The sequence below is a fragment of the Pituophis catenifer genome, unplaced genomic scaffold (assembly GCF_029215685.1).
Source record: "Pituophis catenifer annectens isolate HBS135680 unplaced genomic scaffold, rPitCat1.0.hap2 SCAF_6, whole genome shotgun sequence".
Taxonomy (NCBI): Eukaryota; Metazoa; Chordata; class Lepidosauria; order Squamata; family Colubridae; genus Pituophis; species Pituophis catenifer.
In genome coordinates, this window is record NW_027256886.1 from 52,850,205 (window position 1) to 52,922,293 (window position 72,089).

The 72,089-nt window shown below is 37.2% G+C and overlaps 1 protein-coding gene across 1 annotated transcript; it reads right to left on the reverse strand.

The window, feature by feature from the left end:
- Positions 1-1,391: 1,391 nt before the first annotated feature.
- Positions 1,392-43,665, reverse strand: PDZD8 (PDZ domain containing 8). Its single transcript, XM_070945494.1, has 5 exons — positions 42,474-43,665; positions 33,662-33,784; positions 29,277-29,379; positions 7,257-7,419; positions 1,392-5,952 (listed from the first exon to the last, which is right to left on the reverse strand). Exons 1-5 carry the CDS (start codon positions 43,337-43,339, stop codon positions 3,647-3,649), a joined length of 3,561 nt encoding a protein of 1,186 aa, XP_070801595.1. The 5' UTR covers positions 43,340-43,665; the 3' UTR covers positions 1,392-3,646.
- Between the last annotated feature and the right edge of the window lie 28,424 nt (positions 43,666-72,089).

Consider the following 72,089-nt stretch of genomic DNA (forward strand, 5'->3'; position numbering starts at 1 on the left):
GAAATTTCTGAGACAGTTTTCTTCCTCTTACTATAAATATTGCTACTGGATAATAAACTAATAGGCTGAGGTGCTATTGCAATTAATTTATTCTAATCTATTTTACTTTTGGCACAACTGTAAGAATCAAATCAACATATTGTACCACATTTATTTTAGTGATACCTTTATTACAGAGAAAGTAATAAAGTAATAAAGTCTGTATTTGGCTTCAATGCAGCATATTATTTCAAAAGTTACCTTTTATCTTATATCTAAATGTATTTGGCTGAATTTACCAATTCATCTACAAAATTAGTTTTTATTTATATTTATCTACTTACTGGTATTGTGGTTTTTCTTGTACATTCAAAACAGATAATTGATTTTTCTGATCTCTTTTTCATAATATTTTTTTAATGTAATTTTTTTTCACTCTAATAGGTATGTTAGGTAACATGTTTTCAGATGCTTATCTGTGAAAAGTCAGTGATAATCTTAAAAGAATAACACAAGCATTCAGAACTGCTTTTATGAGATTGTGATGATATTGAATATAATCCCTAGTAGTATGATATTTAGTCTTAGATTGCTATAACCTCAAGGAGTTGCATCACACAGTATGTTTTAAGAATTCTGTTATTAGAAGTTTAATATGAAGATACTTATGAAAACACAAAAAACCCTACAGCACATACTTTGTAAATAAATTTAATCTTCCCAAGAAGTTTTAATTGATGATTTTAAGTTCTTCAGGTTTATCAAGAATTTCTCAATTAAAGAAAATGTGTTGTTACCATGTTTCTCTGAAAATAAGACCCTGTCTTATATTTTTTTGAACCCTGAAATAAGCGCTTGGCCTTTTTGCCATGCGCTCAAAAGCTCGATTGAGCTTATTATCAGGGGATGTCTTATTTTGGGAGAAACAGGGTAGAAAGTCAGTCAAGTACTTCTTGTATATAACTGCGCAATCTCATTCTCTATTTCATCCTTTTACCAATGTGGAGCCTTTACCAATGCAATTTCCTGATTACAGACAAGGCTAGCTGACTCTGATGAGAATTGAAATAGAAAACATTGGGCAGGAATCAGGATGAGAAAGGGTCCATAAAAGTTTCCATTGTGGGGGATTCCTAACTCTATCTAGGTCTATGAAAGAATGACTGTAGTATCATTACAGATACACAGGCCTTTTATCTATAACCTTTCCACCATACTTTTACTGAATACAGAAACACTGAAAACATAGGAAGCAATTGTTCTAGAAAATAGCATAACATGGAATAAATTAAAAAAAAACCTTTAGTTATGTGCTAAAATATTCTTTAAATATTTAACAGCTTATAACAAAGAAACAGAATTTATTTAAAAACTTTTATTAAAGCTTGTTTTCATGATAAAATCATCTGACAATCATCTCAGGCAGATTTCCATAAATATATGCTAGTGTCAAGTAATAACATACCACCATATCAAGATACTCTTGCATCCAGTGGTATTTATTATTTTCAGCTGTGTATAGTAAAGCAGAGAAGCAAAAGATATAAAAGGAATGTATCAATAGTTATTCTTAAAAACAGTATTTATTATAATTCTATGCTTTATATGTTTTCCTTGTTGCTACCATACTATTATTTTGCTGCCATTCTCACGCAAGTTAGAATATTGCACTATATTTATCTTACATTATACAATCATCATAGTGGAGTATTGATACCCAACTTTTCATGCCTCTTTCATAAACAGGTAACTATTATATGATGTTAGCTTAGTAAACCTAGTATCTGTAGTATTTCTGTCATTGTATTCTCATTTGCAAGTTAGTATCTGGACAGAAACTAAAGGGAAAAACGTCCTATTTTATGCAAACTTTTGTTATGCTGATGATTTTTGAAAGATAATATTCTTTAAATATAGTATTGATTGAATATTATTGGTTCATTTGGGAAAATACTTAAAATTGTTTTACCTTTTCAAAAAATATGGATTATGTTAATTTGGCAACTGTGCAGTTGAACCATTTATTTTTTTATTGTAAGGGCAAGTTGTAAAGTTAAAAATGTTAGAAATGTTGTTCACTGCCATTATAACAGCAAAAAAATTCTATGCAGTAGCATAAGTGGTTGCTTGTTAGTCAATAGGAGTAATGCAGAATGCTATCTTTTTAGTTTTACAAAATTATTTTATAACACTACCAAAAATGATGATTAAGCACATATAAACAAAACATTAAGAAATATGATGTGAAATACCAAGATAACTCTAACAATCCTCATCTCAGATCAGTTGATATTTTTTTTTTCCAGAAATGAGGCCAAACTTTATTTTAGTGTTGCTGAAATCAGGATTCAATGGGTGGGTGAGGGCTACATGGGAGTCTTAAGTTGCTGAATATGTCATTTATTTATTTTTTTGTCACCAGAACCACCAGAGAATAAATCAAATTAGTGTTAATTTTTAAAATCCTTTTACATATTAATTCTTAATATTTAGATTCTTTCCAAAAATAAAACTCATAAGGTTACCGTTAAATTTTCTTGTGGGCACTTAACATTATTACATCATAAAAGAGTATGTTTTATGAAGCTTCCATCTAGTTACGGAACAAAGAAAAACCTGTGGCACATTCTCAATACATTTCTACAAAACATTGGTATAGCATGTGTATAGGCAAAAAGGAATGCCTATGGTGTTTCTGAGCAGGGAAATTAGAACCTGATGACCATTGTTTCAGTGATATGTGCTTTAAAGGTTTTTCCTGCTAAAGACACTAATAAATTCACAGAACAAAAGAGTAAAATGTAAATTGCCTTTTCAAAAAATCAGACTTCTTTGTAAAGAAAATCAGAGAAATCAGACATTGGAATACTAATGTTACCAAATAATTGAAAATAAAGGCGTGTTATCTATAATGCATCATTGGCAAAAAAACAACAACAAACAAACCTGAAAATCACAATCCCCTTTCTAAAATATACTGGATAAGCAAATAGCAAAGTATAACAAAATTTTTCAAAACTGGCCCCTCAGCAGCTGCTACAGTAGTTCTACTTTGAGCACAAAATAAAAATGTGAAGTTTTAAAACTGAACAATGAAAGGAACAAAAACGAGAACAGAAACTATGCAAAGCATTTCAAAGGCAATTCAGGAAGTGTGTTGATGTGAGCAAAGGACTCTTTCTTGAAAGAGAGAGGCAGCTGTGCCCTTCAGAAGACAACATTTCCATTGAGATTGCCAAAAAGCAGGCTATGTGTGAACATGTCTGTGGAGATGACTGGAGAAAGCCCTCAAAAGAGGTGTTAGGTCTCATGGAGGAAGTGGCTGCATCACTCATTCCAACAAAACATCATTCTGAATGCTTTTTTTTTTTTTTTTTGCAATTTACCCTGATATATTTTAGAAATACATTTTAGAAAAAAGTTCAAATAAATTAAAAATCACCTAGTATAAAGTCCCAAAATGTTATTTAAACATAACATGGTCCAACAAAATAAAACCATATTGTACCTGGAAATAAAAGCCATTTCCTTACATGGGTTTGAAAATAATGGAGAAGCAGCTTGTATATATTATCTCAGTGTTTAATTACAATTTTGAAATCCGATGTAGTTTGATTAAGTGCAAAGTGTTTCCCAGTTTATCATTTGCAAGACCAACTGTGCAATATCAGTCTACAGATGCATTCTGGGATTCAAGTCTCTCCTCTTCTTTAAGTAGGGTTTCAAGTACTGGTGCCATTACTAAAGCAGCCTCATCTTCATTATCTGTTTCCACTAAGTTGTTGTCCTCTTCATCTTTATCCTCTTTTCTAGATCCAGGTTCTGAAGCACTATTTTCTAAAGCTTCTATATCTTCAATGCCCGCTTTATAATGGATCATAAGGAGTGTCAGAGCTTGCAACCTTTCACCCGATTTAGCCAGAGCAGCAGCCAATAGCTTCTTTTTCCTTGCATCTGTTGCTTCTTTCTTTTCTCTAATTAAGGAATTGTTGCTCTCCAGTTCCTGGTCTATTTCATATTGAAGTTTTTCTAACATAATCTCCAATTTCTGGATTCTTTCTTCTGTAGGTAAACTTCTATAAAGGTCTCGGCCAATTTCTTTCACTGCAATGAAAACACTGTCATCAAGTCCTCCTTCCTTCCTTGCTAATTTAATCCCCGGAGTGGTTACTTGCTTGGAAGGACTACTAGGGCCACCGGTATCTGTATCACTACCTTCATTATCAGAAGGATGTGGCGTCTGCTTTGGTGAAGGTTCTACTTCAGGTCCTTGCTCATTAATACGAACTTTAGGAACTTGACGGAGGTTTAAGAATCTGCTGCTAGTATTAAGGAGGTGTCTTGTTAGACCCGTTGCTTTATTTGCAGTTTTCAATTCTGAATCTACACGAGGTCCTGGTGTGGACTGAGAATCCTGGTTTTCAAATTTAAAAGAGTGTAAAACTCGATCAAGTCGTCTTGTGGCTCCTAAACAGAAGGGAGCATCTGTCAGACACTTTTCTTGACATTTTTTGTGGCAAACATACGCACAAACCACACACTGTGAGGCTGCTTTTGTCCAAACTTTCTTTTTGCAGTAGTCACACCAAGTTGGATTTTGAAACTGAGTATCTTGGAAATTATGCCTATTTTCAGTATAAGTAATTTGTCCAAAGTAAGGATCATCTTTTGAAAGAACAGGAGCTACTGCTTCTTCTGAAATATTTTCTTTCTCTTTTTCCAACAGAAAACTTGAGTCTTCAGGCTCACCCTCTTTTAAATATTTAAAATGTAAAGTGACATCACCATAACAAAACTTTTCATTGAAACCTTTGTGTGAGATCAAACTACGCAATGCTGTTCTAGTTACTGCAGCTTTAGGTGCAGGAGGATTTAGTCGAAACAGCCTAATGAATTCCATGGAGGATGTAGCTATACAATCTAAAGCTACGTCTTCAAGTTTTATACTTTCATATCCCAAACAAACCAGCCCACCTACTTTGAAAGGGTCTCTACACCAAACACCAATATTTAGGTAAGTGTGTTCTTTTCCTACTTCAAATATGTAGGAAGAGCCTTTTGTCCTTGCCCATTTACCTGCTCGATTACGGTAAGGAATTTCTGGTGATTCCCATGAATTATGGTTTTCTACTGCCTTAACATTCAGTGAATATTGTGAATACTCTGATATGTCCTTATGTAGTTCTGATTTGCTTGTAACAGATTTATTGACAGGTACTTTAATATTCTGTTGAGATTCTGTACTTTCTTTTAATGTTTCTGATTTATTTGTAATTGTTTTAAAACTCTGTAAAATTTCTGAAGACTCCTTAGCAATTGGTTTGGATCCTGTAGATTCTTCTCCTACATCAATAATTCTGATTACCTTTTCTGAACCCTTGTCTCCATTATTGGCAGGAAGAGGGAGCTTGTCCACTTTCTCAGAAGATAAGTCGCCAGTTTCTAATTTATTTTGAACTTCACTAGAAACTGCTGGCACTTTAATCTGTGGTCTGGGTGGTACAGGTGGTTTGGTTACATTTAACTGTGGCTGTTTGTTTGTCTGTTGACTTATATCCAAGTTATCAGGAGTTTTGTGTATTGCTGGTCTGGATGTCTCTTTGAAAAGTACCCTTGAAGATGCCTGATAACTTCCTAGGTGTAACTTGCGATTTAATACTGGAGATAGAGTTCCAGGTGGTTTACCAGCAAGTGAAACTGGTATGTGCTTGGGACTGGTTGAAGAATCATCTTTGAATTCATTTGACTTTAGTGCATTTGCCAAGTCTTCAAATTCTATATCTAATTCTTTATTATCTATTTCATTCAGCAAATATTCATCTGAAAATGTTGATTCTTCCAACTGAGAAAGATTATCTTGGGCTAATGAAGTCTGCTGACTATAGCCAACCGGTCTCTCATAATATATGGTGACTCTTTCACCGGCCTGCTTGATAAGTTTTAACACTTGTGCTGTTGATGTAATCCTGACTCCTATTAAAAAACAGAGAGGAAAACAATAATGATTAATATTTGATGGAGTAACTGATAAATACCTAAACTGAGAATGCTACCTAGTCAAGGAAAAGCCATGCAGTCCCTTTCCCTTCCATGCACAAATTTGGACTGTCTTATCAATTAATTCCTCATCAATGTTATTAGTATAGATAGTAATGTAAATAGGAAGTAAAGCAATTACCATTTGCATTATAACAACAAAGAAACCGTATTTACACTAAGACTGTTGATGGAGGGAGAGCTGGTATTGGTGTAGTGGTTAAGGCACTAGGCTAGAAACTGGGAGATATGAGTTCTAGTTACCTCAGGCACAAAGCCAAATGAGTAACTTTGGGCCAGTCCGTCATTCTCAGCCTTAGTAAGGAGGCAATGGCAAACTGTTTCCAAAAATGTTGCCAAGAAAACTGCAGGAATTTGTCCAGGCAGTTGCCAGGAGTTTTGACTGGAAAGCACCAAGCAAACCAATCAGCTGACGGAGGGGTAAATAATAATGACAATAATCATCATCATAGTCCCAAGGTTACAATAGGTGCAATGTACAAGGAAAGGAAGAAGCAGAGATCTTTCCTCCAACCTCAGAACTCACAGGCTGACTCTGGAACTGTCAATCTCCCTTACCCCATTTTATCTCCCAAGGCGATAAAGAGAAAAGGACAGATTAAAATGCAACACATACATAAAATGTATCACTCTTTAAGAAAACACACACAATATTAACACAAAACAACACTGTTAACAGATTATAAAGGTTTAGAGAATTAAAACTTCACACTTACTATTCTCTAGACAAACATCACATATAGTGAACCCTTCTGTACCAAGGACAATCTTACATAAAGAGTTACCTAGGCACTCAATTGTTTGTATCTCTTCTACTGAATGAAAACCATTTCCTCAACAGCTGCCAAGGTTGATACCAAATACTGATGTGAGCTTTCCTGAAATATTTATGTGTTTTTTATTCTCCAAACATAATGCCCCTTCAATGTTGAGAAAAATATATCTAAAACGTAAGTATTTTTATTCTAAAAATAACACTAAAATGTAATTGTGGCATGTAACTGAAAACAAGTTATGATATTGTTTCATTAGGGCACTATTGCCCTCAATATAATAAAACTTTTTATTATCCTGCTTGGTTGTGACAGATAAAGGATGGATGAAAGTTTTTTTAATACATTCCCCATAATGTCACTTAATTTTTATACCTGAGCACTTCCCCAATTACATACAGTTTAGCAAATCTTATTAAGCTTAGTCCATGTAGTTTCACTGCATACCTCCAATAGATAATAGCCTGTCACCCCTTTGAAGGTCAGCGGCAGCAGCAGCAGAATTTGGTGTAACAGTTTCAATAACAACGTGACCTGTTTCTCCTTCCTTAGCCTGTATCTGACGCAGAGTGAGTCCAATACTTGGTGAACTTCCTTTTATGAGTTCTGCCTGTGGGGAGAAAACATGAAAAATAATTTTCATTGTTAATATTAGGGTCTATAATTCATAAAATTAAATGTTTTTCTGCTAGTATGTTGTGCAAAATTGTACTTGAGAGAGATAAAAGTATATACCATATAATTATTAGGTTTATAAAACACAGTACATTTCACAGATCAATAATAATGATTTCAAACAGAATATATATGTTATATCTTATTATCCAAATAGTACTTAAAATGATCTTTTCTACCCAAATCGGAAACTATTAATACAATATTTTTTCAAAAGTTATTTGAAGAATCTCTATAATTTATAGCGTTACTCCAACGTGGAGTAACACTATACTATAGAGCCTATACTATACTATAGAGCCTGGTGGCGCAGCAGACTAATAGCCTGTTATTATCATTCAGCTGCTTGCAATTACTGCTAGTTCGAAACTCCCAGGCTCAAGGTTGACTCAGCCTTCCATCGTTTCTAAGGTAGTAAATTGAGGACCCAGTTTGTGGGGGCAATAAGCTGACTTTGTATAAATATACAAAAGTATGAAGGCTATTGCTTAACGCATTGTAAGCCGCCCTGAGTCTCCGAAGAAGGGTGGCATATAAATCAAATTAAAAAAAAAAAATTTAGCAAGAAGATATGTAATTCATGACATCAACTAAATTAATTCATAATAAAAGAAACCAGAATTAAGAAAATTCTATAATCTTTATATTTTCTATTCAAAGTATCCAAAATTATTCACTTTCTCTGATATAAAAGTAAACATTTTTAATATGTCAGTATGCTTTATAAATGCAACCTGAAATTGGGAAAGTTAATACCATTACCTAAATAACTGGCCTATAGGATAATTTTGTGTTATATTATTTATTTGTTTCTTCATTCATATCTATTACATCTTTTCCTTTTCTCTAAGTTCCATAGGCCTAAAGCATATCAATTCTCTTTCTTTTCTGTATTAATAGATGCTCTATCATTTACTTCTCTTACATTCCAAGTTCCAATTTTCTACATACCATGATTGATACCAGATGGCCCTGGAAAAATATATTACTGCTGCCCATCATGGTTTTGAGGAAAATTGAGGATTTCAAACAATGTTTTTTAGCAAGAGAGAAACAGATTAACTTATCAATCATAGCTGTATCCATGTCACAGATACTACTTTGCTATTAACAATAAATGTAGTAGTGGTCAGTTCTGGAACATTATGGCCAGTGTGCCACAAGTATAATTAAAACCCAAACATACTCTATGCAAACAAGAAACTACTTTGGAAACAACCTTATGAAGCTGTATAGTATTGTATATACTTATATACAATATAATGATAGTTTTAGAATTCTCAAATCTTTGGAAATATTCTCTTCTTGCCCTTCCTAAAAATATTAAGATATTAGAAAATATCTTATAGGGACAACAAAACAGATATATCTTAATGATATATCTTAATGATAACTACTTGCTCAGACCAGCTGTGTTTTGCTTGGAGTGGAACATCTCAAGCTTGAGATAGAACTTTTGTCTATCAGCATATGTCTATTCTGATAATGATTAAGTACTGCTACAAAGGGATGTCTAAGACAGACTTAATAATTTCTGTTTATTTATATATTATTCTGAAACAATTCTGTTAAATTTAAACAATTTAAACAAATCACAGCAGCTTATTCAAATCAACAATGAATAAAAAGTTAAAATAAATATAGAACATAGATTAACCACCTAACTAATAGCAGCTAAAATACACAATAACAGAAATCAGAAGTGCTATCAATTGATACTGTAAAATATGGGGATCAGTACTGCTTGTAAAATCATCTCTTTTGATTAGCAATTCACTTGTCAAATATAAAAGATTTTTAAGTTTTTAAAATTGTTTTGAAAGAGCAAACATGTATTCTATACAAGTGATCTAAAATTCAATACTGGAATCTCAATGATTATATAGACAACAGAACTGGAAAAATCTTTTCTCTGAGAATTTCTAGAATCTTTTCCAGTTGGAAAACACATGTTATATATTTGTTTAACATTTTAGAAACATTTATGTAAAATCCCAGTGTCAGAATCTGATTTAAATTTTAACAAATGTCTCTGATTTTCTCCTAATTATTTCAGCATACTTGTAATAACATACACCTGAACTGCCCTGAGATGGGTGATCTAGAAACATGAAATATAAATAAATGCAGAAATAACCAGTTCCTGTGGCTACCAAGTAAACCTATCAGCAATTAGCACAAATTGCCCAGGTATTCCAAGTAAGCTGCAATTACCACACCAGTAAAGAGAAGATACAAACTGCAAAAGCAATTTAAGAAGCTATGTGAATTAGGTTGGCTTTTAAAAAAGACCATAAGCTTTTTACATAATTCTGCAGCTGTTTCATCAAAGAGAACAATTTAGCCAGTGTGATTCCTGCTGAATATGTCTTATTCTCTGACTTTTAATCTTTGCTAATTATATCTGGGATGCTATCTCAGACCTGGAAGAAAATTATTTTTACAATTTTCACTCTTTTATACACTGACAGAAAAAAAAAATCCTCTAATTTGGCATTTGATCACAGACAATTCTGAAAACTAAACTGATTTCTCAGATAGTACATATTAATTAAATATAGGCTTTAAGGAAAACAAATTGTTTATTAAAATTTAGTTATTTTATAATATTGCTCAAAGAACCTATTTTGTTTCTACTTTACCTTGTCTGAATCACAGCCTTTCTCAAGGCACATTTTTAGACTGTAAAAAACAACAGAAGTTCAGAAAACACTATTGGTAGTTAAAAACGATTAGAGAGCTTATAAATCCTCTGAAGAATTTAAGGCTTAAGATGCTGTTATTTAACCTTAAGAAAAGAAGAAAGGGGGGGGGGAAAGGAAAGAGGAACATCACTCTTGAAATACTTCGTCCCATACAGAATGATGATGTCATGGAATACTGGAGTCAAGTTATGGAAAGGAAGGTTGCAATCGAATGTTTGTGTGTTTTGCAAGAACATTTGGAACATTAGACCAATGGGTCAGTTACACTGTATGTATAAGAAACCTATTTCCTACTGAAGAAATTTGTTAATCTTCAAATGTCAGCAGAAAATCATAAAAAATAAACCTCTTTTTTCCTCACTGAACTCTTGCTGTTCATATCCTGTGACCTATATTTTTTTAATATCCTCTAAACAGCAGAGTGGTAAAATAATTAAAAGTGAAAAGATTCTACAATGTGTTGGCATTTAAATTATTTGACAAACAAAAAGAGATTGAATTAGGTTTCTGAGCTGTTAAGATCAGGCAATGTGGATTAGAAACTTATTTTTCAAAGGAACTTTAATTTATGAATTTGTTTATATGATAAAATTCTCTTCAAGGATGGCTATATATTATAGTGGAGAATTGGAAATGATGAGACTGTGTTAAATAACTGGAGATTTTAAAATTGCATTAATCCTGCTACTTGATCGCTTGCCATTTGGCAGGAACAAAACAACTCTCCCCATTACTTCTTTTTCTAAGCACACTGAATTGGTATGCTAGATGATTCAAAACCTTTTGCATAGAAAACAATATAAAATGGAAAGTATACATTGTAAAAAATCCATAAAGTGATTTGCTTTTGCTTAAACTAATACAAACCAATATGAGGAGGGAGTACCCCTCAATGTCTAAACTGCAAGTTCATATTTTATGGTTTATGATGAATAAGACAATGAATTACAGGTAGTCCTCAACTCACAACCACAATTGAGCCCAAAATTTCTGTTGCTACATGAAAGTTATTAAATGAATTTTGCCCCATTTTATGAACTTTCTTGCCACTATTGTTAAATGAATCACTGCAGTTCTTAATGATAAGTTAGTAACACGGTTGTTAAGTGAATCTGGCTTCCCCATTGACTTTGCATGTCAGAAGATTGCAAAAGGCGATCACTTGACCCCAGAACACCGCAACCGTCATAAATATGAGTCAGTTGCCAAGCGTCTGAACCTTAATCACATGACCATGGGGATGTTGCAATGGTTGTGTGAAAAACGGTCATGTTACTTTTTTCAGTGCCCTTGTAACTTTCAACAGTTGCTAAATGAACTGTTGTAAATCGAGGACTACTGTACTGATCTTGGTAGGTATTTTATATTAAAGTTTTGAGTATTTTTTATATATAGACTTCTCCCCCCAAATATCTTCATGCTTTTCTTCTCTTTTCTAATCTTAGTTTCAGGCTTTATTCAGCTTTTACCTTCTCTCCTGAATTGATAACCTTCTCATTCAATTAGCTGAGGAAATTGGAAGTTGATAATAAGTAGGAGGTGATGTAGCTACTCACCTCTAGAAACATATAAAATTATATGTGCCCAAATTTTTAGCATCAAAAAACAAAACAAAACAAAGCCACCTCCCGGCAAAAGACAAACCTTTGTTATTTGTTACGGCTTATTTGAAAAAGCTCTTGGAGTGGTCAATAGACATAAATGGCTATTGACGCTGGTTCTGTAGAGCAGGGATGTTGAAAACCCGAAGAAGAGCTGTTGCTGGGAGAGACTGTTTACCTGGTAAATTTACCCTTCTGTATCTTAACCTCTGCAGGGCTTTACTTTTGTTTCCCAGCTACTGCATTTCCTCTCATTTGCATGTTTTATTCCACCTTTTCTTTTTCTCTTCTTTTTTTTCTCTTTTCACTCCATATCTTTTCCTTTTCCTTTTCCTATCTTGCAGAAGTATTTATTTGCTTGCTTGTTTGTTTCTTAAATTTATATGCCACCCATCTCACTGTCCCAAGTTACTCTGGCAGGCTTACAATATAGAATGATAAATAAATAAATTCCTATTCTCAGTTGAGAATGAATATTTCTGTTTTATATCAAATACAGACAATCCTTTTAAAGCTAAATTTGTATCTATAATTGTCTCAAGCAGCAGTTATCAAATATAACATCTCTGCCCCCAAACACATTGCAGCTTCTAACTTTTAAGGCTGTCAATTGTATCATGCAAAATGAACCATCAATTACATTAGGACTATAAATCAAGCCTAATTTAATTATTGTCTAATTGAACAACTAGCTTCATAGTTAATCAACTTTAATTCTGTTCAGCTCCGAGACATGCATACACCTTTTAAAGTAAGAGTCATCTGGAGACCAGATGATATTCCTACCCTGACAAAAATTTCCTCTAATATATTATTCAATGTTTTACATTCCCCCTTTAGACAAATAAAATTATCTAGATAAAAAAAAATTGTACAGAAAATATTTATAGGAAAAAATGATCACATGACTTGCAGCAAAACCAAACAAGCATAAATCCATCCTGCACTAACGTTTTCAAGGCCTTCCAGATCATTGAAGGGGAGGGGGGTCTCAAAGGGACATCATTCCAGAGGCAAGCACTGCTACAGAGAAGGCATACTTCCTGGATCTTTAAATGTAACATTGCTTAATCAAGGGGAAGGAAAGTGCATTTATTCAGTTAGATCATCCTGGACAGACAAAAACAGTGGAAGACAGGTGCTCCATCGAACAGCTGTATTCTATGCTCGATAGGAGTTTATAGGTAATAACCAGCACCTTGAAACACACCCAGAAGCAGACTGTCAATCAATGCAACTCATGAAGTAGAGGAGTCATATGAGTATTCAGAAGCATGCCCATTACTGCTCACGTTGCTGCATTCTGGAACTGGAAGCTTCCAAGTGGTCTTCAAGGACAACCTCATGTAAAGCACATTGCAATAATCGAGTCACAAAGTGACAAGAGAACAAGCAAGTGTTTAGAGTGAGTGTCAACTGAAGCAGGAAAGACCATAACTGGTGCTCCACGATAAACTATGTAAAGGTCTTCTTGGCCATAGCTGCCACCTGTCCTTCAAGCAAGAGCTGCAAGTCCAAGAGAATCCCCAAGTTGCATACTTTCCTGACTGGAGAAGTAACTCATCTAAAGAAGTAAAGATAATTCCTGGATCTGGATGGTCTTAACTGCACAGCCATTAAGTCTTGGTAGGATTGACTTAAGAGTTGGTTTCTCCCCAATTAGTCCCACAAAGCCTCCAGGCCCTGGGACAGAACCTTAACATCCTCACTTGGCCAGCCTGAGGTCAAAAGATATAACTGGGTATCATCAGCATACTTATGGCACTGACCCCACACTCACAGATGACATCACCCAGAGGTTTCATGTATATGTTAAGCAGGAGGACAATACATATTAATGGAGGGAGGGAACGAGGGAGGAAAGGAAAAGATTGTTGATGCTCCCCATCAGTTCCCACAAGGAAACTTAATGGGGAATCCATCAGGAAGTTAGAAATTCCTCCTGCTCCCAGTGCTTTTTCCCCTACCAATGGTCATTCTCTTTCCCTGTTAGGTAAAGAAATATCTCTGAAAATAAGACTCAATGGGACATGGATTGTCTAGTATATACTGTTGTTGTGGCAGAAAATATACGTATAACAGAACACAACTACTACAATAATTGGAGTCAAGATGACAAAACAAGTCAAACATTTAATACAGACTAAAAAAAATGGATTAACTTCAAATTTATATAAAGGATTATATAAATATAACCCCCAAGTCTCAAAACTATCCCCCAGACTATTTACAAATATTGACTTTTACAAGATTTTTTTTTGTAAAAAGTGACATTTTCAAAAAGGCAGTTTCTCCCTCTTAATCTCAGTTCTCGTTTGACAGGATTAACAAGTGAAATAGCAGACTTTAGTAAGTACAGTAAATTGCTAACCATGTGAGACATTTAACGAAGGCTCACACATTATTAATTCACCATTACTTCAAATGAGACACGAGTTCTTAAAATAAGATGTAATGTATTTGTTTCTAAAACATGGATAAATTTAACATTAGTATCACATGTGAAGGTCATTTAAAAATGAAATTAATGTCTTTTGAAAAAATGACATTTCATCAGAATTTTTATAAATTAGTGGTTAAACTCCAGGAACAACCCAGGAAACTATGCATTTTCTTCTCATGAGGCATGAAGCAGCAAAGTACAAGTGATTTTAATTATGTAATTCAAACCCTGATATTTTTTCCTACAAAAATGTTCAGTATTTTATATATTATTATTGTTATGGTTAATCTTCAATTTGATTCACAGTCTGGGACTGGTCAAACAGTTCAAGTCCTAAGCAAGGACCTAAGAGCTGTTAAGGTAGCATCCAAGTATGTAGGCAATTCCGATTAGGGTGGGGTTTTTTTTGTTTTTTGTTTTGCAAAATCAGGATATTCAGGTCTAATAAGTTCAAAATTTCCACATATTTAGGTAGCGCTTAGGTTATTTATTTATTTATTTATTTATTTGTTTAAATTTCTATACCGCCCTTCTCCAAATAGGACTCAGGGCGGTGCACAGCCTAAGTAAAAACAAAGCATACAAAATTTAAAAAAACAGTATTAAAATAATTAGATATTCTGGCCGTAAATTAAAACAACCCAATTTAAAATCAATTTAAAATTTAGCTCAAGCCAGCCCAGCTAGTTGAAATAAATAAGTTTTCAGGGCCCGACGAAAAATCCGGAGGTCTGTTATTATACGTAACTCTGGGGGAAGGTTATTCCAGAGGGTGGGCGCCGTCACAGAGAAGGCTCTCCCCCTGGGGGTCGCCAGCCGACATTGTCTGGCGGACGGCACCCTGAGGAGGCCCACTCTGTGCGAGCGTACTGGCTGGTGGGAGGCTATTGGTGGCAGTAGGCGGTCTCGTAAGTACCCCGGCCCTAAGCCATGGAGCGCTTTAAAGGTGGTCACCAACACCTTGAAGCGCACCCGGAAGACCACCGGGAGCCAGTGCAGCTCGCGCAGGAGAGGTGTCACATGGGAGCGCCTCGTCGCCCCCATAATCCCCCGCGCGGCCGCGTTCTGGACCAGCTGGAGCCTCCGGGTGCACCCCAGGGGGAGCCCCATGTAGAGACCGTTGCAGTAGTCCAGGCGGGAAGTGACTAGTGCCTGAGTGACTGTGCGTAGAGAGTCCCGATCTAGAAAGGGGCGCAACTGGCATATCAGGCGAACCTGATAAAAAGCCCCCCTGGCCACGGCCGTCAAATGGTCTTCTAGAGACAGCCGTGCGTCCAGGAGGACGCCCAAGTTGCGAGCCCTCTCCGTGGGGGTGAGTGATTCGCCCCCAATAGCCAGCGATGGCGTCAGCTGGCTATATCGGGACGCTGGAAGCCACAGCCACTCGGTCTTGGAGGGGTTGAGTCGGAGCCTGTTTCTCCCCATCCAGGCCCGCACGGCCTCCAGGCACTGGGACATCACTTCAAGGGCATCATTGGGGTGGCCTGGGGTGGAGATGTACAGCTGGGTGTCATCAGCGTACTGATGGAACTCCACCCCGCAGCCACGGATGATCTCACCCAGCGGCTTTACATAAATGTTGAACAGAAGGGGCGAGAGGACCGACCCTTGTGGCACCCCACAAGCAAGGTGCCTCGGGGTCGACCGCTGCCCCCCCGTCAACACAGATTGCGACCGGTCAGAGAGGTAGGAGGAGAACCACCGCAGAACGGTGCCCCCCACCCCCAACCAGTGCAACATGATACCATGGTCGATGGTATCAAAAGCCGCTGAGAGGTCTAACAGGACCAGGATAGAGGAGCAACCCCTATCCCGGGCCCTCCAGAGATCATCCACCAACGCGACCAATGCCGTTTCCGTGCTGTGCCCAGGTCGGAAGCCGGACTGGAGCGGGTCTAGATAGACAGTTTCATCCAGGTACCGGGGAAGCTGTTGTGCTACCACACTCTCAACAACCTTCGCAACGAAGCGAAGGTTGGAGACTGGACGATAGTTAGCCAAAACAGCCGGATCCAGAGAGGGCTTCTTGAGGAGGGGCCTCACAACCGCTTCTTTCAAAGCGGCCGGCAGGACCCCCTCACTCAAAGAAGCGTTAACAATCTTCTGGAGCCAGCCTCGTGTCACCTCCCGGGAAGCCAGTACCAACCAGGAGGGACACGGGTCCAATAAACATGTGGTCGCGTTCAGCCGTCCCAGGACCCTGTCCATGTCCTCGGGAGCTACAGGATCGAACTCCCCCCAGATAACACTCTCAAGACCTGCCTCAGTCATCCCGTCCGGACATACCCAGTCAGAGGCCAGCCCTTCCCGAATCTGAGCGATTTTGTCATACAGATACTGCACAAAGTCCTCAGCTCGGCCCTGCAAGGGGTCATCCCGCGCTTCCAGATGGAGGAGGGAGCGGGTCACCCTAAACAGGGCGGCCGGGCAATTATCTGATGACGCGATAAGAGCGGCAAAATAGCTAGATTTTGCCGCTTTTATTGCCACTAGGTAGGTCTTAATATGAGACCTCACCAGTGTTCGGTCGGATTCGGAGCGGCTGGTCCTCCAACTACTCTCCAGGCGTCTTTTCCGGCGCTTCATCTCCCTAAGCTCCTCGGAGAACCAAGGAGCTAGGTGAGTTCGGTGCCGGGTCAGAGGCCGCAAAGGCACGACACGGTCCAAGGCCCCGGCAGCCGCACTATCCCAGGCGGCCACCAGGTTCTCAGCTGAGTCGTGAGCCAGAGTGTCAGGAAATGGCCCAAGCTCCATCTGGAACCTATCAGGGTCCATCAGGCGCCTGGGGCGGAACCACCTGGTCGGTCCCGCCTCCCTGCGGCGGGGTGCAGCGGTTAGAAAGTCCAGTCGAAGGAGCGAGTGGTCAGACCATGACAAGGGTTCGATGACTATATCCCCTGTATCAAGGCCACTCGACCACTGACCAGAGACAAAAACTAAGTCCAGAGTGTGTCCACCCATGTGAGTGGGGTCATGAATTAACTGAGTAAGGTCCATGGCCGTCATGGAAGCCATGAACTCCCGAGCCACCTCAGACGTTTCGCCGACAGATGGCAGGTTGAAATCCCCCATGACTAAAAGTCTGGGGGTACCAACCGCCACCTCAGCTATGACGTTGAGCAGCTCAAGCAGGGCCGTTGCCACGCGGCAGGGAGCCAGGTACGTGATCAACAAGCCCATCTGTACTCCACGACCCCATCTCACAAAAAGGGACTCACATCCAGCTATCTGTGGAACAGTGGTCTCCCTCGGATCAAGACTTTCCTTTATAATAACCGCCACCCCCCCCACCCCTGCCCTGAGCTCTCGGCTGATGGAATGCTCGGAAACCTGGTGGGCACATATCCACGAGGGGAACCCCCCCTCATGGCCCAACCAGGTGTCCGTAATACCTGCCAGGTCCGCTCCCCCCTCCTGAATAAGATCGCAAATGAGGGGGGCTTTATTTACCACGGACCTGGCATTGCACGACAGCAGCCGAAGGCTCGGGCCCTGAGAGTCTGAACAGCCTGGGATACGAGAAGGGCTATGGGGACCGGGGCGCGCCACCGCTCGAAGATAGCGAGTGCGCGCCCCCACCACATGATGCGGCCCCCTGCTCCCGCCATATCTGCCCCTCCCACTCAACACATTGATAGAAAAGCCCTCGACAGAATGGACTCTAATGTCCCCCTTACCCCCGGAATCTGCACCCTCCGTGGCCCCACTAACAGCTGGGCCGGACCCCTCCCCCCGTGGGTTAACCCCCAAACCCACACAACCCTCCCACCCCTTAAAATCCCTTAAAAATCTATCAAAAAGTTTCCCTAAAAAACCCCTCAATCCCCTTTTTGCAGCATGCCACCTCTCGGGGTGCCAAAGCCCGTCATAAAGGTAGGCCCTTGATAGAGTAGAGGGCCACACCTGCGAGAGGGGGGAGTCTCGCAGAATAAGAAGTTCTGTTGGTGAATACATCTAATCAATCAGTTAATTAATTAAGCTGGGGGAAGTCCACGGCCTGGGGGTAATCCAGATAGTCCAAGGTCTGGGGAGGGACATTCAATCAATTCCAAGTCAATAAATTCAATAAATCCCACTGCTCTCTCACAGCAGTGGATGGAGTCTTAAGCCACTTTGAGGCCAGATGTTAACACCAGCTGCCCTCTCACGAAAGCTGGGAAGGGCCAAAAACCGCAGTCATCGTCCGGCTCCATACAAGGCTTGAAATCTGAGATATCTCACTCTACAACTGGGGGGCTTTAATAGCAGCCACCAATCTACAGGTCCGTGAGCCAAAGGAAGCCTCCGATGGTTCTGGCGGCTGCACCTTGAGCGAATCAGGAGGCAAATCAGGGGGCTGTAGATGTCCATGGGAGGCAAATATCATCCTATTGTTCAGAGGAACCTCCAGATAATAAGTGGCCTCACAGAGGCTAACAGACCACGTGGGGCATAAGAGCTTGGCCCCAGGTCTTTTCCAACCGTCAGAACCAGCAATGTTTTTAGCTTGCCCCCATCCACATAAGGGGGGGGACCTCTGGGAGAGCCAGGAAGAGGCCCCCTCCAAGTAAGCCTCCCATCTAAGTTGTAATAGCAGTTCCAAAGAAACTGACATTAATAGTATATTGTGGTCAGAGGCTCCTCGCGCTCCCTAAGCAAGTTCCTCCTCCTTTTCGCCCCCTCTGGTGCCATCCCTCACAGCCGCTCGTCCCAGTATTGTAGTAAGTGCCAGCCCGACGATCCCAGCTCTCGAAAAATCTCCATCCATCGCTGGGAAGCCCCTGCCGTCCCCTCGGAGCTCCGGGGAGAGACTGCATCGCCGACGCCGCCACCGCCCACTCCACCGGTCCGGCAGCTGCGGGGAGACGCCGAAGCCGCTCTCCCTGCTCGTAAAACTGCAGCGCAGCCGCCTCCGTCTCCTCCCGGCCATCGCGTTCTGGAAAGCTGCCAGCTCTCAAAAAGACAGCATCCGATTGGTGGGAAGCTCCCCTCGTCAGACATGGGGCAAAATTAGCTGGTCCGGCCCCCGAAAACCCCCAAAAGCCGGGGAATCTCCCCCAGGTATCACCGCCGCTCAGCTGGGAGCGGCCATCTTGGACATGCGCCGGGGATAATAATATTGCTCCAAGGGCTCTTATTACTACTATTGGTACAACCATTGATTTCTTCCTCCATAATCACTCAACTTCAATTTGCAAATCACAATATTTTTTTCTAGCTGTTTCTCCTCAATTTGTGCATCACCTGGTATATTATTATTACTATTATTACTACTATTACTATTATTATCTCTTTTATTCATTAAACATGAAACTCAGTCAACTGAACATTTAAAAATGTGTCACAAATAAGATTGATTGGTGCTAATGGTTGATACGGGTTGCTGCGAGCATCCTAGGTATCAACCAAGTATCTTCTTAAAATATGTTCCGATGTTTTTGCAGTTCCACTGGTGTTATTGCAGAAAGCTAAAATTTCTTGATGTGTTTTGTAAAATTCTTGGACATGGTACATGTTTCATCCAGTGGTGAAATTTTCTCCGGTTTGCCACAGGTTCGCTGCCCATGCATGTACTGTGCACGCTAAGCACATGCTGCGTGCATGCCAAATGCACTCTGCGCACACGCATGCACATTACACACCAAACACAAGCTGCACGTGGAAAAAGGAGGCTTAGGAAGGTAAGTAGAACAGCGAGGGGGGGGAACAGCTGGGCCATATGATTTCAAGCTCAAGCTCAACCCTTCCAAGACTGAGTGGCTGTGGCTCCCGGCATCCCGATATAGTCAGTTGACTCCATCACTGACTATTGGGGGCGAGTCTTTGGCCCCCACAGAAAGGGCTCGCAATCTGGGAGTCCTCCTGGATATGCAGCTGTCCTTGGAGGAACATCTGACAGCTGTAACTAGGGGGACCTTTTGTCAGGTTCGCCTGATTCGCCAGTTGCGGCCCTTTCTTGATCGGGATTCCCTGTGCACAGTCACTCATGCCCTCGTCATCTCTAGCCTTGACTACTGCAACCCTCTCTACATGGGGCTCCCCTTGAAGAGCACCCCGAGGCTTCAACTGGTCCAGAATGCAGCAGCGCGGGTAGTGATGGGAGCAGCATGGCGCTCCCATGTAACACCGCTCCTGCGCGAGCTGCACTGGCTCCCAGTGGTCTTCCGGGTGCGCTTCAAGGTATTGGTTATCACCTTTAAAGCGCTCCATGGCATCGGGCCTAGCTATCTTCGAGACCGCCTGCTGCTACCGACGACCTCCCATCGTCCCGTGCGCTCCCACAGAGAGAGCCTCCTCAGGGTGCCATCAGCTAATCAATGTAGGCTGGTGACTCCCAGGGGGAGGGCCTTCTCTGTGGGGGCACCTACCCTCTGGAATCAGTTGCCCCCAGAGATAAGGAGAATCCAAGACCTTAGTGCCTTCTGCCGTGCCCTTAAAACCCACTTTTTCCAGCAAGCCGGGCTGGCTTAAGAAGAAATTTTAAATGTTTTAATTGGTTTGTATTTTTAATTTTGGGCCAAATTTATATATATTTTAATTGTTTTTAATATTTGTATTTCATGTTTTTTAATTCTGGCTGTACACTGCCCTGAGTCCTCAGGGAGAAGGGTGGTATATAAATTTAAAAATAAATAAATAAATAAATTTAGATTCACTAGAAAGCAGGATTTTCTGCTTTCTAGTGATTTTAAATCGCGCGGCACAGCTGATCATCGGAAATACCGGTTTGGACCAACCGGTAGCTTTTTTTTTTTTACTACCGGTTTGCTGAACTGGTAGCTTTTATCACTACTGGTTCATCTGAACTGGTGCGAACTGGTAGGATTTCACCACTGGTTTCATCCATAGTTGTGGATGACCAGGTCACGATATTTCATTTTCAAACTGGATTTGGAGTTTTTGTCTACCTATGGGGTCCTTTCCAAGGACCTAGTATAGGCAGATCTGGATGTTTGATGATGTTACAGATATCATCGCAGGATGAAAGCTATTCTGAGTAAAAATACCTTTTGCAACTGATGGTGAATTTGTCAATGCCGATGGTGTCCAAGAAGTGCTACAGATGTTTTGGGACTGCACCCAAGGCACCTATTACAATAGGTACTATCTTTGCTTGCTTTTGCCACAGGCATTCTATTTATATTTGTAAACCTTTGTATTTTGTTATCTTCTCCTGTTCTTTCTTTTCTGCTGTCTCCAGATACTGCCATGTTCACTATCCAGACTTCTTTGTCTTTCTTATCAACAATTGTTAAGTCTGGGGTGTTAGTATTATTATTCAGTCCATGTAGAGTTTTGTCACAGTTTGTTTTTAAGTATACCCAAGTGAGTGGGCTCCAAAACATGAGACAATTCTCCCAACAACAGAGGTTTAGATCTAGTCTGAAGTCTGGAAAATAGTTGCCAATCAGTGTAGATTAAGTTCCCTAACACAATGGTCATGGGAAGTCCTCTGATTTTATGTTTACAATTGAGACACTTATGGACTCACTGGAAGACCCATCCACTTTCTGTCAGGAGAGAGAAGCAAACAGGCTTTGTCTTCATTTCCAGTGACTTTGTTACTAATAGTAATTACAAGACTGATACATTAATACACTGATACATTAGAGGGAAAGAAATACAGAATCCTTGTAAAAATGGGATAGTGTATAGCAGGGGTGTCAAACTCGATTTCATTGAGGGCCGCATCAGGGTTGTGTTTGACCTCGGGGGGCCAGGGTGGGCGTGGCCAGTTTGACTTCACTCGTGTCAGGGGCTTTTGTGGTGGCCCGAGCGCTCTAACAGTGAAAATGGGCTCCCAAGCTCCATTGTTGGTTGTGAGGGCCTCCTGCAACCCACTGCCAGCGAAAATGGAGCTCAGGAGGACCGTGTGGGCCAGTCCTTCACTGTTTCCAGGTCAGCCCCGCGGGCCAGATCTAAACACCCCACGGGCAGGATCCGGCCTGCGGGCTTCAGTTTGACACCCCCAATGTAGAGCTTCTGATCTAGACAAAACATAGCCATGAAGGGGTGGAGGGGAGAAGCATACATAAATTATATAGCAAGCATGTAACTGTATATGCAAAAATATCACCAGCTTATCATACTGAACCATGGACAGAAAATTACAAATGTGCTTGAAACAGATATGCCGTATTGACAACTGACATTTGAAGCAATATATTGGATAGGTTTAATAATCCTGAATCTCCTTTTATAATCAATTATGTACCAATATACTGTAGGTGATGTGATAAGATTAAAGTGTCACCACTGTTCATTGCTGTGACTAAACTGTCTAACTTATCTTCACTAATAAAATAAAAAATGAAAATGCCAACCCAAAGTGGGCTAGTATTTTTCTCAAAGGGCTTGGATGCACAAGATAAAAGTTGTTATTCTCTATATCTCTAAACATATTTAAATCTTTATACAAAATTACTGAACAGATCCAGACATTTTTAAACAATTGGTATCTGACAAAAGGTATTTCTACTGTGGGTTTGCCGTTAATATTACCTTGGCTACAAGTTAATTAAACAATATGTGAATATTTTAGATAAACAGCTTAAAGTTTAGCATTGCTGAAAGATTTGTCACCATTAGATGAGGTTTCACCAATATGGGGAAGACAGGGTTTCCCTCCCCTCAATATGATATTCATCAGATGTTCCCAAACTGCAGACTTTAACTTTTGCTCTCTCTCATATACTGTACTTCAATTTTTTTCAGCACCATATGCTAAAAGTCAATAATACAGGGTCAAATAAACAGGGAAATACATGATTAAAATGAATAGGATCATAATGATGCCTGCCTGATCAGCATGAAATATAAAATTCAACTTGGTAATAATGGTATTGAAATAATATAGGAGCCTTTTATTGTAGCCACAATCTTTTGGATTAAACCATTAGCAAATCTAAAGGGTAAAACTCCTGTCAGTACCTGTTCGTCCACCAGTTCTTCAGTTATCTGAGAACCAAAAATTGTTCAAAATATATAGTTCATTTTTAGCAAAGCAAAAATATGATGTCTCTTCATTGAGTTTTTTCAGAAAGGTCAGCAGTTCAAATCCCTAGTATAGGTCTCCTGCGTGAGCAGGGAGGTTGGACTAGATGACCTCCAAGGTCCCTTCCAACTCTGTTAATGTTACTTCGAGTAAACTGAACCAAAACTAAGTAATCAGTGGCTTTCACTACAGTCAAATGCTCAAACTGGGTCTTTAATTTTTGTTAAAGAGATGTAGGAAGTGACATTTTACTATGCTTTTCTCCATTATTTCAAGGATTCATTTACTTACAGCAGAGGCTATAAAAGGATGTTGTAAAAGGATTACCAGAAAATGTAGAGATTATGCTTTAGCAAGCTTGTGAATTTGTCTTACGGTGGTGGATGGTTCCTTGACTCTGGAGAGGATTTTCTAGTTGAAACATAAAAACTGTTCTGCTGAAAAAAGCAATTTTATACAAGATATTTTTTGAAAAGTAAATTCTAACATAACTTCCATAATTATTATCATCTATCCTTTTCTTTCTTGGAATTTCCCCCCTTAATTTTCATTTTTTTTAAAAAATCAACATATTTTAAATGATAACAATGTTAACAATATAATGTAGTCTTAAAATAAGCATAAAGGGAGAAGAAAAGAGAAGAAAATTTTATTATAAACAGAAAAATAAAAAAAACATACAAAACTAATTCAAACAATGATACACTTTAACAACCCATCACTAATTTAGTGGGGAGTTCTATATTATGTAACTCTATGTCTGAAAATTCCAATTCTTGACAGGTTCCAAATATTAGAGACATAGCCAAGAGGACTATATTCATGCATAGTCTTATTAACGATTTTACTGATATCACCCCCATATGTGGCAATAATAGAACATGTCCAAACCATGAGCTAATTTTCAAGCTGTATCTTGGTGATAACAACCAATATTATTAAACATTCACAAAGGTACCCAAAGTACATGGAACATGTTTTTGTTTAATTTAATTTTCAGACCATAGGAAATTAATTTCATGTTATTTAAAGCACCCTTCCATTCCTTTATCAGGATAGGACATTCAAACTCATTACTCCAGAGATAAAATAAAAAACAGAATTAATGCCCTTCAACTTCTTTAACAAAAAATTACTTGCGCAGAAGCCACAATTTGTTCCTCTATAATAGGCCTGTCAAACTGGCGGCCCGGGGGGTGGATGCATCATGTGTAGGCCGTGCCCACCCCAGCTCAGCAAAGGCAAAAAATGTTGCGATATGTCATGTGACATGATCGAGTTTGACACACATGCTCTATAACTTCTAGTCATGGTAGAATCTCAGAAAGAAGCAAGGGAATATGGAAAAATAGAAGTAATCAGAAATGTTTGCATTAAATAAACTTCTAAGAATCATTCTGGAAATAAACAGAATTCATTTTTAATTTTACAAAGTGTTTTCAAACAAAAATCTCAAGACTAAGTTGATGCAAAGTAACATTATGAAAGACTCAGTTTACCCAATAAATAGAATTTTAACTAAATGTATTATAGAATAGAATAGAATAGAATAGAATAGAATAGAATAGAATAGAATAGAATAGAATTTTCATTTGGCCAAGTGTGATTGGACACACAAGGAATTTGTCTTGATGCATATGCTCTCAGTATACATAAAATAAAAGATACATTCATCAAGAATCATAAGGTACATTATGCTATAATGTAAGATTTCTAGAAGTAAAAGGAATGCTGATAACCTGGGAAAAGTTCCAGAGGAGCAAAAGCAAAAGGAAGTATTGCCTTAGAAAGAAACTCCAGGCATGGAATAATTGCTTCATTGTTCTTCAAAATTCCATTGTCTTAGTCCTGCTCCATTACTTCATATTCTAATGATCTCAGTGACCTCATCAGGCACATGATGTATTTATATCCAATGAAATGCTTCACTGCTCTAGCCAATCGCATGCTTTCTATTGTCCGTAAAGTCTACAAAATGAGACTGTAATTCTTCCCTTCTTTAAGCTGATCTTGGTGTCAAAGCAATTCTTCAACGTAATATGTCCTAGTGTCCAGTTTAATGAATCCTTTTTAAGGAAGTACTTCCTACTATAATTTCAATGTATTTAATAATAACTATCAAGTTGAGTGTAAAGAAAAACTGATTTCTGAAATTTCTTAATCCAGTTACTGGCCAAAGCAAGGATAAATGCCCAGTGAAGCAAAATTTATCTTTTCCAAAATTTGGACCTTAAATGCTTTGAAGTCTCAACACTTTTAATCCTACTGTATAATATGATTCTTACTTCATAATACTGTATGAATTATTTTTAAATCCTGCATTGACCATCAAAGCCCTATGCAAGAAATGATTTCCACTGAACACTTTTTGGAAGTTATATTGTTGGACCCTAAGATGACATCTTACAAGGATGAAGAAAGTAGTATAAGCTTTGGCAGCAGTATAAAATGGTGCGTTAAAATAGATTCCAGGTGGCAGTCATTATGATCTCTACATGATTCATTGCTCAATTTTCTAATTGAAGAAATGTGATTATAGGACCAGTCACCTTGGAAAGAGAAATAAATGCTTTGGGCAAGGTTTAACATTCTAAAAGCTGTATTTGATGTTTGTATTATTTTTAACATGATGAAGTTGCTCACTTTAGAATAATCAAATAAACAGGAATTCTAGTTTAATTTGGGCCATGTAGGAAATATGTCTGAATACCCTTTAGCATAAGAGAATTCCCCTTTTATTCCTTCTGAAGGCCTATTTGCAAAAGTATCACATATTAACAGTATATGGGGAGCATATCAAAAGGGTTATGAAGAAAAAAACCTTTCTTGCTCTGAGAATAGTTGAAGAGCCTTGCTCCAAACAGGTCTTTCCGAGATTAAGTGGGAATCACCTGAAAGTTCATTACTCATGTAATCAAAAAAGGGGAGAAGAATAAAAAACAGACTTCTTTAATATAACTGGAGTTACAACTCATGATCAATTCAATATTCCTTGTCCCAATGAAAGTGATGGCAACATTAAGACTTCTTCTGCTAAAAATTTTGTTTATCATACAATAGGTACCAATGTAATTTACCAATGCAAATTACTTAATTTTGTTATATGAACAGAAATCTCAGCTAAGTAACAGGATAAAATAGGGGATCCAATTGGCATTTTCTGTCAAATGCAGTGATGTTGTGGAAGATATACTAAGAATAAGTTTAAAATCTTAATTCAAGTAAAGGGATAATGATGTTACCTTCCCTATCACTTTATTTTTTTTAAAAAAAGTTTTTATTAAACATTTTTCACCTTTAAAAACAAAAAAACAATAAAATCAGAAAAAACATAAAGAACAAGAAAAAACAAGACAAACATAACAATGTAGAATGATTTTACAGTCTTCCGTATCAGCATATATGTTCAGTTTTTATAGTTTGCTCTTCTACATTACCTTCTTATCAGTTATAAAAACTATGATACAATAACAATTATAACAATACTCATATCTACATTATATTTACATTATAAATAGTAATTTAAATTTAATAATAATTGGTAACTTTGGTTAATATTTAATCAATACTAATTTAAAACTCCTATTTCTTGCTTTCTAACCATTTATAGAGTCTATTCCAAACTTTTTAATAATCTGACTCTTCTCTTTCTTTTAACTCCATGGTCATTTTGTCCATTTCTGAAGTACTTTCAAGAAATCAAGTATCTTTCTGATTACAGCCAAATACAATATGCTGGAAATCAGCCAAACAATAGTGGGAAGTTTGGAGGAGATAATGCTGTAAATCAGCCAAATAATAAGTGAAGGTATGGTGGAGAATATACTGGAAACTAGCCAGAATACAAATGCTGGAAATCAGCCAAACAATTGATGGAGGCTTGGAGGAGGATATGCTGGAAATCAGCCTAAATAGTATGTTGGACATTAACCAAATAACAATGGGCGATACGGAGGAGGATATGGATTTTGAGATAAATCTGTGTAAAATTAAATGAGTAATAGATGATTAAGGGGAAAAAAATTAAAGGTAAATTGATAAAGTTCAAAATTTTAAGATTTGATGAAATGGGCCTAGAGATTGAGAATTATGGATAGAATTTTGTTCTATGAACTGAAATAAAAATAGAGCTGTATGGAATTTGAAATTAACATTTGTGGTGATGAAATTGTAAGGTAAATAATTAGATTAAGAGGCTAGAATATTTTTAAAATTTATATGTTGATACTGATGTTAAAAGATGTAATGAAAGCAATTTGGAGAAGAATCAGATATAATTTGAATTAATACATGGATATAAATGAGTTAAGTTTAGCTGGAAATTAAATCTGTGGTGATATAATAGAATTGTTTAATTTAAGATGCTAGAATTTATGTTAAAAATTTCTTTTTCTTCAATGTTTTGATTGTTACTTAAAAAAAAATATGTAATGGGAAATTGTGATTGGAGCCTGTTAAAGAAATGTAAGCAGTGTATCTACCTATGACCGGATCGAGACTTCACTCTGGAAAGATATATTTTATGTTTATGTTTGAAAAAATAAAAAATATTTACAAAAAAAAAAGTATCTTTCTGATTACTATTTCATCTGAGGGTGTGTTAGTCTGTTTCCAATTTTGCGCAAAGGCGATCCTAGCAGCAGTTAGTATGTGTAGTGTTATATATTAAAAACTTTTATACATTTTCGGATTTAATATTCCTAGTAAAAACAATTCCATTTTCAGTTCTATCTTTTGTTCCATAATTGAATGGAAAGGGCGGCATATAAATCAAACTAATAAATAAATAAATAAATAAATTGCTTCTAGCCATTTCTTAATTATACACCAGTATTTCCTTGTATTGGGGCATGTCCACCACATATGTTAGAACGTTCCTGACTTGTAACCACATCTCCAACAGTCGGGGGATAGATTTGGAACATCTTGGCTAATCTCGCTTGGGGCAAATGCCATCGATAAAACATTTTGTAGAGATTTTCTTTGTAGGCTACTGCCATTGTAAGTTTATAATTTCTTATAATTCTTCATTGTTATAGCTCTATATTATGAACAAAATTTCTGGCCCAACTGATCATTGTCTCCTTTACTGTCTCTTCCTCCATTTTATATCTTAAAAGGAAATTGTATATTTTAGTGATCATTCCCCCACCCCCCATTCCTTGTAGTAATTTATCCACTTCCAATTATTTCTCATAAATACCATGTTGTTTCCGATCTTTTTTGAATCTTGTCTTAATTTGTAAATAAGGCCACCATTCCATATCTATTCCTTGTGTTTTCAAATCCTGGATCGATTTTAATTCTCCTTACCTTCCCTAATCACTTTAATTCACTAATGCATAAAAAATAGCAATACTGCCACCTACTGTTCAAAAATATGCAATTATTACATGGGCTGAGAAAAAAGAAAATGCTACATTAAGTTATGGTTCTCAAAAAGAGTGTCATGCCTTTATTTATTTTTAAGATTTAGGTACTACCCATCTTACTCTCAGAGTGAGTATTGACAATCTTATACCATTAGTGGCAGCAACTAAGAAAAAAGTTCATTCTCATAGATTGGGATCACAGTAAAGACAAAAATAAATTGTAGGATTTATAAAACTTATATTTTAAAAAAATGAAGAAAGTTTGGAACAGCCTTTAACACAATAGAAAGCCACTGCTTTCCCCACCCCCACCCCGGGATACTGCCCATTGTTCAAGTAATATAATTTATACCCCACCTTTATTTTTCTTTTTACATCAAGGCAACAACATACCTAATGTTCTCTCCTCCTACTTTCCCAACAAATCTGTGAGGTACGTTGGGCTGAGAGAGAATACTTGACTCTGATCTCAAGGGGAATAGGTACATAAAGCAACAGGTACCTAAATGTACTTCTTTCTAGGAAGTGACTGGTCCAAGAAATAATAGCCAAATTTACACTGGAAATATTTTAAGTTCATACTGTAAAATTATGTATCAAATATAGTATGTTACATATTATATAGTATATTTTATTACCTACAATATACCAAATATCACAGCTATATGAAACTGAAATTGTGGAAAATATGGCTTACCGTCTTGATGAAAGTCCTTTCTTTGTCTTCCCAAAATTTGTCACTCAATTCAATTGTGCAGTGAATATTTATTTCTCTCTCATAGGATCCAAAAATAAATAATCTGAAATTCAAACATATAATTATTAAATTACTATTAATTGCTTACAGCTGCTACATTTTCTGTAGCAATTTATTTATAGTACACTATTTCAGGATATCAGACGTTTAAAAAAAGAATTTGCACCCTCTAGTGGAAACAGGTAGCAAATGAAAGCAAAGACACAATTTCAACATTTTTCATATACAGTAGGTAATATATGCACTGAAGTAGGTAACAAATGTAAACTGTGCATCATTGCAAAGTAAGTAGTGATAAAAACTGTGACTGAAAACTAATTTTAATTAAATATATATTTGTGAAATCATTCTAAAGAGAAAATCTTTTTTTTTTCCTGACAGGACAAACAGGTATCTGTACCATAACTTTTAAATACTTCTGAAAATATGTGCATTATGAAATGTACCTGCCACCTAACTGGAGTAGACTTTTAACCCATATTTTTAATATATATTCAGTATAACTTGTGTGTGAAGATTCTGCATTTTATAGGAATATTTGTAGTTCTACTCAACTATTATTTTATAGCTGAACTGCCAAATAAAATAAGAAAAACAGGATAGATTAAAGATCAAGGAAATCTTATTGGTCTCCTCTATTACACTTTTTCTGAATTACCGTATTTTTCGGAGTATAAGACGCACCTACCTTTTTTGGTTGTTTTTTTTTTTAAAAGGGTTTTTTTATTTTTTAGACAAACACACATACAAACATACAATGTCTTTTCTTTGAACAGAGTATTTGGCTGGTTCACAAATTTAAACAGTGTTTAGTCATTTCAATTAAATTTACAATTTCCATATTTCCTTTTTGCCATATTTATTCATCTATTTTTTTTTAAAAAACCAATATTACCCTTCATTCTCATCTCTAATCTTAATCAAATTCAATTTTTCCCTTCTATTCTATATACCCCTTCCCATTGTCATCTATTTTTATATCCATCCTCACATTGGTTAATTATGTAATATTACAATTGTTTAATACAAATTCAACATTTTATATAAATCAATTAGTTATATAACTATCTTTTTTGTATATTAATCAATATGAACATGAATATTCCAATTATTTCCATGCAATCCAATTTCTTACAAATCAATTAATCATATTTACCAATAATAATAAACCAAATACTTTCCCCCATATATTCCTCCAAACCACAACTTAACCATTTCTGCTTTTAACACAATATACAATTAATAGTATCTCAGGTATTACAATTCCCTAGTTAAATAGAGCTTTCCCCTTATGTTACTCATTTTCACATCTTAAACTCTCCCAATAACCCAAAGTTTTGCCCATATAGAAAAATATTCCAATTATTATTCATTTCATTTTTACAATCATGATTTCCCATTTATTTCTTACTACTATTCATATTTCAATTCTAAATAGGTATAACATCTTTCTCTTTCATTTCTTTTTCTTTTTCTCTTTTCCCATTTTTATTTTTGCCTTTTTTCTTTTGTGTTTTAAAATCTTGAATTCCCCTCTTTTGCCCTAAATTTCCCATTATTTGCATCTACCTTTTTTGGTGAAGAAAAAGAAATCTCTGCCTCATTTTGCCACGTTGGAGCAAAGAGCCTGCTTTACTTTCAGTTTCGTTTTCCAGCATAGCTAGGGGAAAAAAAATCTGCTCCAGCAAGCAGCAAGCAGCAGAGCCCTGCGCAGAACAGCTGAGAGCAAATCAGCTGAGAATCGGGAGGCCGATCTAATCAACTTGTGCTAATTAACCTATGCTGAAGCTGAAAGGGGCTGTTTTTTCTTGCTGTTTGCTTGCAAGGAGGTAACTGCTGGCGGCACAGACCAAAGGGTGGGAGCCAGTGGGTGGGCAGGGCTACATTTGGTGTATAAGACACACCTAAATTTTCACCTCTTTTGGGAGGTAAAAAGGTGCGTCTTATACTCTGAAAAATACGGTATATATAAGAAATAAATTTTAAAACATGTCTATGTTGGTTACTTTTTCTGTATTAACCAACAGGTTTGATTACTTACATGCTATCAAGTCAGTATTGAGTCAGTGACTACTGAGTGACTACAAAGATAATATTTTCATATCATATGATGATCTGCCTTGAATCTGGTTCTACATTTCTTCCACCTATGATTAGTGTAAACTAACCATTCATCACCTGAGAGGTTGTTCTCTTCTCTTTCCTTCCACTTTTCCAGTGGTAGGACACTTCTCTAGAGACCTAGGTCTTCATATTAGACCTTCATATTCGAAGTAGAATAATTTGAACCTGGTTATTGATGCCTCAGGTAAGAACTTTGAGTTGATTGGTTCGATGATCCCTTAGTTTGTTATCTTGGCTATCCAAAACTTTCTCAGGATTTTGAACAACGAAGTTCAAAAATGTCAAAACTTTATCCTGCTTCTTCAAAGTCCCACTTTCACTTACTGCCTGCGTAATTTTGATCTTTGTAAGTGTGGACACATCACTGCATCTATCTCTTCCAAGTCCCTGCTACTTTACCAAGTGGTAATCTGCATCAAATTAATTGCCAGGTACTTTTTAATGCTGACAGCTGATTCTAAAAGGCAGAAATTATCCACTATTTCAATATCTTCACTAACAGTTCTAACGTTGGTTATTGTACCTGCTTTCATTATTTGGTCTTCTTTATGTTTACTCTAATTCCCATTTTTTTCATTGTGCTCCAGGACTTTCATTACTAGAGCTTGCAAATCATTCATATTCTTAGCTATCACTATACAAAATACATGCAGCTTTTCTTTAGTTTCCTGAGCTTTTTATCGTGCATCTGATAGGTTAGCTCAAGATACAGCTTTTTGACAAAAAAGACAAGAGAGAAAAGTCTCTGTCTTGCCTATCACCCTCATATCCTACATAAACAGGGCTGTTTACTACCATTATCAACTGTTATCTTTCCACTAATGATGACTCAGCAGTCATTCTACCAAGTTATACCAGATGGAAAAACAGGAAGCAGAACTATACCATTACTTCAGCTACTAAAGAGACCAGAAATGTGAAATTTTCTTCTTTTAGACATTTCCTGTGCCAATTTGTTTTTGATAAGATCAGCAGCTTCTGGTTACTTTATAGTTATTATTGAATTATTTTTGCATTCCAGCTGGTCATTGTAATATCAGCAATAAATTGCATATTATTTCCAAACATTCTTGTTTTCTTTTCCTTCCTCTCCTTTATGATTTTCAGCTTTGACTTATTGCTTTGCAGGCCACTCTGAGAATCTGTCCGGCTTAAAGGAGATATTACAAATGTCTTATTTTAGTTTTGTTATATTTATTTATTGCTAGATTAATATTCCATCATTTTTCCGAGAGATTCATACATATCAGTATCAGTCCTTAGCTAAAACACAGGACATAGCATTATATCCACCATGGAGTGTCTCAGTTCCATTGTTGATTCACTATAGAATCCCTGAAAGATAACCATTCAGCTCTTTTTAGTCTTCAAATTCACTACATCATGTGGCAGCCTGTTTCACAGGTTGACAGTTTGTACTACCAGGAAATTAGTCATGATGACCATAGTGAACTTCCTTGTACTTTTAACTTCTGGTTTTGTTTTGCCCTCTGGGCAACAGATAATTTATCTGCACCCTTTTCTATGACAACCATTCAGATATTTGATGCTGTTATCATACATCCACTCACATGAATTTTATATGCAGATCCTTTAAACATTTCTCATAGAGATAGGTTTCCAAAGCTTTCACTATCTTGGTGGCTCTTGTTGAATTTGTTCTGTTTTCTCACTATGCTTTTTGAAATGTGGTGCCCAGAACTGGACATATGGAGCAATTCTGATCTCTTAAATGAGCTCTGTGCTTTGAGGTTAATATGCCCAAAGGAGCATCTTTCTTTTTTGAGCTGCAACACACTGCTAGCTTGTGTTTAACGTCACTGACGAAGACACCCAGTTTCTTTTTCCATACACTACAGTACTGCCAAACCAGGTATCAACATTCAATATTTGTGCTATATATTTTTCCTACCCAGATGCTGAACTTTACATTATTCCTTGTGAAATTTTATTCTGTTCATTTCTGTCCACTGCTCAAATCCATCTAAATCTTCAATGTTCTCTCTTATTTAAAGTATAGGTATCACAGGAGCTCTGTCCTGTTTGCTAATGAAAACTTTCTGTCAGTAAAATAAACTGGGATACAAATCCTTAACGAAGAACTGTGATCTAACCTTAACTCTTTCTTAATCCTGTTTACCCAGTCACTTGACTTTAAGACACAAACACACAAAATATTACAAGAAGTGCCAAGAACATACCTTGAGCATTCTATTAAAGAAACTTTCAGTCTTCCTTCTGTTAGTGAGAAACCTTGTATACTGAGGTTCCGGTCTCTATATTCTTCAGGTGGCACAACTTGAAATGGAAAAAATGGTTTGAACCTAATCAAAAGATAAGCACATATTATTTATTTAGAACTGTGATTTTTGCAATTCATTCTGTTGTCACACGATTCTGACAGAAACTATTTATAGCCCCAGAAATGAAATAATCATTATCATCATGGCCAGGTATGAAGTATGTATTGCAATTGTTGCTGCATCCAAAAGTGGCAACTAGTTCACATGCTTGTAATTATTTCAGATTTCCCAGTAATACTATATTTGTGATCACATTTAAGGTTTTATTTCCCAAAAGACTTGAAAAAATATCCATGTATTTACTTTTATGATACAATCGATTTTCTTCATTCTGATGAAAGGAGCAAGATCTTGCCAACACTACTGAATTGAAGTATACTGTAATTTATAAAATAATTGTATAAATAACTGATTGAATTTTGTTTCATGCACTGGTTTCTGAAGGCCAAATTATCCCAGGTTATTTCACTAATTTAAGAAAGCTAGAGGGTGCTTGATTTCTATGTTCAATATCAATTTTCATGTTAAGGGTAAGTCTCCTTTAAGTTGAATGTTACTCCTGATGACTTAATGGACACGGAAATGGTTCCCCATTGCATTTTCCAGGTTGTTCCTGGTGCTAGTGTAGGAGAAAATAAGGTGTTTTTAGGAGAAGCTAACACCACTCTCCTTAAATTATCTTCCCAGGGACTTGAGAAGTAATAAACCCTGTCAGCATAAGATATTAGGACATAAGCACAGGTTCTAGGAAGCAAGGCCAGTATAGCTAAAGCCATAAAAGTAACTATCTAGAAAGAAGTCATGAGAATACTGTCTTTTTTTTATTATTATTATTATCATAACATTGTTTTTATCATTCACAATGCCAGCCAAGTATTACCCAAGTCCAACCTTGCTCTTTGTGATAATCAATGATAGTTAGATGCTGCCACTAGCTGGGTGTTTTTATATGGGTTTTTTTTAAAGAGGGTGTGTCTTCAAATGAATCTTGACTTCTTGTGACTGCCCAGACAAGTCCCGGCAGTTTTCTTGGCACATTTTCAGTAGTGATTTTTACATTAGCAGTACAAGTAATCCTTGATTTACAACCACAATTGGAACAAGAATCTTAATCACCGAGTAAGGTGGTCATTAAATGAGACATCATGTGACTGCTTTGCTCAACAGTAATCCCAGCACTTTAAGAATGATCTGTTATTATGCAATGTTCTGAAAAATAAAAATGTTCCCCTGTTGGGTTAAATTATTTCCATTTTTGTTTTTGCATTCCATTATTTTTCTGCATAAGGATTGTCTAGTTTATCCTAGGTAGAGCTTGGTAATTACAAAGCACATTTTACCTTTTAGAGAAATTATGAAGATAATTTTCCAAATTGTAAAAATGACAAACTAACTATACTAATTTACCTTGCAAATGTTCTTCTTAATAATGGAATATTTTATGATTCATTATACTTTACATATCTAGAAAATAGAATCTGTCCAGTGGTGAACAGAGTTCTTAGGTTCCTTAATAATAAGAAAGCTGTATGCTGCTATGCTAACAAGTCAGACACTGCCACTACTTTGCAACACAATGCCAACACTTCATGTAGTCCAAGACATGTATTTTCTCATGTATGAGAAAATATGTAGATTATATATTTACTACAATGCTGCTCTAGATAACGTCTCACCAAGCCAAGAGCAAAAATGGGAAGTTACCTTTCCGTGCTCACTCACACTAGCCTAATGTCAACCACAGTTGTACAGCCTTGCAATCCCTGAATGCTAAATTGGATAAGGAGCAGACCTATGTGCCAGTATTCCCTAGCCATCACACTTATCCAATCAAAAGCAAAGCCCTATGAGAATCTGGTTCTGTTCTGTCTGGGTAAAATATATCATAAAAGAGAAAAAAGAAAAATAATTTGCAAAATATACAAAAATACCGATAATCATGCTAAATTTGCTTACTGAAGAGAGATGACGACAGTTAACATTGTGTTGAGAATCTGATAGAAGGTAATCAATTACATATTTGCATTACCGTATTTTTCTGAGTATAAGACACACTTTTTTGCCTTCTAAAAGAGGCTGAAAATTTGGGTGCGTTTTATACTCCGAATGTAATCCCGCGTGTGCCCAAAATGGCTACCCGGAACAGTTGTTGCCTTCTCTTACCCCTTCCGCACTTTGCCTGCTTTAGTCACTGGAGCTCCCTCTGACAATCAGCTGTGCTTTAGAAGCTGTTTTTTAGCCCCAACCAGCCCCAACCTCAAAACCAGTGAGCGAACGAATGTGCTGGGACTAGTCAGATGAATACCTGGTAGACAGAATCCCCTCCCCTTCCTATTTTCCTCCTATTATACTCCGGTGCGTCTTATACTCAGAAAAATATGACATATTACACATTAAATGGTGTATATAGGCAGTTATATTCTATGTGTTTATTGTACTATAAGAAACTTCCCGATTTACATTCTATCTATTTGTTAGCATATAATTAGCTCAGAGACTGTAAAATAAAATTCCAACTAATTCTCAAGAGTTATTTGTTTTTTGAATGAAGATTTGTTTTAAAGACTCAGCATCACAACTCCAGAACTCTTCATGGCCTTTCCAGAAAATTCACATGTACACTGAAAATAAAAATAGAATTTTATAGACAAAACTTAAGAATATCCTGTATCCACCAAAGAACATGCATATTCAAATAATGTCATTTTGAAATAACAAATAGGTTTGCCAATTGTGCACATCAGATTATCAAGTACATTAACATCTGCTCTAACAGATAATTAAAAATAAACTGTTCTGAGCAAGTAATTACGAGGACTACAAGATCTCATTCTCATATCACAATTATAAGTGTTTTTGAATCCATGTAGTGACCCTTCTTTTTGTGACACACACACAAATGCTGCATAGTTTTAGGAATGTAAAATAAATAGATAGTAACAGAATCCAATGACATCTGTCACTAGTGTTAGGAAAGTAGCATCCATAAGGAAGTAGCATTTATGAGGTTACACAGAAAAAAAGGAACAATTATATACAAAAGCATAAATTTTTGGTTACCAGTCTAAAGTGAATACAAAAATGGATATATAACTTGGCACACTGAGGATATATACATGAAAACTTTTTAAAATATGATTTTATTAAGGATTTTAATTATAATAGCAAAATCTAATATAAACTAAAAGAATAGAAAAAACATGAAAGGTACAGGCAAAAATGAGAGTAGAAAACAGAAAGAAAAAAGAATGAATACAGTAAAAAGAAATGACTTCCAATGTTCACCACAACAAGGATAAATAATTTTAGTAACTCTTCACTTCCTTTTAGTTTGCAACCAATGATCTCTTCATCCCATACCCCATCTCATATCTACTGGTAGTCCTTGATTTATGACGTATTCGTTTAAGGACCATTCCAAGTTAATATGGATCTGAAAAAAGCAAGTTATGACTGGTCCTTGCACAGCCCTGTTGTTACAGCAGCCCTGCGGTGATCAAAATTTGGGAGATTGGCAACCAGCATATATTTACAATGATTGCAGCATCTCAGGGTCACATATTTGCCAATTGTGATCTTTCCAGGGGGGCTTCTGACAAGCAAAGTCAATGGAGGAAACTGGATTTGCCCAATGACTGCAGTGATTTGTTTAATGACTGCAGCAAAAAAAAAGCAGGCACAACTCATTTAACAACCACATTGCTCAGTGATGGAAGTTCCAGTTTCAATTGTGGTGAGTCGAGGACTACCTGCATAAACAAATGCATAAAGCATAATCTTTTCAGTCCTGGTGTCAGCTGAAAGAATCTTATTTTAACCTTGATAACCTTATATTTCTTCCTTTTTAAAATAGTCTTAACCTGTAGTCAATTCAAATAATGTTCTAAAACTTGATTGCTTTTCTGTCTCTTCTGATATGATTCTTCAAAGCTTGAACAAGCCTCTTTGTAAATCCAGTATAACAAAAATTACCCAAGTAGTTTCCTATAACTGGGTCAGAACACAGTTCCATGTGCAGTTATAGACATTTCCTACTTCACCTATGTAAAATCTCTATTCTGTAAGCTGCACAAGTTACAGTAATGTCCAAATGCAATTCAAAGTGTTGATTGTCACCTTCAACATCTTTAGGACCTAGTTAACTTCAGGAGTATCTTTCCTCTAATCCCCCCCCCCCCAACAGAATGATTTGATACAGTACAGGTGGCATGAGAGCAACTCCCAGCTGTAAAGGATTGCCATCTTGCAAGACTAAGAAACACACCATCTCTTAGTATATAAAATGAGAGAAACCGCCACTCTCTACTAGCACTAATGATGTTACCTCATTTGGTAATGAATGTTTGCAAGAAAACTACCAAGCTCCGAGAACACCAAGGACTCTGCAGACATAGCATCACTGTAGCTCTATCTGCCCTATAGCAGATATAGCATTTTCCCTGAAGTCTTTAAAACCTGACTCTGCTAAACCTTTGCAACGCTGCAAAAACCTACTCATGAGGCACTATGGGCTGATCTGCTCTCAGATAGCATACTTTAGTATTTGATTGTGAGGACTTTTCTCCAGTACTACATTGTACTTATTAAAGCTAGTTGGTCCTATGCTTATTATTTTATGATGTTATTTTAGCCCCAATATATAAGCTACCGAGAATTACTGTGATGACTGATGTGGCATTTAAGTTGCTAAAATAATCACTCATGCTAGCAAGAGCTCTGGAACATTGTGTTCAACATCTGGAGTAATGACAATTTCCTCACTTTAGTGTATTCTCTAATATATTCTAGTTTCAGTTGCTACTGTATTGCTGTAAAAATACTGTAAAAATCTTCTACTCAGAAAAGCTAGATGTTATCCAGCCCCACTTACTTATTTAAGAACATTTGTATGCCTGGCAACTCAAATAATGAATCATAAAAGCTTTAAACCAACAATATGTACAGTATAATAGCCTTCATAACCAATCCCCTAGGCACCAAAATACCTAGTGCATGGTCTTAATCTCCTTCCTGAAAGATATTAGGGAGGGAGACATTTTAATCTGGGGGGGAATCTGTTCCATAGGATTAGGGCAGCCATGAAACCATCCTGCTTTTCTGCCTATCTGTCTGATCTTCTATCTAAGGGAAAGAAATTAGGAACATGCCTTGGGGGAAGGAATGGATTTTTAATATTAGCTACCTGGAATCACCTGTCCATGAGTTGGGCAACCATATAGATTTGTATTAGAAATAAATAATAAATTCCTTTCCATTTAGGATATGCAAAATACGCTTCAGCTTTTGATAACTCGGTTAAAGAACCAATTGGACTGGCTACAAAATTGTCCATACTTAATCAAGCAGGTTTTCTTCTTCTTTTACACAGAATATTTGTAAAACCTACATATCTATTATTAAAAGAGGATTTCCTTGTATTTACTGAAATTGAGCAATCACCACAAATGCTATTCAAGTAAGAATTATGTTTGAATATACAATATCTGATTCTGGGTTAAAGCCAGAAGAAGGTTAAAGAAGAAAAAAAATGCAGAACTATTTTTAACATTATGAAAAGAATTCACAAGACCTGTGCAAACATATTAGAGAGAAAAGATGAATGCTAACTTTGCTATGTTAGTTCTGATTCAAAAATAGAAAATTTTACACTGGTCCAATTAAAATGTAATATTCTAAAGCCTTTTCCTGCTCAAGAGTATTACAAACTCTTTTTAACTTGTCTAGCAATCTGTAACTGCATACAGAAAAGAATTCCCACCATAGATGAATGAAAAGTAAACTTCATTTTTGTCAAAGGGACAACCCATGAGTTTTAATTTTTTTTTTTCAGAGATGCATCTATTTATTGGATGTATCCTCCCACCTTCATTCAAAGAAACTATTAGTTTATATCTATTAATTAAAAAATCATAAAACAAAAACAAACAAGGCTTTTCTGAAAAAGCTCAGTTTTAACAGTTTACAGGAGTTTTTCTTAAAGTGTGGTCGTAGGACCCCTGGGAGTCCCACAACACCCTTTCAAGGATCTGCAAAATCAAAATTATTTCCCAACCAATGTTGATTTATGAAAAGCCAACTGCAAAGGGGGCAGATCAAATTTGTGTGGAAAGGTTATTCCAAAATATAGGTATAGCAACCAAAAAAAAGCACTGTGAGTAGCAAGATTTAGGCTGCTAATAGTAGTATATCACAATTCAGTGTCACATATGGTATATGACAGGGATCAACTTCTTTTAGCACTTTTCAAGGTAGCCACTGTGACACTGAGAGTCTGACTTTATATTGAAGACTGCATCTAATTACCGTAGAACCCTTACTTTCTTAATATTAGTGTATGGTTCTTAAAGTAATACTTCAGATCCATAACTCCATCATGTGAGAGAGCTGCCTATTTTATATACTGATTTGTTTTATTTATAGCTAATTCAACACTGACTGTTGAATATCTGTATCTGTTGGATTCAGATAAAAAAAACCCAAGCACATGATCTAAAATCAAGCAAAAGATAACGAGCGTAACAGAAACAAGCGTACATCATTAACTGAAACAAAAAAAATACTTGGATCCCTAAACTAATCCAGAGCTTGGGGGAAAAAGGCTTTTCAAAAGTTGTTTAAATTGAAGGCTTAGTTTAGTTCAAACCTCCAGGGGATGCTATCCCAAAGACCATAACAGAAAAATCACACTTAAGTCTCATTAGAGGACAATGATTAATGGATGGGAAATAAAGCCCATCACTCGGCCAGATGTTAGAGGACAGGCAAAAAGCATGGGAGAGAGATGGTTCCTCAGAAAGCCACACCCTATTCCATTTACACTTTTTTCTGCACGCTCACAAGTTACCAGCAATATTGCATGGTTATATTGAAGTTTGTCCATAATTGTTTGTATTTCTGCATTCTAGACCAGTTTTAGCTTCTGAATAGTCTCCCAGGAGGCCTTTGGAACAATCCACAATCCAGGTAAGATGACTGAGACATAAATAACTGTGAGAAGAGATTCAGTCTATAAAAGAGTATAAATTGGTACGCCGGCTTAACTTCCAGATCACAACTGTCACCTGCTCTTTGAGAAGCTATGAGCCCAGGATTGTGTACCAGTTCTGTCTACGAAAGTGCAACATTATTTATAACCATAAATGGAGAAACTTTGGCATTTGAAAAACCATGAATGATAGCTACTTGGGTAGCTACTCACAGCTATCCTATCCAGACTCCAATAATCTTTAGGTACAAAACCTCAACCTCATTACTCACTCAACCAAGGCTAAGCTATCATCATACTGATGGTAACTGACCTTGTTTCAATGAGCTGGTTCACGTAAATGTTAAACTAGAGGCATGAGAGTCAAGCGCTGAGGCACCCCACAAAGACAGAGCCTACGTAAAAACTAGCTATGTAAAAAGAAGGAAAACCATTGCAACACTGCACCTCCCATTCCCAAATCCTCTAGCAATCCAGAGGAACTTCATAATCAATACCAAAGAGAACCAGATAGTCACAAGCCTCATCCTGGCTTTGTCAAAAATCACAGATTCAGTGAAATCAATGCTGTCGTTCTCAGCTGAATGGGTGGATGATGTATAAATGTAGGGTGAATATAGTTACCTCAGACATCTTCTAGTCCAATCTTCTGCTCAAGGCAGGAATCTGATAGCAGTGACCAAAATGAATTGTGAACTTTGATGTGTTTTGTTGATGTGAAGGGAAGGAATAAATATTACATTTGAAAACAAATCTATGAAGGAAGAGTAAATGGGTCAAGAAAGAGAGTATAAAGGTTATACTTGTATGGAATTGCTGAAATTCTGAAAAACAATTACAGATAACCCTTGACTTACAACAGTTCATTTACAGTGACCATTTGAAGTTAGAACAATGGCACTGAAAAAAAATGATTCACATTTACAACCATTGCAGCATACCCATGGTCACATGATCAAAATTCAGATGCTTGACAACTGACTATTTATGAGGGTTGCAGTGTCCTGGGGTCCTGTGATCACCTATTGTAACCTTTTCACAAGCAAAGTCAATGTGGAAGCCAAGTTCACTTAACAACCGCAGTGATTCACTTAACTGTGACAAGAAAGGTCATACAATGGGGCAAATCTCACTAAACAAATGTCTCACTTAGCAAAATAAATTTTGGTCTGAATTGTTGTAACTTGAGGACTACCTATATATAATTTAAAAAAAAATTTTTTAACAAACAAAATGCAAGGATGGACCAGGTGAAATAAGGCTTTGCCAAAACAGAGATGTATTGAAAATTAATATGGTGAAAATTAGATTTAGGTATTTCCTCCTCTCTTTTTTAATTCATGTATTCATTCCTTTGGCTTATTGTTTCTTATTCCTTTTATGATCTCTTCCTAATGCTGCTTACAAGAAAGGGAATGGGGTAATGAATAATGTGGGTATAAAAACTGAGCATCTTATTCACTATCAAAGCCCACACTGATGTGAGATTTGAGCTTTCTTCAGAAAAAGTGCATAGCTTCTATGGCAAATTATACACTGAAAGCCAAGTTGAATAATTTCATCATTTATCACTCTTCCAGAAGACACTTGTGTTACACTTCACATTGTCCTCACCAAACTTCTTCAGATTAACCCCCGCACCGTGAAGTACTCTTCTTCCATTCCCACCCATTTTACCCAAGCACGACAACATCAACTCGATCTCCTCAATCAAAAACAACTTACCTGATTTTATAGTGAGGTAAGGTATGCTTGCGCCTGATCACTTTCTTGAACTGATTGACAATGATGGAAGTCAGTTGGGGCAAGGGTCTCCCTTCAAACTGCGACTTGACCTCAAGGTCGATCACAGGCTCATCGACAAAAGCAAAGGACCAGTGCGTGAAGGGTATACGGGTGAAGACCAGCCTCAGCCGACCCATGATTTTAGAGATTTTGGCAAAGAGATAGGCCGACTTGCCAAAAACCAGGTCCGCATCAATGGCTAAGTGGAAGCCCCCATCGTACTCTATGTCAACTTCGAAGTCCAGTTCCTCGGGACAGCCTTCGTCGTTACACGTCACCGGCCGCAATATCTTGATATTTTTAAAAAGGGGGATGACGTTGCCAAAGGAGACATCCCGCAAGCTGAGCCCCTCCAACACTTTGCCGGTCACCTTGGTCTGCAAAAGCTCCTCGAATTCCACCTTGATTTTCCTGGTGACCCAGTGGCGGATCAAGGTGGTGTCCTTGAGTTCCCTGAAGAGAAAGAGGCAGATGGCATTGAGCCAGTAGAGGGTCTCCTCCGTGCACTCCACCAAAGGGGGCGATTCCTGGCCGGGGGGCTTCAAGCTCTGCTCGCTTTTGGAAGAAGACTGGCTGACTAAAGATCCGGGGAAAAACGCTTCCTGCCCCAAGAGGAGGAAGCCGGTTAAATACTCCTTGAGGGTCGAGTCCGGCATTACTCTGGTAACAAAGAAGTGGGAGCTGCGAAGCCGGGACACCCCGGGGAGCGCTTCGGGCTGCCTCCGGTAAAAGAGCAGGAGCTGGGCGAGCAGCGTGAGGAAGGAGCCCAGCAGAGCTGACAGCAATATGCCATAGACCGACAGCATCGCCTCGCCTCGGGCGCCCTTCGTTGCCTCGACCAAACGCGCCGGTTTCCCCCGACAGCCCACCTTTTTACGCCGTATCCGGCAGCGGCGAGGCCATCCCCGCCTCCTCCATCTTGACGACGACGACCTGAGGAAAACCACCGGCCCCCCCTCGCGCTCAAGCCAGGACGCCAAACTCGGCGCCCGTTTTCCCTCCCCGATCCGCCCTCAGACGGCGAGGCGAAAAGCCGCCGCCGCCGCGCGCGCGCACAACTCCCTCCTTCTCTCTGGCCCGCTTAGCCTCTCTCTTTCCCTCGGCGGCGGCGGCGGCGGCAGCAGCATCCGGGTCTTTCCTTCCTTCCCTTCCGCCGCCGCCCCCCCCCCCTCACTTCCACTCCCCCTTTTGATAGGAGAAGAAACCCAACTGCTGCTTCTCTACCTTTGCTCCGCTCCTTCCATAGGTCTGGATTGGAGGAAGCGGGGAGGTACGGAGGATGACGTCATAGGGCACGCCGTCCCTTCGCGCTGACTTCATAATACTGCGGAGGGAGGAAACAACAACCAAAAAAAAAAAGAGGGGGAAAAAATCCCAACCCCCACCTACGTAGAATGTGCGCGTGCGCATTCCCTCCGCCCGTCCTTTTCCCTAGCGCGGTGCTTCAAAGCGGGCGGAGAGCGTTCCGGCTGGTCGGCGAAGAGAGACGCGTGGGCGGGTTAGAGAGAATGATCTCATTTTTGCAGGCCAATAAATCTGATGAGCTTTGTCTTTGTCGCTCCGATCGTCATCCTGCACGGAAGAGGGATTCCCTTTCCAATGTCAAATAAGAAAGAAGGGTGAAAATGACGGGTTGGTTAATGACTGTATTGCTTGTCACACTGGCTACAGGTGGTCCTCGACGTACGACTATAGTTGAGCCCCAAAATTCCGTTGCTAAGTGAATTTTGTCCCTGTTTTACCACCTTTCTTGCCACGGTTGTTAAGTGAGTGACAGCAGTTATTAGTAACATGGTTAAGTGAATCTGTCTTCCCCCATTGTCAGAAGGTTGCAAAAGGGGATCATGACCATGGAACACTGCAACCGTCATAAATATGAAGTATCTGAATTTTGATCATATGACCATGGGGATCCTGCAATGGTTATAAGTCTGAAAAACGGTCACAAGTCACTTTTCTCAGTGCTGTTGTGACTTCAAACGGTCACTAAATGAACAGTTGTAAATCAAGGACTACCTATACTGATTCCGAAGGAGGCATGATAAGCTGCCTAGTTGCATCTCCAACCATTTCCTTCCCTTTGGGAATTTTTGAAACAAAATACTCATGATGTTTAGAAATAGGACAGAGCCTGTTTCTAACTAGGGAAAAGTGATAAAAGTGGTTCAAGCACAGAAGAAAACATTCTAATTAAAAATGCAAATACAATAATATAATTTAAACAACAACAATAATTGAATAAAAGCCATTCTTAAACTATACAAAAAGCTAAGCTGAAAAGTTACAGGTTATGTGAAATAAATATGCTGAAAGCAACAGAATGAGGATTTAGAGATTATGATGATGATTTTTGTTTGCAGAGCTGCTTTCCCAAAGTAGAATAAACACATTCCCTGGAAAGGACTGCCAATGAAAATATTGACGTTGAAATAGAAATTGAAGAGAGAGTGGGCCAATCTTTTGGAAGTGGAAGAGCTGGAATTTTGAGAACATATGGGTAGTTTCCTAAAATTGCTTGGTTCATTGGGCTTGCCCAATGGCACGCATAACTAGTACATAATATAATCATTTTAAGAAAATGACTTATCAAACCATCCATCACTTCATGCTCCCTCTCCCAGATGGTTCTTACAATTTCTGGGTATTAATTTAATAATGAAATAATAAATTAATTAATTTATTGGAGCCTAGATGAGTTATTGGAAATAAAGCAGTGGTGGGTTGCCCCCGGTTGAGACCGGTTCACAAGAACTGGTAGTAAAACCGGTGGGAGGCTCCACCCACTGACCCGGATGTCATCATAGGTGATCTGTATATGTGCAGAAGAGTGTGGGTGCGCACAAGCGAAGTGAGTGCGCATGGGCACAGTGCAAACCAGTAGTGAGTAAGTAGTAAGTAGAACCCACCCCTAAAATAAAGGCAATACTAGAGGCTGGGGGTTAGCTTTTAAGCATGTTCGCTTTTTGAATTAAATTTTTAAAATGTAAAAAGGCACATCAGGGAGATGACCTGGCAGGGACTATGATTGGTGTGTGCACCTATTTTGATGCAGTCACATTGGATATACAGCCATGGCTCAATACACTGAATGATTTACAAATAATAATACAGATATAGATAGTTCTCAACTTATTACCACAATTGGGCCCAGAATTTCCATTGGTAAGCAATGTTGTCAAATTGAGTTGTGCCCAATTTCGCAACTTTTTTGCCACAGTTGTTAAGCGAATCACTACAGTTGTTAAATGAATCTGGCATTACACCATTGATTTTGCTTATTGGAAGCTGACCGGAAAGGTTGCAAATTGCTATCACGTGACCTTGGGATACTGCAATTGTCACAAATAGAAAAGAATTCTTTATTGGCCAAGTGTGATTGGACATACAAGGAATTTGTCTTCGGTGTATATGCTTTCAGTGTACATAAGGAAAATAAAATACATTCATCAAGAATAAAAAGATACAAGACTTAGTAATAGTCAAGGTTACTACTAAGCCATCAAATCGTACTAGGAAACAAATAAAAACAATATAAATAGAAAGATACAAGTGACATGGTTATAGTAATAAGTGGGAAGAGATAAATACTAATAAGGAAGAAAAGAATAATAGTAATACAGTCTTAGTAAATTGTTTTGACAGTGTTGTGGGAATTAGTTGTTAAGCAGAGTGATGGCATTTGGGAAAAAACTTGTGTCCAGTTGTTCTGGTATGCAGTGCTCTTTAGCGTCGTTTTGAAGGTAGACGTTGAAACAATCAAGCGCTCAGGTCATATGATTGTGGGGATTCTGGGACAGCTCAGCTGTAAGTGCAAACACTGGTCATAAGTCATTTTTTTCAGCAATGTTGTAACTCTGAATTTTTGCTACATTCCTGGTTATAAATTGAGGATTACCTGTACATTTCACCTCGGCTGCAATAGCTTCCTTAAAACCTCTATTTCAATGTCCTATTTTTCCCTCTAGAATTGTAACTAATCTAAGCCCAATACAGTAAAATTGGAAGTAAAGAGGGGGGGTTATTAAGTAATGCATTAAATTATTAACAGTTAATATATTTTTATTTAGAATCATTTTAATTCTGTTTTAGAAATATTTTGTTCATACGTTTATTAATGGAGATAGCTAGATGTTACCATAAGTGTTCAAATAGATCAGAAAATTTAAGAACTGAATTACAAGCAATTTATTTACAATTTTTAAGCTAAATTGGAGGAAATACCTTTTTATTCATTTTAGTCCCATTTTTTCATTAATTTTCATTACTACAGCTTTGTATCACATGCATTTTCAGCTGAGTAGTGTCATCAATACAGCACAGGTTTGTTTCATGCTGCTTCTTCAGAGAGAAAAGAGGAAGGAATTCTTTAGGCATTACTTCTGTAGATATCAGAAACCAGAACATGTCCTTCCTCTTTTCCTACTGTATATCATAAGACTGTTTATTTGTACCTACTGTTAGTCCACTGAGTTGTTGCTAGCAGCTGATATGACAAAGAAAAATCTATTGGCTGCTGAAGGGTTTCAGGACAAAGTGTGGCTAGGGAAAATGAATTAAGCTATTTTTCTGACAAGATTTAAAGTATCTTCCTAAAAAAGTTAGTGGCAGTAAAACCAAGGGAATTAAAATCCTAAAAATACCATTATCTGGAGGCAAGCATATCTAGTATGCATTCCAAAGAGGAAAGGGGAGGGGAAAAAGATCTGAGAAATGAGGAAACTGGTGGAAGAAATAAACAAAAAGTGGCAATAAATTAATTAAAATTATGTACAGTGAACTCCTGCCTACCAATTAGTAAACTTTACGATAGTCATTAAAACCAAGCCTCAGTGGAGAATTCTTATTTTCCTGTTCTTTTAGACAGATATTAACCCTGAGAGAATAAGAATGAATTAAAAAGAGAGAAAAGTGAGGATGTGAACATGTGGATATTTAGCATTCTAAATCAATAAAGCTTTATTGTTCCTAAACTCTGTATGCTTGATATACGCAAAGATTCTAGTTACAGCTTAAAGGAAATCTGAGAATGCTGTTAGGGGAAACTATCCCCTTGACTTGTGTGCGCATGTGTGTGCATATTCCTTTAATAAATTCCCTGCTTCTTTACCAGGGTTGTAGAACATAGACATTTCCATGATACCCAATTACATGTGAACAGTTGATCAGATCAAGTGGGAAATGCTTTAAGTAATTGTCTTTAAATTAAAGGGGGACTCACACACGAGACTGCCTTTTAGTTTTTTAAAGATAAAATTGAGTAACAGTTTATACTGTGGAAAGCTTGTTTAGTAATTAGCAAAAAGCAAGGGCACGAGCCAGGAAAAGATTGCTGAAGATGAACAGGACTAGGGTGAAAGAGGACTCTTAGTGGGTTTGACGATAACAGAAGAGATAAAAATTAAAGGATCTTGTTAGTTGTCAAAACTAAATCAAGGCCAGTTGCCAGTTCATCTGATTGAACTAGAGAAATATTGCCACTAATAATCAAAAGTCCTTCCTTAGCTTTAGAATTAGAGTTAAGAACTCTAGGGTGAAGTCTTGAACTTCAGTCTAGAAATCTTGAACTTCACTCTACTGTAGAACAAAGTGAAATCTTGGACTGAGGAGGCAAAATTGAAATTACAGGCTTGCCTCAATTGTACAGACTGGAGTGCTTTTAAAGCAGCTTCAGCGGACTTGGATGAACTCACTGATACTGTGATATCATATGTTAGTTTTTGTGAGGACATATGTGTGCCGACCAAAACCTTGCACATATACAGTAATAATAAGCCTTGGTTCACAGCTAAGCTCAAGCAGCTACATCGTATCAAAGAGGTGGCCTACAGCAGGGTCCATAATCCCCAGTTCGTGGGCCAGCAATGGTCCATGGCATGCCAGAAACTGGGCCATGCAAACAAATCACGAGATGCAGGCAGCATGTGAAACTATGGCCACTCCGGTCCACGGAAAAACCTCTCTCCACAGAATCGGTCCCCAGTGCCCAAAAAGTTGGAGGCCTCTGGCCTATAGGAATGGATGCTATACAATCAGGCCAGGAATATATTAACAAGGGAGATCAGGGCAGCAAAGAGAAGCTACTCTGAAAAGCTGAGGAATCAGTTCTCAGCAAATGAACCAGCAAATGTGTGGAAAAGCCTGAAAAATATTATTGGCTACAGCAGATCTCTCTCCGTTATTGAAGAGAATTGGTAACTGGCAGATGACCTGAATGTGTTCTACTATAGATCATTATCAATTATCGCTACTCTCCCCATCTCAGATACACCAACAATAGCCAAATCTCCTATTTGTGTCTTCATCCCTCTGGGCCCCTCACCTCTGGTGATCCTAGAAAAAGATGTGCGAAGTCTATTTCATAGACAAAAGATCGGAAAAGCACCAGGCCCCTCAGGGCGCCACTACAGGGCATTGCATGCTAAAACAACTATTTTATTTATTTATTATTAAAATAAAATAAAAAAAATAATAAAAAAAATTAAAAAAAATTAAAAAAAATTAAAAAAATAAATTTAAAATAAAAATAAAAAATAAAATAAAAATAAAAATAAAACAACTAGACACAGAGATAGTAGGTTTTTTCCTCCTGCAATCATTGTGCCGAATAAATGTCTATGGAGATTCTCAGTCATCCAGATCATGGTTATCCCAAAGGTGCTTTTTCAAGAGGCAACTGGATTTTCCAGAAAGTCTATCCCAAAAGTGCTCTTGAAAAAGCACCTTTGAGACTTTGGGACTCTGCTGAATATCTAATTTCCACAATACTATTTTATGTCTAAGTATATTTACTTATATAGTATAGCTGCATTATTTTTATCTGTGGATAGGATAGGATAGGATAGGTTAGGATAGGATAGGATACTTGTTTTGCATGTACACTGAGAACTGCTGTAGCGGAGACAAATTCCTTCACTTGGCCACTAAAGCCTATTCTATTCTATTCTATTCTATTCTGTTCTGTTCTGTTCTGTTCTGTTCTGTTCTGTTCTGTTCTATCCTATCCTATCCTATCCTATCCTATCCTATCCTATCCTATCCTATCCTATCCTATCCTATCCTATCCTATCCAGAATTCTAATTAGAGAAGACAGAATTAGAATAGTGTACATGTATTTTAACCTTAGATCATAATTTGTGCACAAAGAGATGCTTAGAATTTATTAGAACTGAAAGTTGTAGTTCAGAAAAGATGTTTTCACTTTTGAAACACATAAGCAAGGGAGAAACAAGTGTGCACTATAAATCATATCTGTAAAGCTTAGCTGGAAACAAAAACATTTCCACTTCCAACTAAGCCTTGCAAAGATGATTGCTATGTGTTTTATTTATAGTTTGAAGGTGGAGTGGGGGATGGAATGCTGTCGTGTCTCTTTCAGTCATAGAAATATAGGGTTGGAAGGGACTTGGAAGTCTAGTCCAACTCCTCATCCAAGGCAGGAATCATCATACCATCCTGGACAAATGGTTATGGACAAATGGTTGTATGTTCTGTTCTTGAAAACTTCCAGTGATAGTACACCCACAACTTCAGTAGGCAAGCTATTCCACTGCTTAACAGTTTTCACTATTAGGAAATTCCTAATTTCTAAGATGACTCTTCTTCTGATGATCTTCCAGACCTTTAAACATATCCTGTGACACTTATTTATTTAAGTTTGTTGGCTGCTCAACTCTAATGGACTCTGGGAAGCATATGAAACTAAAAAACAGGAAACAATAAGAAATATTAAATCAGTATGACTAGTTTAATGAAAAGAACGGTTAGCGCCAGGGTATTCCAATATCTAAGGGGCTGCCAGAAGAAAAGGGGTTAAGCTATTCTCCAAAGTACCTGAAGACAGGACAAGAAGCAATGGATAGAAACTAATCAAGAAGAGAACAAACCTAGAATTAAGGAGAAATTTCCTGACAGTTAGATCAATTAATCAGCTTTCAGAAGTTGTGGGTCCTCCATCATTGGAGGTTTGGATAACCAATCTTTTGGCAATATACAATGACAAACATCAATCCCAGGCCTGGTTTTCAAGGCTTTCAAGACTTTCTGAAAACTAGAAGAATGGGTTATATAAAACCTGTGTATGTACCTGCATTTATTTTCATTGTCTGGTGTTGTTTATTTAAAAAAAAAACTCAACTCAATAACAATTCAAAAATCCATTATCATTGGTGCCATTATTACTTACTCATCTTTATGTTCCTATCATTTAACAATCACTGTGCCTGCAAAGTAGCCTGGTCTCTAGGCAAGCATGATTAAATAGCCAAAATAGAGTTTGCATATTATTAATCACACATTATTTTGTTAGGTTACATAGACCATGCTTTAAAATGCTTGTAATATCAATAACTGATTTCAACAAGGAAGATTGAGTGACACTGCTTAATCCAGTCCTATGTAATCCATTTGAAAAAAAATTAAAAAGTGCAGTAATGTTATAAAAAAAAACCCAAGGAGCTTGCTGTTAGTTTACTTATGAAGATATTTTTTTCCCAATTAAAAATACTTCAAAGCCATGCTGGATGTGAATAAAAGGTAAAGAAGGCTCTACTGATTGATCACTTGCAATAAATGATCAAAGGGTTCTGGATTTATTATTTAATACGGTAATAGCGACAAAAGGATTCCTTACCTTCTAAATTAGTCTGTTAGAATCTTTAATAGTATCATTCTATATAGAGATTTCTTCCTGCTTTTCATCTCATAGAAAAGCTGAAAGTTGTTTGAAATAAAATGATAATATGTTATTGCTGCAATCATATTCTTTTTTATTTTAGCAAGTGACACTAGTGAGTATCCAACCTTGTATATCTGATAAGGTACGTTCTTTTATTTCAAACACAGCTCCACAATGTGTTTTATTTCTGAAGCTGATTGTGACAGTGCTTCTTTTTCCCTAATTACTTCATGGGAGCAAATCTAATGGTGCTGACAGGTGCAGCTGTTATTCCTCCAAAGTTGTATGGCATACCTGGATGCAATTGCTCTCATGGAACATGGCACCAAAATTGACCTTCAGGGATATGAATAGATGCATTCAGTCAGATAATCCTGCAAGGAGAGGGAGGGAAGGAGGGAGATTTGATGATCTTTACTATTGTCCTCTCTGCTTTTAATAGGATATATTTGGCTACTAGCAACTTTAATTCTACATAGTATTGTTATATTGTGAACTGAACTGAAAAAACACAACAAATTACCCTTATTCCTCAGTATATGTGATCAGCAGAAAGGTAGCATGTGGAGTAAAGTTGTTTTGAACTTAGTCGAACAAACTATCATAATTGTTATCGCAGACACTATTTCATTGGTTATCTACATTTTTTTGTTTCAGAGTTGCCACACTTAACAATATTAACATTCACGATCATTTACATGAATTATGTTTGTACACTGTCCGGCAGCACGACTGATATGTGTACTACAGAAGGAACCCATGTTTTTCTCTCCATTAATATATAAATACGAGTTAATGAGAGAGGGGAACATTCTCTTAATCAGCTTTCTGAGATGTTAATTTATGGCTTATTGGCTTTAAACATAGGTGTTGAGATATTGTGCCATGTAAAAATAATGTACTTTAGTAGGGAACGCAGCAGAATAAATGCATCATGGTGTTCATCTATTATTCAGTTTATAAATAAACACACCCCTCTGTTGTTCTCTGGAGAGTTTGAGAAAGCCTGATGATTAAAGGCAAAGGAAGAGAGATCTGGAGATAAACATGCTTAATAAAAGGCTGGGACTAATGGGGAAGGATATGAAAGAGCAGGGACAAAAAATACATTAAGAACCGGTGCCTAAAACTATACAGTGTCTTTTGCTGCGGTGTAATGTATATAAATCAAGAATAAGCTTTCAATGATACTGTCAATGGTCAGGAGTTATGGAGACCTTCTAAAGGCTTTCCTGTGCCCAGTTCTCACTGCTGTGGTAAATTGGTATCTAGACTATTTTTTGTTTTTCAGAAAGAAGGAGGGAAAGATGGGATAATTATGTATTATGTTCTTCCATTAAGAAAAAAAAAAACACAAATCAAACATTGATTGCAGATGGAATAAAACAATAAAAAATCTCAGCTTCTTGGGCCCAAGAGCAAAATTAGGGTTCAGATGGATTTTGGATCTATTCAGATGTACTAGCTAAATGAGTACCTTGTCTGTAAGTAAAGGAAAGATGTTGACAGATTTCTCTGTAGTTATCACGTTGAATTGGTTGGAAAAAAGCAAATCATTAGAAGACTTTCGGATGAAGGTTCAGAGAGAATATCACTTTCAATATATCTTTGTGAAGGTAAACTTCCATTTGTCATCCAAGATTGTACCTTGAAATAGGTTAAATGTTATGCCATTTCAAGAATCATTTAAAAAAGAAAAGGCATGCCATACATTGAAGAAATATACCATCCTAAGTACCTACGTGCTACTGAGATTTGTAATTAATGCATTAACATAAAGGAAAATAAAGATGTTTATTAATGCATGTTTCATTTTTAAAATCTTTTTAAAGGAACAGTAATAGGTTTCATAAAAAATATTGCTCAGTTATATATGGTCTAAAAAAGGCTAATAAACATTGGAATGAACAATCAAGGATGGCATCTAATTTTGACATTTTATTTATCATGAGAGTAACACTCTCCACCTATTATTATTAGAAGTGAAACAAGCCATTTAGAGCTTTACAACCTTAGTAAAACCTAGGCTACAGGCCAATGTGCATTTCGAAGAACTTTACATCTATTTTATATGTTTTATAGGTATTTCCTATCTCCTCATGCTGGCCAGCTTTGCTCACACTCCACACAGTATTTTCTCTGCCTTTTATGATCACTCCCAACTCTTTTCCAATCAATGAAAACTTATCCACCAGAATCTAGGTAGATGTTGCTTTTTTCTTTGTTGTTGTTTATATAACTGTATTTATAATATGTCCCCACGCCAAATGATTCTAGGCACCATACAACAGCAGGAACAAAATTCAGGAACATGAATGATAACAAAATCCAGTAGTCAAAATACTTAAGCTAGTCATACTCAATCACATAAAATGGCAATGAAGGCTTGTTGAAATGTTACGTATTTGCAGAACAGGATAATGGGATGTGGGACACATTCCTCTGGAGGGAGTGGAATTACTACCGAGAAGTTGTTATCTCGTCTACTCGAGACATGCACTTCTTACAAAAGGAGGCTTCTCAAGAGGGTCTCCCTAGATCAGCGGCCCCCAATCTTTTGGGCACCAGGTACCAGTTCCATGGAGAGAGGTTTTTCTGTAGATTGGAGGGGGTATGGTTTTGCGTGCTGCCTGCATGTTGCTTGTTTGTGCAGCCTGGTTTCTGGCATGCTGCGGCCCGGTGCTGGTCCATGGACCAGGGGTTGGGGACCCCTGCCCTAGATGACTGGAACAACAGATTTAATTCTGGCATGGCATTGCTCCATGTATCTCAAGGCAGCAAAATAGTTATCAACAATTTGAATTTGGCCTGGAAGTCTAATGGCAATCAAGGCAGTGACTTTAAAATTGGTGTTACTCTATACTAGCAAGGATTGTTTGCTGGTATGCTTTTTTTAAACGAGGTTTATATGCTAATATAGTCAGAACCAATTCTGAATGTTCTAGAAAGTGCCGAGAAGAGCAACAAAGATGATTAGGAGGCTGGAGGCTAAAGCGTACAATGAATGCTTGCGGAACTGGGTATGTCTAACGTAAGGAAGATAAAAACTAGAGGTGACATGTTAGCAGTCTTCTAGTATTTGAGGGACTGAGGAAGAGATCCATCTTTTTTCCCAAGCTCCTGAGGGTAGGACAAGAAGTAATATATAGAAGGTTATCAAAGGAGATTCAATTCAGAATTAAGGAGAAATTTCCTGTTAGTGACGTAGTGGAACGGCTTGCCTCCAGAAGTTGTGAATGTTCCATCACTGGATGTTTCTAAGAAGAGATGGACAGCCATTATACAGGGTCTCTTGCTTAAGCATGAGTTTGGACTAGAAGATCTCCAAGGTCCCTTCCAACTCTATTATTTTGTAATTCCGTAATTATGGTTGTCCTACCAGCAGTCTATTTGCCTCATGTGGTACTAGTTGCAAATTGCTTACATTTGTTTATCGGTCAGGAATCATACTAGGTATTTATCTGATGCTAGCCCCATACACTCACACTATCCCCTTTTCTCTATGGCCTTGAAGTATGTCTTAAAACATGTATGGGAAATAGAAAGTAACTACACAGATAGCGAACAAGAAAATAGAGAATATATGATCACTATAAACTAGTCCTAAGGCCTAACAAGGATTTTGCCTAAAGGTACAGAATAATTGATGCTCCTCACTATGACAACTTAGGCAAAGAGATACTCCTTTAGAAATGAGTGGTTTAAACTTAAATTCCTTACTTTAAGCTCAAGTTCTTAGACTCCAAAGCACATAAGCAGCCAGTCTAGTTTTCTCTGAAGAAATACAGCATGGTTTTAAGTAGACAAACTTCACAGACTTCAAGAAGCCAAACTCTTTTTATATTTTTGCTATCAAGAACATGTGGTTAGGTTTCCAATGAATGAAACCTTGGCACCGTATAATTTCCAACACAAGAAATAAGCAATAAATATTGTGGCAATTTTAGCCAAATAACTACCCCATCATCATCATCATCATCACTTCCAAGCCTTATTTTCCAATAGATAACAACTCATCTCCCATCTTGATTCTTGCCACAAGAATTTTTTAGTAAGCAGATGATCAAATGATTAGTCATTATACTGATGGAATAATATCACATAAAGGATCAATTTGCAAGCTTTAGGATTGCTTTTTAATGCACACAACTATTTTCTGCATCAAATTTCTGTAAGCGGTTCTTTGTTAAATGTCTCTGGTAAGATCCCTAATAAAAATATCTCTGGTTTAAGGTCAATATATCTCTCAGTCATTTTTTCCAACCATGTGTGTATCTTAGTCCAAAATCTCCTTGCTTCTACGCATGTCCACCACATATGGTAATTTGATTGTGAATATATTAACAGCGGCTAGAATTGTATTTGCAAAAAACTGGAAAGGAGAGAAGATGATTACCGATGAAGAAATTATTAAGATGTTGGACTGTGCTGAAATGAGTAGATTGACATTTGAAATAAGAGGACAGGAAGATAAACAATATTATTTGATATGGGAACTATTTTATCAATGGATAGATAATAAACTATGGAGATGAAATATTATATATGAAATGAAATTTGCATAAAATGTTTAAGCACTTGTTTTTTTATGTTAGAGGTAAGAATATCTGTCATATAATGAGAGTTTGAAAATTTTGAGAGCACGAAATGATTTTCACCAATCAAAACACTGTCTGTAAGCGTTTGGAAGGTTGATGTTTTTATGTTGTTTTTGTTTAAAAAATAAAAAAACTTTTTGCAAAAAAAAAATTCTGTAAGTGGTTAAGGTAGTTCTATATAAGCAAATAGTACAAAGTACTAAATGAACAAAGGAGGGCTCATTTGTTTTGTTTAACACCTTTCATATTTTATATGGGAAAGCTGCATTTAAAATATTTTCATCACGGAAATGGGCAACATCTATGTTTTTCATTAAGGCACCTATGTCAAGAGAATCCAGTAAACTCCTAATGCAGGTTCCTTCTGCTGTTACAAGAAGTAGCTGAATAATTTTGTGCAATATTTCCACATATAAACCTCAGTACAAAACTAACTCAAGAGGAACTTGCTTAAGATTCCGCAGGATGTAAAGCTTAACATTTTGTGCCAGGACTGGTGAGGTTGACCTTCAGATCCAAACTGAAGTTCACCTGGCAAAATTTGCTTCCTAAACCCAGTTATTGGGAGGATTAAATAAATGGGGATCTTCACTGCCTTGGGTTTTTAGCAGAAAGGTGGGATAAAATTGTATAGTTATACTAAATGACAGTCAATGAAGCTAGATACAGATCGTGAAAGAGAAGGATTATGTGTCAGAAACAGAAATATTTCTGGAATATTTTCTTTCATTTTATTTGCTGGATACAAAGCAACAGGGAGTAATGTTTGGGATTCAAATTTAAAAATATGTATAATCCCAGAAATTTCTACTGCTCCACAAGTGAAAATTATGTATTGTAAAATAAACAAAACAAACAATAAACTGTTTTTCAAATCATTTATTTATCTATTGCATGCCAAAACTTTAGCTAGCCTCATATATCATCCAAAAAAAAGATATTAATCTCCATACTGCAGTTTAGGGAATTGCTGGAATAGATAAAATATTAAGATCCAACCAGAGGCAACATTATGGAGGTGGAAGTGGAAACCAGAGGCCACCAAGATTTTATTCTATTGTCTTATGCTATTATATCAGTCTTCCTCTACCTAATGCCCAGATGTCCTCTCCTCCACCTTATTGGCCTTCTGAACGCCTGTAAAGTTTGGCTGTTTAGGAAGCATTTAAGGATGTGAAGGATTAGCCTATTCCCTCCCCCTATTCTCCCATGGGTGATAGTACATTCATGATACTTTAATTAGCTAGATATTTCCTGTAGGATTTCATATTTTTAACTCTGTGTTTGATAATTTGTAAACCATTCAAATTCTACGAGAGTGCAAATACAGACCTACCTCCTTACATAGAGCAAAGGAAAATTGTTGTGCTTGTCTGCATGTTTCCTTCTTTTGTGGTCTTATTTCTCAATTTCTATATTTCTTCATAACCTTTTTAAAAAATATTCATACTAAGAGAAGCAACATAACTATACAGTACATATTTTAAAATGAAGCGAGAACCCAGAATACAGATAGTCCTCAATTTACAGCCACATTTGGGACTGAGACATCTGCTGCAGCAGTGCAGTCATTATGTAAATTGGTCCCAATTTTACGATCTTTTTTACCATCATCGTTATGCGAATCACCATGGTCATGAAATTGTTGCAATATTTTCAGGATCAGACTCAATAAAGATAATAGAAGTTAGAGATTTAAATATATTTCTCTTTAATCGTAATAGGCATTCTATATTCGCTGAATATTCAAGATAGAAGCAAGGAAAATGGGGAGGATGGCTCCTTATATATACAAGGGGTGGAGCCAGGAATGGGAGTGGTAAATTATGAATACATTAAAGTCCAAAGAATAAGTTAACCCCTGATGTTCCATATATACATTATTTACACATTAGAGAATAAGGCATTTACATCTGACAAATCCCCCTCTAAATGCCGGTTCGTTATACAACACCAGTTACATTCAGATTCAGGACAATATAATACATATAATTTAGAAGTTAAATATTTGTGTTGTTTAGAAGGTAAGGGTTTTGTTAATATATCAGCTAATTGTTCAGAAGTATCACAATGTATTGCTTTGATGAATCCGTCTTGAGATAGTTGTCTCACGTGCTTAAATTTTATATCAATATGCCTGGACCTTTGTCCAATTGCATCGGATCTAGATATTTCAATGGCCGCTTTATTGTCTTCATGCATAATAAATGGTAAAGTAGGTTTCTTCCAAACATCTGTGATCAAATCATTGAACCATACAAGGTTATTTGCAGCTTTAGACAAGCAAACATATTCCGCTTCTGTGGTAGAAGTGGCTACCAGTTCTTGTTTACCAGTATACCAGTAAACTGGACAATCGTTCAATAGAAAAACATAACCAGAGGTACTCTTTCTGCATGATGTATCACCAGCCCAATCTGCATCAGCATAACAAGTAATTTTTGGTTCTTTGTCATTATTTGGTTCCAATATTAAACAAAAATCTAATGTACTTTTCAGATATCTTAAAATTCTTTTGACAGCTTCCCAATGATACAAGGTTGGTTTGCTAACATATCTTGACAATAAATTGAGAGGTAATGCAATATCTGGCCTAGTCCAATTAGATATATAAAGGAGTGAACCTATAACTGATCTGTAAAATGTGTTGTCTTTAAACTCAGGGGAAGATTCATCAGTGTTTCTAAGAAAATCAGTTTGCATAGGTGTGTCACATGTTTTGGCATTATTTAAGTTACATTTGTTTAGGAGTTCAATGATTTTATCTTTCTGAGTAAGTTTGAATCCCCTTTTAGTTTTGTTAATTTGTACACCAAGGTATTTATTCACTCTACCTAGTGATTTCAATGAGAAATGTTCGTTTAACTTATTTACAAAGATTTCCCTGCTCTCTTTATGCTTTCCAATATATAAAATATCATCCACATAAATTAATACAAATTCAATATGATCATTACTCTTTTTTACAAAGAAACAGTTATCAGCAGTGGTGGCGTTGAAATCCATGGTCTTAAGTACTTTTACCAAACAATCGTACCATCTTTTGCCAGATTGCTTCAATCCGTACAGACTCTTATTTAATAACCAAATTTCGTTCTTATTAGTGTATTGACTGTGTGGTGCTCTTACATATATTTCCTTATCTAATTTTGCGTGTAAGTATGCAGTCTGTATGTCATATTGAAACACGTCCAGATTGAGTGCAGATGCTACTACAAGAGCTGTTTTGACACTCTCTGTCCTCACTGTTGGTGAATAAGTGTCAGTATAGTCTTCTGGATATTTTTGTGCATAACCTTGTGCAACTAGTCTGGCCTTGTATAAGGTATTACCTCCTTCCAAATTCTTAATTTTATAAATCCACCTGGTACCTATAATTGTTTTATCCTTAGGTGCGATCGCAGGTGTGAATACATTTAATCCTTGTAAACTTTCCATCTCTTTTTCCATAGCTAGTTCCCATTTTTCTCTTTCTTCACGGGGAAGTTTCAATACTTCCTCATATGTATTAGGTGTTATTTGTTCTCCATCCATATGCATTATGTAATCTTTGTATTTATTTGGTATTTGGTTTCTATTGTTTCTAATATTTCTTTCAGGTTTGCTATGGTTGTCATGCAAATATCTGGCTTCCTTTTTTGTTAATGTGTCTGTCTTTATTTTATGCTGACTATTTGTCCAAGTTTTGGTTTTGTTCTTACTTTTGTTAATATTTTGATTTTCTGTTGTTCCTTCCTCGCAAGATATATTATCTTTGCTTTTATTAGGAAATATTTCATTAAGGTGCAATTTAGACCAATTGGCCTGCTCATGGAACACAGCTGTTCTGGATACTATAAATTTGTTATTATTATCAATGAATCTGTACCCTTTGGTTCCAGTTTCGTATCCCATGAATCTTAATCTCCTGGATACGTTTTCTCCCTTTCTCCTCAATTGTTTAGGTATGTGTACGTCTGCAGTAACTCCAAATATGTGCATGTGTGCTAATTTGGGTTTTCTATTGTACATCACCTCATATGGTGTCTTATTCACAATACTGGACCATGTTCTATTTTGAGTGTAATTTGAATAATGTAAGGCTTCTGACCAAAATTGTTTGCCTAAACCAGCATCCTCTAATGTGCATCTAATCATGGTTTGTAGTGTGGAATTCTTTCTCTCTGCAATCCCATTTTGAAATGCAGAAAATGGATTGGACGTGAAATGTAGCATCCCTCTATCCTTTAACCATTGGGAGAATTCTTTAGACATGAATTCACATCCCCTATCTGTCATAATTTGTTTTATTCTGATATTATGCTGTGTTTCTATGCGTTTGTAGAATTCCTTAAATTTCTGAAAGGTTTCATCCTTGTGCTTTAATGTGTAAACAAAACCATAGCGACTGTAATCATCCACTATTGTTAGGAAGTAACGTTTTCTATAGGTAATTGATGGAGTTAATGGACCAACTAAGTCCATATGTACCAAATCAAAAATATTGTTAGTTGATCTGTTAGATTTTTTTGGTCTGGGACTGGTTTTTAGTTTGGTGGATTTACATACTGAGCATTCCAAATAATTTTCACAATTTTTTATTTTGACACCTTCTGCGTGTTCAGTCATTTTTTGTACTACGGGAAAGCTTGCATGTCCTAACTTCCTATGTAAGATGTGAGCACACTCATCATGAATTGGTTTACCTATTTTTGGTTTCTTCTCATTGTGTGTATTTTTGTTATCATGAGTTATTTTACATTCATCATTGTCACTGTTACTGACATTTTCATCATCTGCTTCAATACAATCTTCCATATTTGAATCAATGTTATGTAACCATCTTTCTTTGGTTATCAGATAGGGTAGACCCCCTTTTATCATCACAGTACCTACATTTGTTTTGTTCTTTTCTATAGTTGCTTTCCCCTTTGAGAAAACTATATTGATGTCAGATTCTCTGCTTAGTTTTATAGCACTCAGTATGTTGTGAGGTATTTCTGGGATTAATAATACCCCCTCTATTTTCCCTAAACCAGGCAAGGTCACATTTCCTCTGCCTAATACTTGAACCTTTTCTTGATTAGCTACCTTTATCACAAACTTATCTTCTGTAAATGAAGATAATATACTTTTGTTGTTAGTGGTGTGATTTGTTGCACCAGAATCAATAAGCCAATTATTGTTCTCATCTTGTTGTGTTCTGGTGCTGTCTTGTTTATTTAGCCCATTTAGTGACCCAGATTTTCTCTCTTTTGAATTTTCTCTACCCCCTCTACTTTCTCTGTAATTTGGTGGACTTCTATATTTGTGTCTATCTGTGGAAGATTGTCTGTAATTGTATTTGCTCCTATATTCTGGCCTATGTCTCTCCCTTGGGACTTTGGGACAGTCTCTTCTACTGTGTTCCCTGGATCCACAATTGTGGCATCTAAAGGCCTCATTATATTTATCTTGAAAGACTACTTTCCTAAAAGATTTGTGTTCTGTTTGGTTACTGGAACGATTTTTTCTTGAATTGTCTTCTGCTATCAATTTGTTAGATAGACTTTCTATTGATAAATATCCCAAATTAATGGTATCTAAGTGTGACATAAAGCTATCCCATGATGGATCAAGTGAATTGATAATAACACTTTTCATTGTTTGATCTGAAATCACTTCCCCCCTCAATTGCAGCTCAGCTCTTATTTTGTTTAGATTTATCAAATGCTCACTTATAGAAACCCCTGGTTTCACTCTAGAAGAAAAGAAATCCTTAGACATTCTTGTGGTTGTGGCTACGCTATCGCTGTGAAATAGATTAAACATGCATTGAATTATTTCTGATACAGTTAGGTTTGGTTTGATGCTATGATACATTGCAGGAGACACGCTAGAAATTATTATGAAAAATGCTCTATGATGTAAACAATCTATTTTTAAAGTCCAAGGTCTTCTTGGAGGACTAGTTATAAAGAATAGTAAATTTTCTTTCATGAAAATAACCTGAAGCTGTTGGTACCACTCTTGTAAATTAATGCCATCAACTCTAAGTTTTGGGAAGTCACTGGGTAAGTTCCCCACATTATTTTGTCCATTACTTACAACCTGAGGCAGTCCGTGGTCTCTCAAGTGCAGGAAATTACAGAACGGCATTGGGATGCTTGTAACGAGTCTGCGCGGTTCTCTGGCCAGTTCAAGTCTTTCGGGGCCGTCTACGTAGTTTTGCACATGCGCGTTGCTCATTTCTTCTTTGGCGCCGTTGTGGAAGGTTCTCTCCATTTCAGCTCTCTCGATCCGCTCCTCTTCAGATGAGTCGGTCTCTGGCTCGGTTTTTGGGGCTTTGGTGATGGCGATGGTTCTTCTCTTTCTCTTGTGTGCGCTGGCACTCGATTCTGTCTGCGGTGTAGGACGGAATCGGCATGGCTCTCTGGGCTCGGGTGTCGTCGTTTTCGAAGTCAGGATGGGAGCGTGCAGGTCTTGAGTTGTCGGTTTGATTTCTTGCTTCTTCGTTGATGTCTTGGAAATTTTCAATCTTGGCCCAAAAGCAGCAAAAAGCGTTTTCATTGCTGACTTTACTTGAGACTTTGTTAAATCGTCTTCACTTTCTGATTTTGGTTCATCTGAAGAGTTTGAGACTTCTTTTTCACTTTCTTCGTCTGATAGCGTTTTTCGCGCCAGAAATTTTGAACTGAGCGTTTTGATTGGCTCTGCTTCACTCTCTTTTGAAGTTCGTTGAAACCAAGATGGCTGCCATTCAAAATTTCGCGCGAGGTCACATCTTTTCTTTTTTACAACTATTTTCTCAGTAGTCATTTCACTCACAGTTTTTTGATCTTTGGGTTTTTCTTTAATGACGTTTTTCTCTCTCGCTGCTCCGCTGTTCCTCAGCATCTCCTGGAGGTCCGCGATGAGGCTTTCATCATTCTTTTGGCTTTTTAGTATCTTTAATATCTCTGACCTGAGTTCGTTATTTTCTATCTCAATTTCTTCCTGGTCGTTATTTTCACTCATCAGTTCTTCTTCTTCAGTGGTGTATTCTTCGGATTCTCTCGAAATCGCATTAGTGGATTCGTTGATCATCTCTTGATCAGTTTCTATTTCTTTGCTGTAGGCCCTGGTGTTGGGCCTATCTTTCTTGGACATTTTTAATTACTTATTGAGTCAATTAACCATCCTCTGCTACCAGCTTGTTGCAATATTTTCAGGATCAGACTCAATAAAGATAATAGAAGTTAGAGATTTAAATATATTTCTCTTTAATCGTAATAGGCATTCTATATTCGCTGAATATTCAAGATAGAAGCAAGGAAAATGGGGAGGATGGCTCCTTATATATACAAGGGGTGGAGCCAGGAATGGGAGTGGTAAATTATGAATACATTAAAGTCCAAAGAATAAGTTAACCCCTGATGTTCCATATATACATTATTTACACATTAGAGAATAAGGCATTTACATCTGACAGAAATGAATCATGTGGTTGTTAAGTAAATCCAGCTCCTCCCATTGACTTTGCTTGTCAGAAGACCCCTGGGAAGGTTGCAAATGGGGATCACATGATCCTGGGGTACCCTCAACTGTTTTAAATACATGACGGTTGCCAAGTGCCTGAATTTTGATGATATGACAGGGATGATTCAACAGTTGTAAGTGCAAGGACTTGTCATAAGTCTCTTTTTTCACCACTGTCATAACTTTGAATGGTTGTTAAACAAATAAGTTGAGGACTACCTATAATCTGAATAACCAATGATACATTGGGTAGGCACTTTCCATGTAAGTCCACATTAGGAAACATTTTCTTTAAGAAGAATCAACAAGAATGCCCACAACTGGTCGGATTTGTTATTGTGGCTGAATTTTGGCAGGATAATCTTGGAATGTTTTCAGGAAATCAAAAGTGGGGCAGAGGAGTCTACATTTAGTCTGTTAATCACATGTTCACCATCCCAGTATGTAGAGCATTTCCTGTTATAAACAAAAAGTGGGGTGTAGTTGCCTCAACAGCTGCAGTCACATCTGCTCTCCAACTGGAACTCTGAGAATGGCAGGGGAAACGGTTTTGTATAAAATGGAATGTTATTGTCACGGTTTTGTATAAAATGGAATGTTATTGTCACAGTCATCTCCTGATCACTTTATTTCTATCAGAGGGGAATTGAGAAAAAGACTGACAGGAGAGAGAGAGAGGGAGAGGGAGAGGGAAAGAAAGAAAGGAAGGAAGAAAGGAAGAAAGGAAGGAAGAAAGGGAAAGTAAAAGAAAGGGAAAGAAGGGAGAGAGGGAAGGTAGGTAGGTAGGTAGGTAGGTTAATAAAATGAATGCATTCTACCGACTTCAGTATGAGAGCCTTCAGATTTTCAGAGTAAAATTGGGGATCCAGCAACCATAATCCTGAATTACTTCAGCATGCATGATTGTTTGATTAACATTTGAGCGAGACTTGCTTTTCTCTGCAGATCCCCAAGTGACAATAAAATGTTTTTTTTAAAAAAAAATATATATATATATATATAACCATGCCGTCTAAGTGTGGAAGTGGGGATGCTATCAAAAGACAGTTCCAGTCACCTTTGTTAAATATTCATTTTCAGTTTACAAGCCTGGAGGTATTATAATCAATGGAACTTCTGCTTGATTCAGTGCAGGGGATGATGTTTGTTCTGGCTATATTTTTAGGCAAATAGCAAAGGCTATACATTGGTTGGATACAAATACAGGGCTGTATTTTTACACCATAAAAATCTAAATGCTACTAGAGAAGGAGCTCTATCATTTGTATACAATTTATATTAGAGCTGTTCAAAGACCACTCAATTTATTCTGTAGTCTGGAACTGATGTTCCATGTCTATCTTACCACTGCCAGGATATAGACTTGCTAGTCCAATATGGGAGGAGCTCCTTTTCAGATGTGAACATTTCATTCCCCATATCCAACCAAGGTATTTTATACAAGCAAATTTTATATGTTTGTTTGTTTATTAGATTTGTAGGCTGCCCATCTTACCTCAGAGTAACTCTGGGCAGTTTGGATGTTCTTTTTCCTTTTGAATGATTTTTGTGGCACTGCTCAAATCAGGATCTCAAGGCGGAGAATACTGAGTAGGGACAGGATGAGCAGAAGCTGTCCATCCTATTTCAGGATAGTAAGAAATGGTGCTTAATTGCCCAGAGTAATTCTGAAGCTTTGACTGAGGCAGAGCATTACCCATCAATACGTTTTAAAAAAAATCCCACAGCTCTGTCATTCAGAAATATGTGTCTTCAGTTGCTTCTTCTAAGAGATGATTTACATCTGGCCAATATGAAATGGAAATTTAGCTCCAGCAATGCTGCCTGTTTTCCTGGCCTGTTTCTTCCAGTTGATCAGGGTTTAGAACAGAAAGTTAACAAACTAGATTCCTGATCTTATTTTTCCTTCATTCCTTCCCCATTCATTTCTTTTTGTTATGTGTTATTACCTTTAACTTGCAAACTGAAGGACTATCTTTCTACTAATCTTAGTGAACCATTCTGGAAGTTGGTTTGTTTAAAGAACAGTCTAAACTGATGTAAAGAAATGACTTGAACTTGCCCTCCCTTTTTTAACCCTTAGATGCATAATCTTTTAGTTTATAAGCTTTTCTGAAACAGACTATAAGGTCAATCTTGTTTAAGATTAAAACCACAGATATTTTAGAATGGTGGAACCACTATTAGAAGTTATCTTTAATGCAGAAGTAGGCAATTTTCCTCTTAGGAATCTCATGGGATTGCACAGTGTTATTTTTCTGAAAATCTCTTTTTTTCTATTTTACTTTCTGACATTTTCTTTTCTCCACATCACTTAGTAGACAGCAGGGAAACAACAGTTCAACTGAACTCTTTCTCAGAGCATTTGGAATTAAGACAAGGTGTATAAACTCTCCAGTGTAATGGTGTAACTGACCGTTATATTGCATCCAAAAATAAATGCAGAAAGATCTCAGAACTGAGTAGTCTTATTTCTCTATTTAAATCATTTCAATCAAAACGTATTCATTAAATAAATATTAAACAGAACAGGCATACAGGCAGAATAGATTCCGTTAAACATCAAGTGAGATTGACAAATAAACTATCAGTTGATTTACTGACATTCTTGGAATTAATTCCAATTGCCATACTTGGAGAACCAGACTGTGGAATCCTCTGGAAATTCTCTTGTTATTTATGATTATAATACAGTTTATAGTTATAATACAGATATTTTCCATCAGATTATAGTGGGTACAGTGTTTGTAGCTTCTCTCCAGTCTTACATATTTCATTCATATTTTGCTTAAGGCTCTCATACTATTTTGTGGTTGAACTACGTCAGATTGATAAACACAAAGCAACTGAACAAAACATCAGAACTGAAAAAGCTTCTTGGATGAGAATCAAAACATCTTCAAGGAAAAACAAAGAAAGTCCAGTTGCCTTTTGAAAAAGCACCTTTGGGACAAAGCAACAGTATATTTCTGGACATCATATGTCAATCTATTCTTTCACATTTGTATTGCCATCAGTGTACATTAAGCAGTTTTTATTTATCTCTGCAAAGCAATTTGTGCAGTGAAAATGACTCGTGGGTTTCACTGAGGTATAGAAATAACCCGACATTAATTTTTCAATATAACATTTGGGATTTGTTTATATTATTGTCAACTGCCCAAGAGCAGTTAATAATAAGTAAAATATTATAGCACATTTCTCTGGTTTAGAAGCATCAAGCCAAAAAGCTCGTTTCTTCACTTGGCAACAAATTGAGGGCAAGTATATTAATGGCATCACATGCTAACACAAGAGTGGGAAAGAGATTGTTCTAAAATAAATATACTGTAAAATGTATTCACACATACTGGATTGATTACAGGAAAACAAAGATATATGGATGAATAATAAAAGATGCATTTTACGCCAGGACTGGTTGAGAGAGCATTTTCTCCATTCTTAAAATAAATATTTCATTGATTTTTAAGATACGATCTGTCTTCAGATTTCATGTAATCCTGGAAAAATACTCTTAAGACTTTACAAAGTGCCTCCAAATTTAACCACAGGATGATATCGGTCCAGTACACAATTTCCTGCTCTTACGATGTCAATAACATTAACAACCACAAGCTAACAATGCCAATAAAAATACAGATGATAATTCTTTTTGATCCTCTGACACTCAATGAAAATATAGGAATACCTTTATATGAGAAGGTATATAAGTGATTCTGGTAAAATGGGCAAACTTGTTAATACTACACTATATTATAAATGATCTTTAAATATTGCAGATTAATCATGCAGATAGATTATGATGCAGAAATAGGGAATGATTGCTTCTCATTGTCTACTTGGCTTCTACTATAATGAAGCTGCTTTGTTCTGAATGCTCTAGATTATCTATAGAGTATCAATAGAATCACTTCAAACTCATTTCAAATTAATTTGGAACACATGAGAATCTACACAGACATTGAAGATATGTCAAAAATTATTCATTTTTAATTTGATTGTGTCTCCCTGATTGCTGCCCCCTGAAGTTGGGATATCTTGCCTCCTGAAACTGTAAGTGATTTTTCACTATAAAGTTGAAGGAACAATCCCAAAAGATGCACATATAAAATCAAAACTCTTAAATTCCCAAATTGGAATAGCACTTTCAAAGTCAAAACAAGATAGAATATTTTCATTTTGAAATGTTTTGCATGCTTTCACAAACCAAGCAAGGCATTCCATTTATATACAGTATATTCTATATAGTATATATACAGTATACTGGTGCATATTACTCTGAACAGGATCACTGCTATTTTCTACAATGGTATAAACTGTTCGATCTAGACTGATGGCCCCATTTGATGGAAATTCAATTTCTAAAATAAATAAATAAATCATATATGGGCTGAACAAAAACCTATATGAAAGTCATGCACTTCCAGGATATTGCTGCCGTAGATATCCCTGTCTGCCTAAATCCATGCTGAGATGGAGGGGAAGAATGCTGATCAAATCTGTTGATGATACAACATTACCCATAGAATCATACGTCTGGAAGGGACCTTGGAAGTGTACTAGCCCAATCCCCTGACTAAGGCAGGAGTCTTTACACCAAGCCAAAGAAATGGCTCAATCTTTCTTGAAAACCACCAGTGATGGAGCCCCGATAACTCCAGCAGGCAAGCTGTTCCATTGGCTAATTGCTGTGTCTGTCAGAAAATTTCTCCTTAGTTCCATATAGGATTTCTCTTTAACAAACTTTCACCTGTTGCTTCTCATCGTTCTCTCAGATGTTTTGTCAAGTCCTACTCCCCATGACTGCCCCTCAAGTATCTGTCAGAAAATTTTGGTTACACGATAGAATTAGATAAGTGACAGAAATTGTGGGATAGGAATTATAAATTAACTATGTTGACTGCATATAAAGAGAATTTGTATAAGATGTTTTATAAATGGCACCTTACTCTAGTGAAGTTGGTGAAGATCTTTAAAGATAAGTCAGCTAAATGTTGGAAGTGCCACCAGATACCTGGATCTTACTATCATATGTGGTGGACATGTGTAGAAGCAAAAATAATAATAAATAAAAATGGACAAAAATAAAGACATGGTTGGAAAAGATGATAAAACAACGTATTGAGCTAAAACCAGAAATATTTTTGCTGGGGATCTTACCTGAAAGTTAAAGAGAATACTTATTTAGTTATCCATGTTCTAACTGCAGCTAGAATTGTATTTGTACAACACTGGAAAAATGAAGAGATTCCTATTGAGGAGAAGGTGATTAGGAAAATATTAGAATGTGCAAAAATGAATAGATTAACATTAGCAATAAAGGAGAAAAAACAAAATATTATATGATATGGGAAGTATTTTATCAATGGTTAGAGAATAAAAAGGGAAACTGGAAATAAAAGAAGACTAAAGAAGAATAGAAAATATGTTAGGATAGAGGTATAAATAAGATGAAAATTGTTAGTATTATGATGATAATTATGTTTAATGTTATTATTATTGTATTTTTACTAGAAGATACATTAAGAGGAAAATGAATAGGCTTATAATCTTTAACTGTTTAATATAACTTTAAGATTAGAGAATTAATATTAATGTGAATAAGGTTGTAAATGTTGAAGGTGTTGCATAGAGATATTTGTACTCAGACGACACAGGAAAGTTGGAATGTTTATATTTTGAAAAATAAAAAATAAAAAACATTTTTTTTTTAAAAAAAGAAAATTTCTCCTTAGTTCCAGGTAGGATTTCTTTTTAACAAGCTTTCACCTGTTGCTTCTTGTCCTGCCTTCAAATGTTTTGTCAACTCCTACTCCCCGTGACTGCCCCACTAGTACTGGAAGACAGCTATAATGTCACTCCTAATCCTTCTCTTCATTAGGCCAAACATACCTAGTTCCCTTAACAGTTTATCATAAGGCTTAATCTCCAGACCTCTTATCTTTATTGCTCTTCTCTGCACTCTTTCTAGAGTCTCAAGATCTTTTTTGAATTAAATGGGATAGTTAATATTTTAGAAGATTTAAATAAAAGTCAGAATGATTTCTGTAAGTCAGAGAAATATATTGAAGGTAGCTAATCAAAATTTAAGAGACAAATGTAAACTTTGGCATTAAAGTTTTGGCATTAAAATGAAGGGGGGGGATATCTGGTTTTAAGTGACACTTGTGAAAAAGTTCTTGGAACAGATATTAATCACAAAATGAGTCAACATAAGAAAAAGACAAATGCATCAACAAGTACAGAGCTTCCAGATTGTGGGAAGTTATTGTACCATTTTGCTCTGCCTGGTTTAGAAAATAGTTGAAGTACTGCATGCTGAGTTCTGCTTACTTCATTTTAAAGAGGATTCAGAGAAACAAGAACAGGTTCAGCGAAAGCTGAAGAGGAAGTTTAGGGAACTAAAAACAAATTCCTACAAAAAGAGATTGAAAGACACGGTTAAATTTTAGTCTTCAGAAGAAAAGATTGGTAGGTAGGGGAGGGAGGGTTAAATAACACTTTTCAGTGGCAGCCCACCTGAAAATCTGAAAGGATACCAAACAAAAGAGGATCAAGATTTATTTTCTCTTGTTAAGCAGTGCAGGACACCAAATAATGGATTTAAGTTATCAGATGACAGACTGCAATTGAATGTTAGCGAAAACATCCTGATAATTAGAGCACTTCAGCAATAGAACCAATTATCCAAATGGTGTAAAGCTTCACAAATTTGGATGTGTTCAAATAGAGCAGGGGTGGGTTCTACTTACCTTTACTACCGGTTGGCAACGGAAGGGTGCACGCGTGCTTCTGCACATCCGCAGATCGTCATTTATGACTCCGGGCTGGTGGACGGAGCCTCCTGCCACTTTTACTACCGGTTCTAAAGAACCGGACAGAACCGGGAGCAACCCACCACTGAAATAGAAGTTGAACAGCATTAAGGAAGGGGTTGAATTCAAGGATCCTGTGATATCCAATATAGGTAGTCCTTGACTTGGCTTATGACTGTAATGGAGTTGCTCATCAGAGGTAGGTTTCAGCAGGTTCTGACCAGTTCTAGAGAACCGGTAGCGGAAATTTGGAAGAGTTCGGAGAACCGGTAATAAAAATTCTGACTGGCCCTGCCCCCATATATTCTCTGCCTCCCAAGTCCCAGCTGATCAGGAGGAAATGGGGATTTTGCAGTAACCTTCCCCTCGATTGGGAAGAGAATGGAGATTTTACAGTATACTTCCCCTGCCATGCCCACCAAGTCAAGCCCACAGAACCAGTCATAAAAAGATTTGAAACCCACCATTGCTGCTCATTGTGGTTGTAAGTTGTGACAGTCATAAAACTGTTTCGTAACTGACCCAATGTTATTACCTTTTTTGCAGCACTTATTGTCAGGTGCAAGAAACCAGAATCCAGAATAGACTTCAAAAGCATTCATTGTGAGTTTATCACCATGCAACCTATACACAAGAATCTGATCTACTAACAGCCAAGGCAACTTGATGCCAGAGCAGAGTCAATGGAGGGAGCTGGACTTAAGGTCTCTTTCTGTGGTTTAGGGACTCCAGACTGATGATGCATTTGACCCTGCCCTTGAACTCAATCTGGTCATCTCCTACAGTCATTAAACAAATGTGGAGGTGGTAAAATGACTGCTGAAATTATCAAGTGAACGTTACAGTTCTTAAGTGAACTAGTAGTTTGCAATTGGCGTGGCTTTGGCCAAAAAATGGAAGTAAACACCAGCCTTTGGCAAAATGTTCGTAAAGAGTTTAGAGTTTAGAGTTTATTGGATTTCTATACTGCCCTTCTCCCAGGGAACTCAAGGCGGTGTACAGCCACATTAAAACACATGAATTTATAAAATTTAAAACCAATTAAAACAAATATATACAATTTGGCCCTAAAATTAAAACACACATATGCCCACTTAAAATTCATATTAGGCCAGTCCGGCTTGCTGAAACAGGAAGGTCTTTAGGGCACAGTGAAAAGTACGCAGGTCGGGGCTAAGACGAAGTTCTAGGGCAGCTCATTCCAAAGGGCTGGTGCCCCCACAGAGAAGGCTTTCCCCCTGGGTGTCGCCAGTCAGCATTGTTTGGCCGATGGCACCCTGAGGAGCCCATCTCTATGGGAGCGTATTGGCCGGTGGGAGGTTGTTGATGGCAGAAGGCGGTCTCGTATGTACCCCGGTCCTAAGCCATGGAGCGCTTCAAAGGTGATGACCAACACCTTGAATCTGTTCTGTCCCCATCTCACACACACACACCAGCAGTTGACCAAGAGTCAAAATAAACTTGCAGACAATAATTTCCTTTGATAACAGAATTGGCAGCAACCCAGTAGCTGCTTGCCAAAAACTTTACTCACAAAGGGAGGTGTTCCTCCTCTGTCAGATAAACCAAAATAAATTCACAAAGCCAAAGAATTGTCAAGTCCAGTCCATAATAAATCCAAGGAAGGCAGATAATGAAGTTTCAGGAACACAGTATGACTAGCTGTTCAGTTTTGTCCATCACAAAGCCTGAATGGCCACCACACCCCCTTTTATCCCCTGTGGGGTGTGGTCCAGTGACTCAGCTTAATCTCTGGCATGCCTCCTTCTCTGCTGCGTGCGCTTGTCTTTCTGATGCTGGCGGGGATCCAGCCAAGACTTATCTCCGTCGCTGTCCAACTGCGGCTGCTCAGAGATGCCTGGCTCCTGGCCTATCTCTTCTCCTTCGGAAGACACCTGAGGCATTGCCAGAGAGGAGGGTCCTGGAGACGGAGACCTTGCCAACTCCTCTCCTTCACTTTCGGAGTCTTCTCCCTTCGATAAGACGGGCTTG

Coding starts and splice junctions, on each gene's coding strand:
- PDZD8 (XM_070945494.1), bottom strand. CDS start 43,339: ATGCTGTCGGTCTATGGCATATTGCTGTCAGCTCTGCTGGGCTCCTTC. Junction 29,380..33,661: donor TCTTTAATAGAATGCTCAAG/GTATGTTCTTGG, acceptor TTTGAATTTCAG/ATTATTTATTTTTGGATCCT. Junction 7,420..29,276: donor AAAGGACTTTCATCAAGACG/GTAAGCCATATT, acceptor TTCTCCCCACAG/GCAGAACTCATAAAAGGAAG.